The 55,625-nt window shown below is 40.2% G+C and overlaps 3 protein-coding genes and 2 long non-coding RNA genes across 5 annotated transcripts; all 5 read right to left on the reverse strand.

Annotated features, from left to right (window-relative positions):
• Positions 1 to 1,702: 1,702 nt before the first annotated feature.
• Positions 1,703 to 3,028, reverse strand: LOC114567690 (uncharacterized). Its single transcript, XR_003694225.1, has 3 exons — positions 2,956 to 3,028; positions 2,671 to 2,840; positions 1,703 to 1,839 (listed from the first exon to the last, which is right to left on the reverse strand). It is a non-coding gene; the product is annotated as an uncharacterized LOC114567690 (long non-coding RNA).
• A 3,678-nt stretch (positions 3,029 to 6,706) lies between these two features.
• Positions 6,707 to 10,546, reverse strand: LOC114568497 (uncharacterized). Its single transcript, XM_028598111.1, has 4 exons — positions 10,224 to 10,546; positions 8,358 to 8,579; positions 7,983 to 8,050; positions 6,707 to 7,038 (listed from the first exon to the last, which is right to left on the reverse strand). The coding sequence occupies exons 1-4, from the start codon at positions 10,535 to 10,537 to the stop codon at positions 6,707 to 6,709; spliced, it is 936 nt and encodes a 311-aa protein (XP_028453912.1). The 5' UTR covers positions 10,538 to 10,546.
• Positions 10,547 to 15,861: 5,315 nt separating this feature from the next.
• Positions 15,862 to 17,650, reverse strand: LOC114568498 (gastrula zinc finger protein XlCGF57.1-like). The gene has a single exon (XM_028598112.1). The coding sequence runs from the start codon at positions 17,648 to 17,650 to the stop codon at positions 16,322 to 16,324; it is 1,329 nt and encodes a 442-aa protein (XP_028453913.1). The 3' UTR covers positions 15,862 to 16,321.
• Positions 17,651 to 19,460: 1,810 nt separating this feature from the next.
• Positions 19,461 to 26,337, reverse strand: LOC114567679 (uncharacterized). Its single transcript, XR_003694215.1, has 3 exons — positions 26,182 to 26,337; positions 21,494 to 21,609; positions 19,461 to 19,555 (listed from the first exon to the last, which is right to left on the reverse strand). It is a non-coding gene; the product is annotated as an uncharacterized LOC114567679 (long non-coding RNA).
• Positions 26,338 to 46,363: 20,026 nt separating this feature from the next.
• Positions 46,364 to 48,153, reverse strand: LOC114568499 (gastrula zinc finger protein XlCGF7.1-like). The gene is made up of 2 exons (XM_028598113.1): positions 48,131 to 48,153; positions 46,364 to 47,795 (listed from the first exon to the last, which is right to left on the reverse strand). Exons 1-2 carry the CDS (start codon positions 48,151 to 48,153, stop codon positions 47,045 to 47,047), a joined length of 774 nt encoding a protein of 257 aa, XP_028453914.1. The 3' UTR covers positions 46,364 to 47,044.
• Positions 48,154 to 55,625: the final 7,472 nt, after the last annotated feature.

Genomic DNA, 55,625 nt, shown 5'->3' on the forward strand with positions numbered 1-55,625 from the left:
TTATTGCTCAACACCCCCCAAAAACAGAGGCTACCTGCAAGGCTCCAAAATAATAACAGCTAGAAATAAAACCACAACAATATAACCACTTTGTATTTAAACACTCTCCGGACAAGAAAAACCTCACAATGTTACAACTACTGCAATATTGATAAATAAAACTTGAGCTTCAATTTTATTGTATGGTTTAGCCCAAACACCCCTTACTTAGTCAACAGAGTTAGACGCGGTCCCTACTATTATTAGTGTATCAGTTTAAATTAAAAAAAGAAGTAGGCATATGCACTGGCGTGTCCTAGGTGTCCCTATTAGTGTTATGTGGAATTATCATTTCTATATTATTGTAGTACACTGTATATGCCCAGGGACAACAGATGGAAATTAGCAATTCAAATTATAAAGGTTGGTGTCTCCCCTTTAGTCTACATAACATGTCATAGCATGTTACCACTTTATGTACAACTGTTCATTTATCATACAGACTGAAACTCAACTTCTAATAAATCAGAAAACAAAAAAACACCAAAAAAAGTATGAACGGCAAAATAAAAGCCTCAATTTAAAAGACCGGTCTGAGAGACCTCCAGCTTACAGCGGGGTCTCAGAGAGATGAGCTAGCGGCACCAGCAGGCGCTATCTGGCTATCGCGTCACTTTATGGAGCTTCTCAACTCCGAAAACTTTGAGGCAAATTGTCAATTCATCAACGATTTTCACTACACTGGCTAGCAGTTCATTTCTAAACTAAAAAGTTCTCAGAAGTGAATTTAGTAATGAATAAGATGGCGAAAATTTTTAAAATTGTCCCGTTGTTGGGCTGTCTATGTACCGGAAACCGGACCCTCGTTGAATGCCGAAATGAATGTTTGGATGCAGGTGCTGCCAAGTTCATACAAGTTACCAACCAATGCATCCTTGGTAAAATGGGCGATCAAGAACCTTTCCTGGAATCTTAACTGTTCTTGGTGAAATGCAAACTTGTGTATTGGGACAGTACTTTTGGCAACACAAGATGACATTTCACAGGGACACAAGAAAACAAGTCAATAGAAGAACACAGATTGAGAAACTCAATAACCATTGCCTTCCAGGCAATGCTGCCTGAAAAGACACATTGGGGGCTTAAAACGCCAAATACCGCTGTGGGTCTGCCCTCAATTGGAAAATTGTTTTTTTTTTTTACTTTATTGACAAATTGTCAAGTTTCCAATTGACTGAAGATATAAGTTATCGTTACATTATGTTGTTAATAAATGTTTTATATTTGACAATTTAGTGTGGTACATTGTGAACAAAGGTCAGATATTATATTGCATAAAAGTGTAGTCTAAAATGGCATAGCAACCTGTGCTTTAAAAAATATTAATGTAAAAATCGAGAATCGAACCGTGACCTTAGAATCGAAAATGTAATCAAATCGATGATTTGGAGAATCGTGACACCGCTACTAACCAGTGGTATAAGGATGAGAGGCCAGGGAGTGTGATCATCACACATCCCCCCCAACCATTGATTCACCTTACCTTAACAAGGGAGACAGAGGTTCATTCCAGCTCATGACTATTTAAGCCACTGCAGAAGACAAATAATAGTAAACATTCCATCATTCCAAAATGCAGAACTTACTTTCAGCATCCTGAAGATAGTCTTGCCAGAAAGCCAGGATTCGCACTCTTCTCGAAATGCATTACTCCCTCTTTCGGAGTAAATGATCTCGAAGAGATTCTCCACATCAGTCGCTGTTAAACCCTTTTCAGCCTTCACAAAAAGGCATTTTGTTTGTAGAGGGTATCTCTGGAGAGCATCTAGGACACCTAGAGATGTTAAACCATCTCTGAACCTAGTAAAAGGAAACAAATGTTAAAGGGTAGTTCATGTGATTTAGCACCTATGGTGCAAAACCAGTTTTTTACATTTTAAATCTTTAATTTAAGTCCCTAATGAATTCGAGGAAAAATAAATTATAATGCTCAGTTGCACTAATACACTATAAAATTGAACTCTGCATCCACCATTTCATTTTTTTCATATACTGTGGTAGGGCTGCATGATTTGAAGAAAAAAATCAAATTGGGATTGCAATTTACTATACTGTGCTAATGATTGCAGTATAATGGTATCATGACTTTCATTATCAAGAAAAATGCATAAAATAGGCTACTTACATTTTGTATTATTTTTAAATAACTTAGTATTTGACAAATGAAATAAAAAATAATACAAATTGTTATTAAAATAATACATTTTGTATGCCCTTATAAACAATGGCATTTAAGATGTGTGTAATAAAATAACTAGTGATTAAGTTACAAAATATGCTTACAACCTCTTCTTAAAAGTGCATGCTGTGAAACCCTGTACACTTCTGATAGTCATGTGACCATACGCGATACAAAGCGTTACTGCCTAAACAGACTGACTGGTCACTGGTCATCTTTTTGTGGACATGGTTAGAAGGGGCATGCTTAATACATCCATGGTGTATCGTAATTTGGAGGGCGGATTCAATGTAGATTTAACACAAAACCATAATCAGGCATTGAGGCCTGCAAATGTATTGTTCTGCATTAAATCCACGCCGTGGGTATGTACGTAGGTACGTGGAGCTACAGACCCTAGCCTGATGTGCACCTGAAAAGTTTAACTACTTGTCGCTCACACATTAAAATACCTTTCAAAAGGTGCACGGGTCCGCTGGAGGACATACCAGTGTGCCAAGTCCAAAGCAGTCTCTTGTTTGTTTTCCAGTGTTATGCGAACATTGTGACCAGCAAGACTGATTAAGCTGGCTGCCTGTGCAATTGCCTCTTGCAATTGTGATTCAGTCTCAGCCTGTAAGATCTAAAAATATAAAATATTATTAGGATATGAAGATACTGTTTAAATTGCATGTTAATGAGTGCACGCTAAATGAATAGTTTGTAAATATGATAGAATCCATGAAATATATGCTCACCGACTGCACCTGTGACCTTGTTTCTTCATCAGTAATATGTTCAGTTTTGATCTTCACATTGTCTGGACCCTTTATAAGACACTCATTACAAGAGTTCAGAAAGGAAACATGGACTCTGCCCCCATGGGCGATTGACATTGCCATGATCTGACCAGCATTAAAGTATCCATTGTCTTTCATTGCTGTAATCATATGAAAATAAAAACATGTCAACTGTTCACAACAAAATTATATTTGTCCCTATCGCCCCACCCATCTGTGTGAGATTAGAGAACTCAGATTAATTTTCTTCTAAATTTAATTTCTCAATAAAGTAATATAGATACTGTATAAAACATGAACATTTCTTACATTTTCTAATAATTAATTTCAGGTATAATGTATTTATTGATCCAAAAAAAAAAATCAATAGTGGCCTTTTAAAGCAAAAAGTACCTTTGGAGTTGCATGTAAGGACTTTAGCATTAGGTGGACCCTCGAAGATGCCAATCTTGTCCTTGATTTCGTGTAGACAGAGTCGGAAAAACTCACGAGTAGGACCTCCATTGTCCACAGCACCCTCAGATATCCCATAGTCATCAGTGAACTTAACGCCTACCTTCTTCTCGGGTGAAAAATTGGATCTGCCCATGGCTCTGGATGCTCCATCCCACACATTTCTTCTTACAATATTGAAGCGTACAGTGCTGTCATTATTTACTCGAGAAGCAATCCGCTCCATTATTCTCTCCAACGTCACCTTTAAATCACTGAAACAATAAAACAATACAATGTAGTTATTGTCATTATACCTCTCCCACTGAACTAGCATGTAATATCCACATCATTGTAACTAATATTTAGTTTACTGAAACCTATTTACATACAGTACCGTTTTACTTTTTTTCTTACTCATTCAGAATAACTTAACAAATAAATACCAAAGAGTAACAGAACCATTTCCAACACTGGCAACCACCCTCCCACCAATAGGAAATTGACAAACCACAAAATCAACACATAGGGGCCTTATTTTAATGATATAAAGCGCGGCGTGAAGCGCCTGGCGCAGGTGCATTTAGGGCGTGTCCAAATCCACTTTTGCTAGTTTGACGGCAGAGAAAAAGGGTCCATGCGTCGGGCACATGGTTCAAAAGGGTTGTACTTTTGTGTCTTAACCCTTGTAATGTGTTAGAAAGCTGCACACATTTTTTGTTTTAGCAGGTCAAATTTGACCCATGATTTACCTCAGCTTAAAATACTCAAAACAATGATCATCATCCAATATTGTTTTTTTTTCACCTCATAGTTAACTTATTATGTATTCATTAAATTTAAACACTTTAAAATGTTATTTTTCGCCCCATGGACCTTGGATCTTAAAGTATACAACTCGTTTTAACTTAAAAAAGTTTAAATTCACTCGTTATATTTCCAATAATGAAGACAATGGGTACTTATTTTATCTGACTATAATAGACTAATATTAGAACACACCTCCAAAATGATTTGCATGTTGGGTTTTTTCAACTTGGTGTACAGATCCTCAAATGACGCTACAGCTTATAGGATGCTGAGTCATGCCAGAGTATATTGCATGCTACCATGTTACTTTGGATTTTTATCTGTCATACTCTGTATCAAGAGTAAGGTATATTGGGACAAATGGGTGGAACACTTGCCATACATTTAGCCTCATTCGAGAATCTTTACACCCCAGTAAGAAGCAACAGCCCCATGGAAGCACCCAGGTGTGTTTTGTCGATGCACATCCAGCAACACCCTTCCATGTTGGATTGCTGTTCTCAGTTGGTGGTCTGTGTTGGGTGTGATAAGGGATTGACGACCATTAAATGTCAGTTATTTTTTATTTAAAGAACTCTTTTTGAGCATCTGGGTCACTTGGACCCTCCTCTTCATTAGATGTGTAATCTTGTTAAAAGACTTACCTTTTTCCTAACCTAAATCTATACGGGTCATTTTTGACCCGTAACACCACAGATGTCACTATTGTTTATAATATTAAGTTGAAAACCCTAAATGCAAATAATTTTGGAGGTGTGTTCTAATATTAGTCTATTATAGTCAGACAACATAATTACCCATTGTCTTAATTATTGGAAATGAGTGAATTTAAACATTTTTTAAGTTAAAAACAAGTTGTATACTTTAAGATCAAAGGCCAAAAAATAAAATTTTAAAGAGTGTTTACATTTAAATGAATACATAAGTTAACTATGAGGTAAAAAAAAACAATATTGGATGATAATTGTTTTATAAGTATTTTAGGCTGAGTTAAATCAGGTGTTGTCGATCTCCATCTAACAAACACCTTTCCATGTCGTTGGATCTTCTCAACAGATGGCAGTATGAGCAGCTCAAATGCTGTCTTGATATCTTGGACATGTGACACAGCAACCCCGAAGTCATTCTGATGTCTCAGGTGGTGCTCTGCCTTGGGTGTTGATGAACATTTTTGATTTGTATATCGTTCATGTCACCCCCCTAAAGATGATACTAACTTGGGACCCGTAACACCACATATGTTGATTTTTTTTTTTTGAGACATTTACAATTTCCTAAAATTCTCAAAACATTTTTTGTGTTAGAAACACAAAAAATGAAGCCTTGTTCCAATAATATCATGAAGCCTTGTTCCAATAATAAAAAAATAAAAAAAAGTAAATGGTATTTTTTTACACATCTGAAATTGAAAACAGGTCAAATTTGACCATAACACAATATAAGGGTTAATTAATGATAGGTGTGTTTTGGGCGTAACATGCAATATCATGTTGTCTCCCAATCCCTTTAAAAGCCATTGCTATTATAATGGTGGATTTGCTTTTCATTCTTAATCTACATATACATATAATTTTACTAATGCGCTGTCGAAATAACGATATGCTGCATTATTGACTTTAGACCAGGTTTTTGTTGGTCAATGGTGCGATCACTTCTTGCTGCGTCAAGATAGCAATACGCCCAGAATGCACCTGAACACACCTCCCTGTAAGACCCGCATGCCCATGGGGACACAGATGGGCGCAGGTGAATTTGCTTTTTAAATGACGTAGGCGCTGGACAAGAAATTGACAACGCCGTCGGTCTTAAACTAGCAAAGACACTTGCATCGGTCTTTGCGCAAGATAGGGCCCATACGGTACAATAAAACATAATGCATATTATAGCATGGGTAATCTTCAATCTTGACAAGTGACCACAAAAATGATTGAATATCAAATAAAGATGAAAATGTCAATATTGTGCAATGATAAATACTGATATTTCTGACTCATTTAGGTTGCAACTTGCTAATTGGTCTCACTACTAGTCTAGACATAATAGATATTGCTATCCTGAATTAAAGTTTAAATAATTACATTTTATATATGTTCTACTGACCTCTCACTTGAACTGGAATCTAAAGACCTTGAAATGGCTTCCTGGAGATCATGGTCATCAGAGAGGTATTCTTCCTCAAATAGGTCCAGGTATGTACTACAATACAAAATAGCAATATTTCATAATTGATATTAAAGGTACAAATATATGATTTTAACACAGCCAGTTGCATTAGCAATATACTAAGAACATCCTTACTGGTCTAATAACTTTAATGTTCTCAAATGGACAGTGCGTTATTAAAGTTATAAAAATAGGGGACACCATGATTCAGTATAAAGTAAATGTATTTTACACACAAATTATACTGTTAATAAAGGCCACTAAAGCCCAGACCATAGAAAAGATGTACGAAGAGACAGAAATGTCAAAATATTAACCTGTAGGATGTGCTGGATGAAATGTTGCCAGATGGTTGGGGACCATGGGACACACCAGAGGTGTTGCCACTGGAGACTGCAGAGGTTCCACTGGACAGGATGAGGGTATCATCAATAGCGATGACAGGAGGACTAGTGGACATGGTGGCGGTGTCAGCTGAGACGGAAGGTGCATCGGTACAAATATCTTCGGTAGCAACACACCAGATAACTTGATCACCACTGGAGATGGAAGGGTTATTTCTGAAGAGGGACTGGGCCTCAACAGTGGAGATAGCTGAGACAACTTCTTTGGAAATGTCACCTACACTACCAATGACTGCAAGAACATGGAAAAATAGTTTATTAACATTTAACTTTTGAGTAACATAAAACTGATATGAGAGGATCAGAACCCATCTTGTACAATGCATGAAAGTGGTGGAACAAAATATTACTTACAATAACTAAATTGTGAAAACACAAAAACAACCAGTCAAAATCTGCCTGTCTCTTCCTACATCCAGCCAGATTCTCACCTCAAACCACTGGCATTCTCTTGTTGTTCACCAGATGCCTTTTGACTTTCCTTTGTTTCCTCCTTTTCCCATAAAAAGACTGCCACACCCTACTACACACCTGTTTTTAATTCCATCATGAGCCCTGACCTTCCCTGTCCACCTGTTTCCACTTTTTAATCCATCCTGCAGCTACTTAACCTGGACATTCTAAATTTCTTTTTTTAAGTTACAATGTTGTTTTTTGCATTGTGGCATACAGGCATACCTGCCTGTAAGCCTTCTTTATCATTAAGAAAACCCAAAAATGCTTTCTAATATACATTTAGTTTATATCCCTATTATCCTGCACAACGAAGTTGTGACCAATATGATATAAACTTGTTTGTAGATGCATGTACTGTAAATACTGTAAATTAATTTACCACATTTGTCACTGTCTGACATTTGAGCAAAATCAAGGCTCTCTGCATGGCTGTCTTCCTCAGAAGATGGCTGTCAATTGAAGCAGACAACAAACGTTATGTATCAAATACAGTGCACTATCAATAAAACAACATGGCAAATGTATTATATGAGGGCATAGAGCAATTAATAGTGTTTAAGACATCCAGTCTGATATACAGTATTGCCATTGCTAGTCATCATTTTTAAATCTTCATGCACTAGCCTACTTACAGATTGGTTTTCCTCACTCAAAATGACCTTGTCAGGCCTGACGAAATGGACTTTTTGATGGAAGAGTTTTTTTTTCAAAGGCCTCCACTCAACTTTTGATTGGAGGTTAGGGATGGCTCGACTAGTTTGTTGTGACAAGGCATCAAGATTTGCAACCTAAGGGAATAAAAAGCACACTGTATATGAAACTTGTTAAAAAGTAAAACACTACACGGAAAGGTTTTAGTTTCAGTACATAATTTAACAGAAATAACAACACAGAAATTTACATTGTCAAGTTTTGCAAGTCACATAACTTTAAAGTAACTACATATTTACAATCACAATGTGATGGGAATGTAAAAAAAAAAAATATTTAAATTTACAACACACCCAAAAATATCCTTTCATAATACAGTATGATATTATTGCAAAAATGTAAGAAAATGCATAACAAATGTGACAAAACAGATCAAAAGCTTACCTGCAGCCCTCCAGAATTGGCTGGAAGGCCACCGTTATTGCCTGCAACACTCTTCCGGAATCCCAGTCACAGCGAAATTCCAGGGCAGATTTAATATGTCCCTTTTCAAAAAGCCAAGCTTTGCTGGCACGCCTTGGTACATTTGTTGATTTATGGTCTGGCAGGAGAATTACTTCTTTGGTAAAAGACTGAGCCACAGGACAGCTCAATTGTGCCTGAAACCTTAAAGAACAAAAAAATCAACTATACTCAATTACATTGAACACTGTAAAAATATATACTGCATTATACATTTATTTACAATAGGATTAGCTAGGTTTAGGTTTAGCTCCTCAGTACATCTGACTTGCTCACTGATCACAACCCCATCAGGCTTCTCAGGTCATCAGGCAGAGGCCTTCTAGCAGTTTTAGAATTTATTTTTTATTTTTACTGAACATTTTCTATCTGTACCCAGAAATAGATCCAGGTCTGGTGAGGGGACATCAGTTACTGTGCGTGCGTGTGTGTGTGTACACATTTGTATGATTGCACTTGCATGTTTTTGTTGTCTTATTATGTTTTATCTATTTCTATTCATGCTTTGTTTTAATGGACATGCACATTTTAATGTAAAGGACTTTAGGGTTTAGCCAGTTGTAATGAAAGCTGCTATTCAAATAAAATTTGCATTGAATAGTAGCCTACAGAGTATATTCACTCATATTTTCTGTTTACAAACAGGCAACTGTCTTAATAGTGAATTTATTTTAAACTGTAGTTATGTTTTTGTGGTTGATTACATTAATTTTAGCACTTGTATCTTACATGGTATGATCTTAAATTGGGTACCCTCATATTGTACTGCAATACAACAATAGGCCTAACTAATAACAGATTTAATGCAATTAGTTTGAAAGTTATTTTAAATAAAAGCCTCACAAACATCTTGAATCCAATTACTTAACTTTACTACTAGTTAAATTCGGATGGTGTTACTGCATAGGACAATTAAAACGTTACTAATATCAGGCTAATAGAGCTCAACATTTAAAAAGGGCAAAGTTACAAGACCGTGTACAGAAACTATCATAGACGTCAATGTTAAAAGCTCGCTCTAGACATTCGCGGTTTCGGGGTACGGTAAACGTTTCCATGGTAACAGCGAGCAATCAGAGACGTTGCTGCTACGCTTAGGATTGTGGGTAGTGTAGTTTTTCTCCATATGATCGCGAATAAAACATGTTTTTCTAAAACAAGGTTGATTTCATACAGACTTCTAGCTTCTACAGGAACAGAAACTTTCGTTTCACAACCACGTAGCTCCACTACACTGTTGAGATCTATAGGCTTAAGTTAAAAAAAAAAAAAAAAACACGCTGAATGAAGTGCTTTAGCTAGCTAATTTCCTTTAAAAAAGTTTAGCTAGCAAAATGGGATTTCAAATGTAAAAGATAACGTTAGAAATCTCTGGGCCCTATCTTTACAAAGTTTGCTGTTCAAATGACTAATAATGAGCCTACTTTTGAATTGGCCCGGTCCAGTAGGACCAACGACCGTTATATCAATCTCATCTGCCACCAGCTAGCTAGACTGCTTTGACAGTAACAGTAATTGTACCTCTCGAAGCACTAACGCTAGCTAGCTAGTGGCTATTCTACCGCTGTCTGCTCCGTTAGTTTGTGTTATTGTGTGACGTTGGGGTTTATTAAAATATTAGTTTGGATTCGCACTAGTTAAACCACCAAAGCCATAGCTACAATAACCTGGCTGCGTTAACGTTAAAATTACGTTTTTGTCAATGGAGTCTGGTGGCTTTGAAAAGAGCAATAGCATGGATATTTCTGGTTAAACAAACTATTCAAATGTATTAAATTACATTGTTACCTTCTGTGTCCTCTGCCCGATCGCGTTGAGGGGCGAAAATTATAAGTCGGTGCTGTAGTGGGGGCCACCTGGTTGAAGGTTGACGTTGAAGGCGTGTTGACGTTAGCCTGATGATGGGGACCTGCCTGGCCAGCGAGGTTCCCTACATTCGGTCTTCCACGATGAAAAAGTGAATAAACTTCTTCATCGGGAGAACGGTACTGGATACGATTACCGTTACCAGTGTTTTGGCCCGTACATGCATTCGCCAGTGTGTTAATAATCTCTTCATTGCTCAAAATTGCTGACACTAGATTTCTTGCTGATTCGCTCATAGTGTCACACTTCGGTTAGGATTTATCACAACGAAAACACAAGATGGCGCCAGACAATGACGTCAGATTACATTTCAAGGTTCATTCAATATATCCAGACTTTCAATCAATATATATTCAAGGTTCATTCAATATATTCAGACTTTCAATATATATTCAAGGTTCATTCAATATATTCAGACTTTCAATATATATTCAACGTTCATTCAATATATTCAGACTTTCATTCAATATATTCAAGGTTCATTCAATATATTCAGACTTTCATTCAATATATATTCAACATTCATTCAATATATTCAGACTTTCATTCAATATATATTCTAGGTTAATTCAATATATTCAGACTTTCCTTCAATATATATTCAAGGTTCATTCAATATATATTCAAGGTTCATTCAATATATTCAGACTTTCATTCAATATATTCAAGGTTCATTCAATATATTCAGACTTTCATTCAATATATATTCAACATTCATTCAATATATTCAGACTTTCATTCAATATATATTCAACATTCATTCAATATATTCAGACTTTCATTCAATATATATTCTAGGTCTATTCAATATATTCAGACTTTCATTCAATATATATTTAAGGTTCATTCAATATATTCAGACTTTCATTCAATATATATTCAAGGTTCATTCAATATATTCAGACTTTCATTCAATATATATTCAAGGTTCATTCAATATATTCAAACTTTACATATATATATAATAATTTCCTAAACGGCATGCCATAATATATATATATATATATATATATATATATATATATATATATATATATATATATATATATATATATATATATATATATATATATATATATATATATATATATATATATATATATATATATATATATATATATATATATATATATATATATATATATATATATATATATATATATATATATATATATATATATATACATATATATATATATATATATATATATATATATATATATATACATATATATATATATATATATATATATATATATATATATATATATATATATATATATATATATATATATATATATATATATATATATATATATATATATATATATATATATATATATATATATATATATATATATATATATATATATATACATATATACATATACATATATATATATATATATATATATATATATATATATATATATACATATATATATATATATATATATATATATACATATATATATATATATATATATATATATATATATATATATATATATATATATATATATATATATATATATATATATATATATATATATATATATATATATATATATATATATATATATATATATATATATATATATATATATATATATATATATATATATATATATATATATATATATATATATATATATATATATATATATATATATATATATATATATATATATATATATATATATATATATATATATATATATATATATATATATATAATACTATATATATATATACATATATATATATACACATAATTACAGCTTTGCAAACATTGTATTTAGCAGTCTAGCTCTGCGGCGTTTCCAGTGTCAAGTATTTCCACACAGTGGACATGCTGCTCAATGCTATCTGGCTAGCTGGCTGCAAACTGCAGAATGGATTTCCTGAGCGGGGCGTGTCTCATAACTCGGTGTCTCATTGAGCCGCGCCGCCGTTCAGGAAATCCATTCCGCGGTTTGCAGCCAGCTAGCAGACTAGCCGGCAAGAATCACCCGTGGAGTCATTTCAGCAGACAACGTTAAAGTGCAGACATGGCTCAGGGATATCGGATATCTCAGCACGTTGGATTGGGAAAATCCAATACGTGAATTATGCTGACAGGGTTAGTAGCATACAGCTGTACAACAATAACAATATATACATTTATTTATTTATTCTTTCAGCGCACTGAGGCCCGTTCCAGAAAGCAGGTTTAGTGAAAACTGAGTTGGTTAACCCTGAGATTAGGGCTGGGCGATATGGACCAAAAGTCATATCCCGATATATTTTGGCTGAATATCGATATACGATATATATCCCGATATTTTTCCATGTCAAGTGAGAGCAAATGTTCAGTCAAAGTCAAAGCCAAATATGACATGTCACAAGTAGTTTCATAGCAACCAGCTATTTCAGTGAACAGTTACAAAAAATAATGAATAAATAATGAACAGGTTTCTTCACCTGGTTCATGATTAAATGCTCAGCTGTTCAAATAACAATAAAATGTAAACTGTATAACATATAAATACTGTATAACAACAGGAGTACCTTTATTGAAATCAAAGCTCCATATGGTGCACATTTAAATAAAAAAATATCTTAAATAAAAAGCCTATAAAATAAAAGAGGACAATCCAAAAGGATCAGCAGCTTGCTTGCTTGCTTGGAGCAAGGATCAAATTTGAACTATATCGATATATGCAATATGGTCTAATTCCATATCTCATTTAAAAATATATCGATATATTTTTTAGTCTGTGAACCTAACCTGGTCGGGAGCAGGTTTTCTTCGAGAAACCTAGAGTTTCTCTCAAGAGAAACGGGGGGAAAAAACTTGAGTTTCTCTCATTCTCCCCCCTCTGAGAGGGAGGGGAAACTCATTTCCTCATTCATTCATTCAGTCTGTATCAGGCGCATTTTAATGCAGTTTTATCTGCATGAATAAAACATGTATTGTTTTATATTAGGCAGATAATAAGTTTTTTTCTCAAACATGTCATGTCCTTTTGTCGACGATCCCATTGATGAAAAAGCTGTATTAATTCACAGAGAGTTTACGTCGATATTGAGTCCCGACTATAGATGTTTTTTCATTTCCACATAACCGATTTGAGAGGTATTTTTTAATCACAGTCCATTAGATATGTAGATACCTTATCCGTCCTCGTATCACTAACATCAACCATCATGGACAGGCTTTAACATCCCAGCAGATTCTTTGTGTCGCATTACGTTTTTTGCAAACGGCAGTTTTCTTTACAACAGTGTAGCGGATCATACTGTAGGCTAATAGTAAAGCCACTATATGCAGAGCCATCAGAAAAGTGTGACTCGCTCTGAAACGTTTTTGTAGTGTTCCCTGGACAGTAGAGCCATTAAAAAGAAATAAATGATTATAGCTACATTATAGTTCTATTAATGATCATGGTGCTGTAGCCTCAGAATGGGATTAGTATAGTTTACTTTTTCGCCCGCAGGATTGCACCTAAATGAAATTATAGGTGTAATACAATTCCAGTTTTCACCAGTAATATTATAAGTTAACTGTCATTAAATATAAAATTAATACACTGTGAATGCGTACGCATTGACTCGAGCAGCAATTTTCTCCCACACCAATTCTCTCTTTTGCAGCAGCAGCCGCTGTCTTGCTTTTTTTTAACGAAATACATGTTCAAATGTTATATATATATGTCAATGGTTCAAACTCGCTGTTTGTGTGCATGAGTATTTCCGCCGACCCGTTTGTTTGTGGTTGTTGCCATGGTGAATCGTAGAATCATGGCTCCATTCATACTGCCTTTTGTGCACGCGCGTAACCCGGAGTGAACATACTCTGAGTTGATTGAACCAACTCAAATCAGCTGTTCTGGAACCGAAAACTCAAGGTAAATCAACTCAGAGTTTAGGGTTAGACTCAGAGTTTGTTAAACCTCCTTCCTGGAACGGACCCCTGGTATCTGATCGGTCAATACTTAAGTTCAGGTATCGGAATCGCGGAGGAAAGAAACGTTGTTGGAACATCTCTGCCTATGTCATGTAGCTTTCTGTTTGAAGTAAAACATTTGACAAAAAATACCAGCACATGAATTGATACAATAACCAGAGAAATTAAGTTACTAAGTATAATGGCTAAGCCTTAAAACTTAAAAGCCACTGAGGGGCTGCTACATGGGTAGTTAACTAGCTGACGCTCTCTCTTCTACCTTACACCGCTCATGGCTTACTGTTGAAATCAGAGACTCCAATAGTCATTGTTGAGTTTTGACATTTGACATTTATTGATCACAATGTTCTTTGAATGACATGTGTCCATTAAGCTCCATCAACAAACATTTACACATGTGCGTTGCGGTGTGTAGCGATCTCCGATTAACAGCACCCCACGGTACCTGCTGAAAGGTTCCTACCCGATGCTACGTTTACACGTGGCCGGCTATTTCCATAAACTGACATTTCAACCTCTCCATTTTCAAAAAATAACATCGTGCACAGCTATCAGTTTTCAGAAAAGTGTTTGTACCCGTGTATATATGCCGTCAATGCAGTCAAGAGCACGCCAAACCTGCAGGTGGCGGTGTAACGAGAAGCTCAAGCCCACGTTAGCCAATCAGAATCCCAAAAATAGCAACAACAGCAACGAATCACTTCCTCTTTCTCTCTCTTGGCTGCCTAAACCTCCGTTTGTCTCAGTTTACGTGCAAACGTGCAAACGAGGTTTTCCAAAATCTCCACTCTGGCCAGAGTTTTTAGAAAGACTCGGTTTCAGAGGTGAATTCTCCGTTTGCGTGTAAACGAAGGGCCCAAACGAAGGGAACTGTCTCTGTTTTTCAAAATAACCACGTACGTGTAAACAGGGCCTAAATAGACATGACTCAAAAGCACGCTAGTGACAACAGTGGACAGTTTGTGTCCTACACCCAAAATAAATGAAAATGGCTCTTACACTAAAGGTAATTGAACACTGAAGTGACTCACTGAATTCAACCGCACTGCTGCCTGTCTTTCTTCACACATGGATTTATTTCCATAGTTTAAAGCTGACTGAGGTTCTCTGGTCTCCTTCCAATCAGCACTGTCATCAGTCTCAGGTTCAGAAGGGTCTCCAGTCTCAGAGCAACTCAACATTATTTCCCCACAGGGATTCCCCATGTTATTTAATGCCGCTGGAAGATATTTAGCGTGTCTGCTGACATGAGAAAAAAGCTTCAGACACATCAGTTCACAGTTAGATGTTGATTTATGTTAAATAACTCCAGGATTATTTGAAGAATACACACTTATTAAACACATAATACAATATAAATCATGTTGAAACAAATTTATGAAAAAAAAGGTCAGTGAAGCGTGACAATGCAAAGATATCCTGAGGATGTTGAACTTGCTTTGTAGTTTTAGTCACGCAACAGAAAACTCCGATTGGACAGATAGTCTAGCTAGCTGTGTGGATTTACCCTGCAGAGATCTGAGGAGCAGTTAACCATAGTCCTCAGAAACCCACCGGAGGTTAGAACGCCAACACAAAGGAAGAGGAAGGGGACAGACATCCGGCGGAAAGTACGTGCATCCGGCGGAATTTCCTGCAGCACCGGAGCAATCTCGGAAGTGGAACGTCAAGGATATAAGGTGCTTCTCATGTCCCTTAAATTGCCTCTCCTCGAGTCCTCCACTTGTCTCCCATCCTCGCGTCTTAGTCCCTCCCACCAAGAAGGCATGGAAGAGACGCGGGGAAATCTCGGGAGGAGAGAGGCAAAGGGAGATGAGACCTCCTTTCCTCTGAAGCGTCACATGAACACGTCAGCTGTTTGGGCGGAGTTAGCAACTCCTTCAGCTGCACGGCTTCCAGGAAGGCTGCTCTCTGGATCCTTGCGTATAGCTCCTCGACGATCCCTCCTCGACGATCCCTCCTTGGTCCTCTGTGCAGAAATAAGAGCTTTGAGACGGCCCTCACCGAGGAGGGACGGAACAACTTGCGGTTCAGCAGAGGACCGAGGAGTCGAGGATCTATCAGGTAAGTGTTATGAGATGCAGCTCTCAGGGTCTCTGCTGGCCGTAGGCTCTGCCTCTCTGTTCTCCTCAGTTTGACGAAGCTGTGACGACTGACGGCCGACACATTTGTGTCTTTTGATCTGTGAAGCCCAGGCAAATGTTTTATCGCAAACACTGCAGCTGTAATTTTTCTCCCCTGTGTGAACCGTAACGTGTTGTGTCAGCTGTGCCCTCTGTATGAATCTTTTTCCACACTCTGAGCAGCTGAAAGGTTTTTCTCCCGTGTGAGTCATCATGTGTCTCTTCAGATCCGACTTGTGCCAACATCTTTTATCACAAAATGAGCAGCCAAAAGGGATCTCGCCTGTGTGGATGCTCATGTGTTTCAACAAACGTCCTCTCCATACAAAAGATTTCCCACAAACTGAGCAGCTGAATGGTTTCTCCCCTGTGTGAGTCATCATGTGTTCTTGCAGATGTGCCTTACGGCCAAATCTTCTCCCACAATCAGAGCAGCTAAAAGCTTTCTCTCCTGTGTGAGTTATCATGTGTCTCTTCAGATGTGCGTTGGTGCCAAATCTTTTCCCACACTCAGAGCAGCTGAATGGTTTCTTACATCTTGAATCATGTTTCAGAGAGTTTAAAGCTGACTGAGGTTCTCTGGTCTCCTTCCAATCAGCACTGTCATCAGTCTCAGGATCAGAAGAGTCTCCAGTCTGGTCTCCAGTCTCTGGTTGCAGATGTCGATTAATACACTGATGGGTTTTGAGCTGTTGAGGCCAGGTGAATTTTTCGTCACAAAAACTGCAGGCGTATTTTTTCTCTCCTGTGTGGAGGGCCATGTGTCTCTTAAGATTTCCACTTTCACGGAAAGCTTTATCACAGAATGAGCAGCTGTAAGGTTTCTCTCCGGTGTGGACTCTCATGTGACTCTGAAAATGTCCTTTCCATGCAAAATGTCTCTTACAAACTGAGCAGCTGAATGGTTTCTCTCCTGTGTGGACTCGCATGTGTTTCTGTAAACTTCCATTCTCTGAAAAAGATTTTTTACAAACTGAGCAGCTGAAAGGTTTTTCTCCCGTGTGACATTTCATGTGTCTATTTAGGCGTGTCTTGCGGCCAAATCTTTTCCCACACTCAGAGCAGCTGAATGTTTTCTTACATCTTGAATCTTTTTCTTTGTCAGCACTGACAGGAACTTCCTCATCTTCCAGAGAGTTCAAACATGTCGGACGTTTTCTGCTCTCCTTCCAGAAATCGCTATCAACACTATCATCAGTCTCTGGTTGTAAAAGTGGATGTGAGTTCCTGGCTGGTTCTGGTCCTCCACAGTCCTCTCCATCAGCTTCTCTTTCCATGTGTTCAGTTTGTCTCTGATGAAGCCCTGTTCAAGTGAGATAAAAGAAAAAAAAATATTTGTGGGTCAGCGGTAGCTAACTGTAAAGTAATGCAACATAAAATGAAAGTTAGAACAACTAGTTAGACATTTTCCGTGCTATATCCTTCTGAAACTGACTCATGTTTTATACTCTTAAAATAGAATTAACCAGCTTCTCGAACTTTTATGCTCTTCAGTTTTGCAGATTGTTTCTGTTTTCCCCCTAAAAACCTGTTAACCCTGCTGTTGTCCTTGGGTCAAAATTTTACCCTTTTTCAAAGTTTCTACATCAGAAATTTAATTTCAGACTTGTGGATTCCAAAAATAAGTGTAAAACTAGTAATAGTGGTAATAAGTAATGTTAGTGGTAATTCCGATGGTAGTTAGATAAAGCGCAGAAAAAAGTGACAAAAACTTCAGAAATAGGTTAAATAAACACAAAGGTTAAATAACGGCGCCCACGCTGTTCCTACCTTCCTCTTCATCATCTTCACTCTTCACAGGGACAGGAGTGAATGGGAACTTGGTGATATCAGCCTCCTCCAGTCCTTGAAGCTGCTCTCCCTCCTGACTGCTCCACAGTTCCTCCTGTTCCTCTTTAATGTGTGGGGGGGGCTCTGGCTCCTGCTGGTCCACACTGGAGCTACACTCCTGCTGGTCCACACTGGAGCTACACTCCTGCTGCTCCTCTTTAACAACAATCCGTTTTATGTCTGGAATACAAACTAACAATTGTTATTGTATATTTGGACATTTTATTTCCACAATTTCTTTTTGCGTTTGTCTTAAATTACTCTTAACTAAATATATTTGGGTATTTAGTAGTAGTTTGAAAAAGACATGTTCCACCAAAACAAGTTCAGCAGAGCCACCGTCGCTGATTCCGGAGCTGAGTGCTGCCCAGATGTGATTGGTGTACAGAAATGAAAACAACCCAGAGCATTATTTTACTCCTAAAATACAATGCGTCTGTGGTGTAGCCAGACCTTACCAGTCCGGCAATGCAGGAATATCTCTTACATAACCTGTAGCTCTGGAGCAGGTTAGGTGTGCAGCATAAGTACCGAGGTAACCAATTAACCTCCGCTGTAACCCTTAACACCCAGGTCCACACCTGAAGTTACCTCATTAACCAAAACGTTTAAGGATTTAAGTAATTCAGTCACATTTCTAAAAACCTTTTAAAGATTGTACTAATTCCATGACTTTTAAAACTTTCCAAAACGTTCAAGAGTTTTAGTAATTCCATGACTTTTTCAAAACCTTAAATTTTACTGATTTTGTAACTTTTCCAAAAACTTTCAAGGATTTTAGTAATGCCATGACTTTTTCATAAGTTTTCCAAAACATAGAAGGATATTACTAATTGTACCCGGGTAACAACTTAACCAACGTCGGAACCCTTAAATTCCAGGGTCCCACCTGAAGTTACCTGACTTTCCAAAATCTTCAATCATTTTACTAATTTCATGACTTTTCCAAAAACTTTCAAGACTTTTGGTAATTCCATGACATTTCCAAACTTTTCCAAATCTTTTAAGGGTTGTACTAATATCATCTCTTTCTTTAAAACCTTCAATTATTTTACTAATTTCGTGACTTTTCCATAAATTTCAAGGATTTCAGTAACTCCATTACTTAACCAAAACTTTCAAAGATATATACTAATTCCATCACTTCTTCCAAACTTTTCCAAATCTTTTAAGGGTTTAACTAACTGCATGAGGTTTTCATAACTCATCCATACCTTGAAGCTGCTCTCCCTCCTGACTGCTCCACAGTTCCTCCTGTTCCTCTTTAATGTGTGGGGGGGGCTCTGGCTCCTGCTGGTCCACACTGGAGCTACACTCCTGCTGCTCCTCTTTAACAACAATCCGTTTTATGTCTGGAATACAAATTAACAATTATTATTGTATATTTGGACATTTTACTATTGCAATTCCATGTTTCTTTACTTTGCCTTAAAGGACTGTTAACTAAATATCTTTGGGTTTTAAATAGTAGTTTAGACAAAACATCACAAAAAACGACACTATTTAGCAGAGCCACCATCGCTGCGTTAGAAGGCTTAGTGCAGCCCAAGACAACTGATTGGTTCAACGAATGCAAACAACCCAGAGCATTTTTTTCTTCTCCTATTATATATATATATCTGTGTTGTAGCCAGACTTTTCTCGTCTGGCAATGCGAGACTATCTCAAACATGTTCCGGACCATAGTTGATCCGTGGTACGTACGGATCCACACTCATGATTCGTAATGCATGTGGACCGCAGATTAACTGGAAAGTTTAACAATAATAACAATAATAATAATAATATTGCAAAAGACATTTTAACTGTCGCTGTAACTTAAAGTAGGCTGATAAATCGTAGTTGTCGTAAAAAGATACAGGCAAAGTAATTTTCTGTTCATGTGAACAGAGCATGTTAAAGGTGCTCTCAGCGATGTTGGGTGACGTTACTTCTTGTTGAGGTTCAAAGTATTTTCAAACAAAACAAAGACTAGCTCGCTCCTCCCTCCTCCTCATCCTCTTCCCTCCCTTCTGTGCTTCAGCGCACTGGCTGAACGCTGGTTTGTGTATGTTTGCAGGTTGGACCACTTTGTTTTTGTTGGAGTGTGTGGACCCTGGGCTGTCTGCAGAGACCGTGTTGTTTTACAGTGTGTTCAGGGGACCGGCAGATCGCGGATAGTGAGGAGAGGTTTGCTGTATGTGACAACAAATGTTGTAGCCTATAAAACGCATGACATCGCTTAGAGTACCTTTAAAAGCAGCTCTGTTGTATCAGCGGTAGTTGGTAGTTGAGTTACCCTAGAATAGGGGGCCTTGAGCCAGGTAAAGATTCTGGCTACAGAGCTTGGTCATATCAGCGGTAGTTGGTAGTTGAGTTACCCGAGAATAGGGGGCTTTGAGTCGGGTACAGGGGAAGACAAGCTGCTGGTCGTTTCGGTTAAAGCAACACCAAAGATTCTTTTGTACCTTAAAATAATGTTTCCAAAATCGTTTCAGTGGTTCATCAACTCGTAACAGGGTGAACGGCACTTCTGCATTCACTTTGCAGCCCTCTATCGGCTATAACCGCACTATGCAAGTTTGCCAGATTGGGTAGCGGATCTGTAGTTTGAATGAGACATAAGAAACTACAATGGACAATTCTGCTTTGAACCTGTAGGGTGACCGAAGAGGAAAAGTGCTTTGGTTTTGCTTTAAGTTTAGGCCACAAAAAGTGAGCTTTATGTGGTGACTTCGGTTTGTTTCACCAACACATCAACTGATTCGGACTAGAGCAAACAGTGACTATGTTAACATGCACACCAATACTCCACTATTATTCAGAGTATGAGAATATTCGTAAATTTGATACGGGTCATGTAAACAGCATATTTCGTTTGAATATAGCATTTTCCGATTAAGACCTGTGATATTCTGGTATTATTCAGGTTTTAGACATGTATAAAACGCATTTAGAATCTGCGTCTCAATCAGGGTTTTTATTGCAGTTTGTGACGGTTTACGGCCTCTCGTCTGTTAACGTCTTACGGTCAGCTCTGTGCGTTGCTATGGTTACTGTACACAAACCAACCAGCCGAGGCTATGCTGTGTTCACACACTCCAACAAGTCTTGAAACATCCATGTTAACGGGAATATTAGAGGAATATGGTCTTTCATTAGCCGTGGAAACAGCTACAACAACCTAAATGTTATGTGCATTTGATAGTAACTGTGGTGTGAAAAGGAACTGAAATGGCTGTTGCCCTTCTCTGGACCAAATGAACCAAACTACAGATGTGAAAGCACCCAAATAGCTATCATCATCTTACCCTGAAGGTTGAAACAGTGCAAGGACATGTGGTCACTGTCGTTTGAGTCCATGGTAAAGTGCTTTACGTCTTTTATACGTAAAATCAAGCTCCGTCCTCCTCGAGTTCTCTCCGGCCTGTTTGGGGGAAAAAAATAAGTGAAAAGTTAAAGAAATAACACACTATGACTTAAATAATTCATCCCCGTCCATCTCTCTAAGCCTCATCACACCAATGCAGGTTTTTGTCCCTGCAGGCTTTTCGATTACTGCAGGTTTTGGATGCTATTAAAAACAACTTCAAATAATTGGCAATCGATCTTGATAACAAACTGTGTTTTGAACCTCTCAAGCAGCCTGGCGACAACAACAAAGCCTTCTTTATCTAAAGTGAAATGTGTTCTTTCAATGCATCTGTTGGAACTATTCATTGCTTTGCTCTCTACTTAATAGTTAATAATTTACTTCTTTCTTTTGTTCCTGTTCTGTTTGAATTACACAGCAACATTAGTTTGATTATATCATTAGTATCTTTATTTTGATCACTTTAAGTATCTGCAAGTGCTTTTGGTTTTGAAAGTATCATTCAGCCTGAGCCCCCAGGTGAAGTCTACATATATGGGTCTACCCACATACCTGATGGTTTTTAACCGGACACACAATGAGACGCCATTGTTCTTTGTTGTCATGTTTTCATCCTAACAAAACACGCAGCCTGAGCCACACCGGGAAGGGCTGATGTTCGTTTTTTACCAGAGTATTGTTCCTTTGTAAAATGTTTGTTTGCCGAAAACTGGGAAAACCTCACAAAATGGCATCTCTTGCCTGGGCGATGAACGTGTCTGACCTGCGTCAGATTCCCTCCTTGTGTGCCTCAGTGGCCATTTCATTTTGGACAATATATCAGGATACATTTCTAACAGTTTTCTAAGAAGAATGACATCACATGTCAGTCAGTCTGACATTTATTTACTCTGTAAAGAAGAACATAACATGGATTTTCTGCTTTCGCTCTGTTTTGCTGGAAACAGACATGAAGTAGTTGCCGTCGGCGGTACCGGTCGATTATATAATATAACCCATTGTGGCTATTAAATGTTAAAACAGTTTGCCATAGCCTGTGGCAGCGTGTGGCTACTGACGGCATAATCATAACCTCAGTGTCAGAAGTTATAAAATAAAATGAATAAAAAACAAAAAATAGTAGAGCTCAACAAAAAGCCTAAAACCGACTACCGACGTGACAACAAACAGACAAATAAGTAAGAGTTTACAACAAAATCTACAAACCATGCAGCCACTATAAATAATAGTCTACTGCAGGGTTTCCCAAGAGTAGCCATTTTTTGCTGCCTGTGATGTGGATGCAATTCTCGGCAAAACCCCGGTGACTTTCGGAGGATCTCTGACCTGCTGGACTCTGTTCAGTACGCTCTGAGGAAAACGTGTTACATTAGCTGTGTTAAAACCTTTCCCTATCACGGATATAGTGCACTATGTACCATTTTGTAGTGGTGTTCCAATTCTCCGAGGTTAATTCCATTCACTATATAGTCCAGTGTTGCGGCTGTAAGAAGTCCAACAAAGAGCTGCCGCAAGGGACAAAACACAGAGATGCATAAACACACTGCGACGCGCTCGAGACAGTGTTGCAATGATTTATGCCTCCACACGTAAAATACAACTAGCACTGCAAATGTAAAGTTACTTTGTGAGTTGAAATAAGTGTGTTAGTGTGGCAGGCAACAGAAAGTGTGTCACTCCCAGGCTCCCCCCTCTCTGTCAAAGCCCAAAAAACAACAGGTGAAGCAAACAAATATAATGTTTTGCCGTCCGCTCAAACCGCAATGAAAATGCCCACCACCTACAATAGAAGTGCACAATATAATAATCAATAAATCATATAAATGAGACCATAAACAACATACAGTATGTGGCTCCTACATCCACTATAAAACAGTGGAAAGCAGTCACTCTGTTGAACACTCAGAAAGCTTTTTTTTTATTATATTTCCTACTGTCTTTTCTGTTTTTATTCTTTATATGTTAAGTGAGTGTTGTACTTTGAGAGCAAAGATTAACCGGAGTCAAATTCCTTGTTTGTTTACATAAACTTGGCCAATAAAGCTGATTCTGATTGTTTACATGGTGCCTCTATCACACAAATAATCGGCGCATCCAACGATGTTTTCAGTATACCGTCTGAAATCTGGTTCATAGTTAAATATTTAATAAACACTATATATAGTGAATAGTGAGTGAGGAAACACATGTTCATATTAACTATAGAAAATATTATGAATAATCTATGGCTACGTTCAGACTGCAGGTCAAAGTGGCCCAAATCTGGTCAAGTGAGCAGGTCAGGCTTCTTCAGAAGTAGTGTGAACACTCAAATCTAGCCCAGATCGGATTCTTTCAGATCAGATTCAGGCCACTTCCACATGTGGTCCTGAATCCGACCCAGATCTGATTTTTTTTCAATGCGACCTCAGTGTGAACAGCCGAGGCGGATTCGATGTGACTTTTACCTCAAAAACCCTCGCTGTGCCCTCTCTCCCCGCGGGGAGGGGCGGGGCCCCCTGCTTCCAGTGCGGCTGTTAACCGGGGCATACTGTCCTCAGTGTTACCCAACCGCGCGTCGCTGCGCCAGGGCGGGGATCGGCTCACGTAAAAAGGTGATGTCGGCAACCCCCGCCTGTAAACACGGACCAAGGAGTTTAACGCGCTCGCAGGTCGGGGTCGCCCCGTGGTGCAATGAAAGTCAAATCCGGCGTGCGCCGGTGTTCTGTCCATCTATGCTACCTATCGAGATGTGCTACTTAGCGGTTCTGCGCATGCGCACGACCCACAAGCGTGGTCCGATTCCCCGCCCATAAATCTATGCATCCTTGCGGTCGGACACACGGCCGATACTGTGGTTAATAGAGTAATATCTAATAAATAATTTATTCATTGTACCTTTTGATAGGGTATATTTGTCTATCAGAATACGCTACCACTGAAATATTCAATAAATATAATTTAATAGAATATCAAAATATGCTCCTTATCTCCTGACAGTGTACATGGAGTGAGTAGTGGTGCAATATATAATGATTCTGTTGGGGGAGCATTATTTGATAGGGTATATTTGTCTATCAGAATATGCTACCACTGAAAAATTCAATAAATATATAATGGAGTATCAAAATATTCTCAAATAAACATAAGATGTCAATACTGTTAGAGTTATATACCTCTATGGGATTCAGCCTGCCTGCACATTTGGAAATATGCAGGCAAATATATCACATGAGGAAGCACATTTCGATAGGGCAGCGCGACTCGATAGACTCTACTATCGATTTACGCTACGGTAGCATTTTTCGACAAGGCAGCATAGATCGTCAGAACACCGGCTGAGGTGGGATCCCGGGCGCACCACCGGCCCGAGTCGTCGCACCGCCGGGGAGGTCGGAGCGTGTGCGGGGGCGAAGCCAGAGTGGTGGAGGCCCGTAGTGGTCCTGACGTGTCACACAGACCTCTGTAGTGAAGCTGCAGCCATAACGCCGCAAATTTGTCTCTCTTTCTCTTCAGTCTTCTCCTCCTCAGCACCAGCGCATTAATGTTATGGCTGCCATTACACAAACATTTTAATACAAAAAAAATAAAAATAAAAGCGAAAATGCTGACTTCCTCCATAACCTCCCTAACTTTAGTGCAACAGCTGCTGCGTCTGAGGTCATTGTTATTGTTCTTTTGCGCATGCGGGTCAGTTCAAAACCGCAAACAGTTCACACTGGAATCTGATATAGGTCACATTTTTACAAAAAATCGGATCTGAGCAAACCATCTGAATCAGGGATTAAGACTTGCGGTGTGAACATGGCCTTAGATGTATCAGTGGATAAAAAGGAGACTTTATTGATCCGGTGGTGAAATTCACAAGCTAGCTGCCAAAGTCAAACTTCCGCTGTTATTTTGGGGAAAGTAACTCAAAAGTAATGCAAAAGTAGTGTAACACATTATCATTCAGAGACAGTAATATTGTAATATAACTAATTACTCTCAAATGACAGTAACTAGTAATCTATAATGTATTACATTTTGGAAGTAACTTGTCCAACACTGTACACTATTTACTAAACACTATATATAGGAAATAGTGAGTGAGTGAGGAAACGGTTTCTAACACAGCCAGGGTGTCTTGTTGTTTAGTCAACAGCGCCACCCTGTGGTTAAATCTGGTATGTGCATCAGTAAAGGCAGAGCCAGGGAAGTGTGTGTGTGTTCTCCTGTCTGTTTTTTTTACACACACTGACTAGCACATATTTTATCCTTCAAATTACAACAACTTGTGCAGCATTTGTGTTTCTCTGGAGCGACCCAGCAAACAGGCCCACACTGGGACTCTTCCACGGTAGAACTCCTAACGAGCCCGGCTCCGCTGTGTAGATTTGGGTTTATAGTAAACACATCGTCATTAACCACAGCCATTAGTCGAAGCTGAACGCGGGTATTCGCCTCGGACTCGGTGTGAAAAGGTTGAACCTTTAAAATCACCAACACTGGCGAATATTTAGCTTTTTAGTTTCGTTGTTGTTGTTGTTGTTGTTCTCGAGCCCGGTGTGAGCAGGCCTTTAGCAGGAGCTAGCTGCAGTTAACGGTCAGCTAACGGTAGCCTAGCACGGACACATTAGCAGCAATAAACAAACAAAACAAACCAACCTGCTCTGCGTAGCTTTTGGTCAGGTTTTAAGACCACATCCAGCCGTCTGGGATGTTTCTTTCTGCTTCGAAATCTTCTTTTTCTTCATCTTCTTCGTGTTGTTTTGGAGGATTGCAGCATCACCTTCTGTACAGGAGAATCCTCGCAGCAGTTCCGCTCGCCCTTCAAAATAAAAGCCCCTGAATATTATACGTCGCTAGAATAGAATACAATCTTTGTCATTGAGTACGTTTACATGCACACCAATATTCCACTATTATAATATTACTATTATTATTCTGAATATGGTAATATTATGAATTTGTAAGGACACAAAATTCCCTACATTTTGATGTAAAATAAATGTATGAAGAGTGTAAAACTGTGGATGGTAGTCAGTCAGTTGGATCCCCCACCCTGAGTCTGTAAATTCTATCCGAAACACACTAATGTAAAAATGGCAGAATGGCTTTTTTTTTTTTTTTTTTTTTGGAGGATTGAAACATCACGTTTTAGCTCCACACCACCACCTTCACACCCGGATAATGTAAGTTTAGTCTGTAAAAATAAAAGGACAGTATTTTTTGATGACACATGGGGGGCGGCACGAGCACTTTAAAAAAAAAAAAAAAAAAAAAAAAGAAAATCCTCAAAGCGTTTTTCTACTGTATTATCTATCATTTCATCGTGTGAGGGATTGGCAACTTGGCGTCCCTGCTTGCTGAGAAGGTACCGTGCACACTGCACAGAGAAGCTATGAGAAGGGGAAAGGGGAGTGGGGGGGCAGTTCACCTCTGGGTCAAACGGGTTGCTGGGCATAGGCACCAATACCGTATGAGCTCCGCTAATACTGAGCACCCACGAAGCTGGGTGTCAGTTAAACTTTTCATCTCCAATCCTACCCTGAGTTGAAAAATAGCCTACTTTACGGCTTTATTATCGAGGTGATAGGCGTGTGTGTTCGTCTGAAATGCAAACATTTTTTGACTACTTTTTTTTAAAGGGTGTGCGCCCGTGAGGACCCACGAAGGAAAACATAAATCGGCGCCTATGTTGCTTGGTCTCCCAAATGGAATGGTCCGGACAAGGGACGGGGGGGGGCAGGGGATGATAAGGATCAATCGGAGATCTAGCCTACCCCAACTTTTGGACTGCTCTCAGGATTGCACTTTCTCTGCCATTGTGGCTCCAGCAGAGAGGAGCTTTTCAAAACTAAAGTTGATCAAGTCATAACGGAGGTCAACCATGTCCCAGGAATGGATCACTGGCCTTTCCGTCAGTAGCAATCATTCAGTAGGGGAGCAGATTTCATACCATGACATCATTGATGATTTTGCATCACGGAAGGACAGAAAGGTCAGGTTTTAGTTTGTGTTTTCTGTTCTTAGTGCGATGTGTGATGAAGGATTTGTGCCATTTAGAATATTTATTCTATATTTTATTTGCATATTATTCTTAATATTGTATATTATTGTTGCTCTCTGCTCTTGTTAAAAGTATATATATATATATATATAAGTCCAGAAGCGTTTCATGCTTGTGTGTGTGTGTGGGTTTTTTTAAGAAGCCTGAAACGCTTCTGGACTTTTATTTTGAAGTTCAGCAACTAACCTGTACAGGAAGCTGTAGTCTTCACTGCGCTGACTTCACACTTTTGAACAAGATGGAGTCTAGCAGAAAATACGTATTTTGGCAGTTGTTGCGTTGAGATTCAGCTTCGGTTACACAGAGCAGGTTTGGTCCCTTTACTTCTTCACATTCATTGTTGATTCGTTCATATAACATCGTAAGAGGCCGGTACCTCGGTTAGCTGGTTAACAGTTCACCTCGAACGTATCTCACCGGACAGCCATCACCAAACCCACCAGACTCCATGTAAATAATCAGGACTTTTAGCATGTATAGAGCCAGCATATCTCCACCAGACTCCATGTAAATAATCAGGACTTTTAGCGTGTATAGAGCCAGCATATCTCCACCAGACTCCATGTAAATAATCAGGACTTTTAGCATGTATAGAGCCAGCATATCTCCACCAGACTCCATGTAAATAATCAGGACTTTTAGCGTGTATAGAGCCAGCATATTTCCACCAGACTCCATGTAAATAATCAGGACTTTTAGCGTGTATAGAGCCAGCATATCTCCACCAGACTCCATGTAAATAATCAGGACTTTTAGCGTGTATAGAGCCAGCATATTTCCACCAGACTCCATGTAAATAATCAGGACTTTTAGCGTGTATAGAGCCAGCATATTTCCACCAGACTCCATGTAAATAATTAGGACTTTTAGCGTGTATAGAGCCAGCATATCTCCACCAGACTCCATGTAAATAATCAGGATTTTTAGTGTGTATAGATCCAGTATATTTCCACCAGACTCCATGTAAATAATCAGGACTTTTAGCGTGTATAGAGCCAGCATATCTCCACCAGACTCGATGTAAATAATCAGGACTTTTAGCGTATATAGAGCCAGTATATCTCCATATGTAAATGGGTGATTTAAGGGTTTATTTTAACCAAAACAGAGCGGTTGTTGTTGTTGTCTCTATTCTCTCTCCGTTTATACCAGGGCATAGAGCTCAACTGTGACCGCCCACTTTTTTTTTTAACAGCTCCGGTGTTTATCCCCGTTCAATTGTTACGTTGACGTTTAAAAAAAAATGCTGACATAAAGAGTTTTAAGCCAGGAACCGAGCCAACCAGCTAGGAAAGGAATCATGACCATAACACGTTTAATTCGGCGCAAAAAAACCTTTTGAAAAAGGTAAAGGTACAAGACCGTGTACAGAAACTACCATAGACTTCAACGGTATAAGCCCCATCCAGCCGTTCGCGGTTTAGGTAAACGTTTCCATGGTAACAGCGAGTTGGACCAATCAGAGACAGCGCTGTGTGCTGGAGATTAGTTTAAAAAAAAAAAAAAAACTTTCCTTTCACAACCTCACAACTCTGAGTCAGTCTGCCTCGGAGGGTTTAGACATTATGGCTGATAATCTTAGACTTTATGGAGAAAATCAACGAGATTTTTACTTCTGGAACCCCAATATTGAACTTTATAATCCTTTCCTGCTGCACTCTCTCTCTGTACTTATTCTACAAACCTAAACCTTATACGTGTACACACACACAAAACACACACACACACACACACATACAGAGACACACACACAGTGTCTAATCGCTGCAGCATTAATAATTCTCGTAGTGTGATTACACACTAAGCACTAATCTTTCATTATTTCCCTGACATGCATACAACCCGATGGATTGACTATCAAGGTGAAGAGAAAGTGAGTAATCTAATCTATCATTTCTTCTTTCTGTGTTGAGCCAGCATATCTGGGATACTGAATACTGGATACTGGGATAATTAATCTGAAAATGCTATATTCAGGAAAAAGGCCTCATTGGGGATATCCAACCAGAATATGCTGCTAACATGACCTGAATCAGATTCAGAATATTGGTGGGCATGTAAACATACTGACTGATGAAAGGAGTCCCAGTTTACACTAACGCAACTACCAAACACTAGAAGACTCTGAAGGCTGACACCTTCTCACATCTCACGTTAACAACCACAATTGCAGATTTCAGGTGATTTTTTATTTATTGTTTTACACTTTTGTATGCTTTTGGCTACATTGAACGCGTAACGTATCAAAATTGGCTACTAACTTTACAATGTTACCCGCCAAAGTTAATCTCTACCTGCATTTGGCGGGATGGTGGGTGTCAACTTAAAGCCCTGTGTGCTGCTTGAATGTAAGCTATTGTTTTTCTAGAGATTATTATTATTTTTCTGTTTCTATTTTTCTGGTCCAGATCCCTGCGAGGACCTCAGACAAAAAAAATTCAGCCACTTCCACCACTAGGTGCCGCTATAGCAGTGTTATACACGTTATAAACGTGTTTGGCCTTATAACTCCCACACTGTACATCCCACATTAAAAATACATATTTTATACTTTTCATACTTTCCCTGAATTCAGCTGAATATAGCTGATATAGGCCACGCCCATTTCTGCCTAGACTTTTATGCACGAAAATCGTGATTTATTGTAAACATAATTTTTCGAACTCCTCCTAGACCGTGCAACCGCTCTGCACAAAGCTTGGTACGATGCATCTCCAGACTGACCTGACAAAAAGTTATCAAAAGAATTTTTATCGGATGAAAATTGCGCAAATTACACACAAACAAATTTGTGTAGCTAGCTACAAAAACAAACTTTGCCATATCTAGCGGTGTACCTTGGCGCATTGCTATAATGGGGGATTTTCACCTTAATATTTTTATTTGTAATCTTTTGCATGTGTGTGTGCTGCTGTGCGTCACTGTGTGTGTGTAACAAGCATAGTGTGTGTGTGCTGTGCACAAGCCTAGGAGCATTTTACTAATGCTCTGTTAAAATAACAATGAAATGCTGCGCTATTGACTAGACCAGGTTTTTGTTGGTCAATGGCGCAATCACTTAAGTTAGTTAATTGGATTACTTAAACTTGAATTTCACATGTCAGTACCTTTTTAAAGCATACATAATATTTTTTTTAACTAGAGCAACAGTTGATACCAGTTTATTCTTGGAACAAGATTAAGATACAAGTGAAAACATCAAGCATTATATGGTCTACGAATATTGTTAAATTAAGTGTAAACTTTCTCTGTCCTACTTTATATGGATAACAATTTTTAATATGAATTGCTTTTTTTGAATGTTGTAGATGCCACGAAAGAACAAAAAAAGCAGGGCTCAGGTGCAAAGATGGCTGCGGCATGCAGGTAATTCCAAAAAATTTAATCATCTTTTTTCTTTTCTTTCCCCCAATTCTACCTCAACCTGTTCTTGTGAATCCAGGGAACAAAATGTTGGGAAAAAACTGATGAAGGAACTGATCATCACACCATTCTTTGCACGTGAACCAATAAAATCTTTAGTACAAGGTTGTCATCAGGCTTATCAAGCTGTATGTAAGGGTTCATTTTTTCCAAATTTCGGCCGGATGTCCGTCCCTTTCCTCTTCCTTTGTGGTGGGGTTCTAACCTCCGGTGGATTTGTGAGGACTATGGTTAACTGCTCCTCAGATCTCTGCAGGGTAAATCCAGACAGCTAGCTAGACTATCTGTCCAATCTGAGTTTTCTGTTGCACGACTGAAACTACTTTTGAACGTACACATTCGCTGCACGGAGAGGACGGTGGCGCTGTTTGTTTGCCTCTTCTCCGCCTGCTATTGCCTCTTGTGTTCTTGTTTGTTTATGTTCTCTGTATCCTTGAAGGAAAGCAAGTTCATATCATCCCACTGGATCAACTCTACCTACTCTCCAAGTGTATACCAGCTGACACCACCAACGTCGATGATATTCCATCATTACCGCAAGCTTGTTTACTTCCACCACGGACAATCCATTCCATCCATCTGGTCACCTGCACGCTCTGTCGCACCTCTCCCACGCCATCAGATCGCTGCTGCCACTGGATCACATAGAGCTGAACACACCGTCAGGCTGCACAGAAAACCCGAACTGGACTACAGTGCTCTCCGCCCTTCACATACACCTATTGTCCAATCATTTGCAATTCTACTCACTGTCCCCCCTCAACTGCAATACCCCCCCTCCCCATCGACCACACACACTGTTAACCGGGACAGCCTCAGATCTCTCCACCCCCCCTGCTCCACAAATCAACCGGTGCTCGACCTCCATCCATGCCTCTTTCCCCTCTCTGATCGCAAACTGATATGGTTCACCATCCCTTCTCCAACCCCACGCCCCCGCCTGAAATCACCTTCCGCAACCTTAAATCAATCGATCCCCACCATCTCTCTGACCTGCTCTCCACCTGGACTCAACCCTCACCTCACCTGATGATCTCACAAACCACCTCAACTCCACCTTGTCTACCTCCCTCAACACCCTGGCCCCCCTCAAAACAAAAACCATCACTTTTAACACCTTCACCCTGGTATACACCTGCACTCCGGAAAATGAAACAAACTGGCCGCCAACTTGAACGTCTGACAAAGAAATCATCTCTCGCAGTCCATCATGAAGCCTATAAGCTCCACCTCACTGCCTACAAAGATGCCCTCATTGCTGCCAAGTCTGCCTACCTCTCCAACATATTCACCAACCCCTGCCAAAACGCCAGAACCCTCTTCTCCACAGTGAACAACCTCATCAAGCCTCGGACCAACACCCTCCCTACCTCTGCAACTCATTCCTCCACTTCTTCACTAACAAAATCAACATCATTTATCAATCTCTATCCCCTGTATCTGACCTCCCAGTATCTACTCCAGCACCTAGCATGACCCCTCTTCTCCCCATCTCTCCTGACCTCCCGACCCCTCCTCCACACCGCCTCCTCTCCCAGTTTGATCCGGTTATCCCTCTTGAAATTTCCAAACTCATCAGCTCTTCCAAACCCACTACCTGCTCCCTTGACCCCCTCCCTACTCCCCTCCTGAAGTCCTGCCTCCCCATCCTATTCCCCTACCTCACTAACCTCTTCAACTCCTCACTGTCCCTTGGAACTGTCCCCTCTGCCTTCAAAACTGCTGCTGTCACCCCAATCCTAAACAAACCTGGTCTGGATCACTCCTCCCTCAACAACTACTGCCCAATATCCAACCTCCCGTTTCTGTCTAAAACCCCTACATGGCATCATGACTTTGTGTAAACATACACGCCACTTTCCTAAAGCCAAATGGCGTGTTATCTGTACGCATTTTGAGGTTACCACGTGTATATCTACGCTGTATACAGCGGATGTAAACATACACACCACGTGGCGTCTTATCGCGAGAACGTGCGGTACTATGGCAAGAACAATGTCACACGCGTGTAAAAAAATAAAAAACGGTTGAGTTTAGGAAAAGAACATTGGGAAAGGCTTTAGTAACACAAAAAAACACGACAGTGACCAACATCACACGCTTAGGAAAACAAGAAATGGTTGTGTTTAGGAAAGAAACATTGGGGAAGGCTTAAATTCAAAAACTTAAATTTTTGCACACGTGGGACACGATCCCGGCCCTCCTGGGTGAAAGTCCTGTGTTTTACCCATCCGTTACCCCAACCAACCTTCCTCCATGGACTTGCATCCTTTCATACTACTCGCTACGGCGAAAATTCACACGTAATGTAGGTCAATGGCGGCCGAACAGCGTTGATAAACACGCTAAAAAGCGATTATGCGTCTTGATAACACGCAAAAAAGGCATACGTATTGGCATGTCATACATAAGCCACTTCATGAGATCCGTCTGAAAACCCTGGAATGTCTCGTCTCCTCACAACTCCAAACCCATCTTCATTCCAATAACCAATTTGAACCCCTCCAATCTGGTTTTCGCCCCCTCCACAGCACAGAAACTTCTCTCCTCAAAGTCCTCAATGACCTCACCTCCGCTGACACCGGTTCCCTCAACATCCTTATCCTCCTTGACCTGAGTGCAGCCTTCGATACCGTGAGCCATAACATCATCATCACCAGACTCCAAGACCTCGGTATCGAAGGTACTGCTCTCAGCTGGCTCCGTTCCTACCTTTCCAACAGATCCCACTTCATCTCTCTCCATAATCACACCTTTGCCACAGCCACAGTCACTCAAGGCGTTCCCCAGGGCTCCGTACTTGGCCCGATACTCCGCCACTTTAACCTGGACTTCCACTGTTACGCCAATGACACCCAGATCTACCTCAGCTTCAAATCCCCCCCACAATCCTCCCCTCTCCCACATCAACTCCGGTCTGTCAGCTATTAAAACTTGGATGCAACACAACTTCCTCAAACTCAACAGCGATAAAACAGAATTCCTCCTCATAGGCTCCTCATAGGCTCAAATCCACACTCAGCAAAATCAGAACCCCACTCTCACCAGACGGCACCATTGTCTCCCCATCTCCCCAGGCCCCCACCTTGGGGTGATCTTTGATTCCACCCTCTCCCTTGAGCCCCACATCCGCCATGTCCTTAAAACCTCCTTCTTTCACCTCCGCAACATCGCTCTCATACCCCCCCCGCTGCTGAAAGACTCATTCACGCCTTCATCTCCTCCCAACTGGACTACTGTAACTCACTTCTCCTCGGCATCAGCTCTATCAACGTCAACCGATTCCAACTGGTCCAGAACGCAGCCGCTCAACTCATCACCCGCTCCAAATCCTGGCTCCACTCCAGTCCTAAAACAAACTCCACTGGCTTCCCATCTCCCCCTACCAACTCTCAAGGCCCCTCAGATCCACATCAGCCGGTCTCATCTCCAGCCACAAGTCCAACCTCCACAGTTTTGGGGACAGAGCCTTCTCCAGGGCAGCTCCCAGGCTCTGGAACTCCCTCCCCCAAGAGATCCGCACCTCAGAATTAGGGCTGGGCGATATATCGATATTATATCGATATCGTGATATGAGACTAGATATCGTCTTAGATTTTGGATATCGTAATATCGTGATATGACATAAGTGTCTTTTCCTGGTTTTAAAGGCTGCATTACAGTGAAGTGATGTACTTTTCTGAACTTACCAGACTGTTCTAGCTGTTTTATTATTGATTATTTATCTAAAATCTAAGTGTGAAGATATTTTGCGAGAGAACTGTCAACTCTAGAATATATCGCCGCAATATTGATATCGAGGTATTTGGTCAAGAATATCATGATATCTGATTTTCTCTATATCGCCCAGCCCTATATTAGAAAATATGGGACGTAGAAATAAGCACTGAAAATGTGTAGAAGAAAAATTTAACAATTTAAAACGTTGGAAAAAACTAAAACAAACCTTATGGCGCTTTGATTTCATAAAAGGTACTCTTGTTGTTATACTGTATTTATGTTCACATTTTATTGTTATTTGAACAGCTGAGCATTGAACCAGGTGAAGAAACATGTTTATTATTTATTCATTTGATTTTGCAACTGTTCACTGAAATAGCCGGTTTCTATGAAATGAATGATGTGACATGTCATATTTGGCTTTGACTTTGACTGAACATTTGCTCTCACTTTGCGGAAAAAATATCGGGATATATATCGTATATCGATATTCAGCCAAAATATATCGGGATATGACTTTTGGTCCATATCGCCCAGCCCTACTCTGAATCCCTCGCCATCTTCCAGTCCCGCCTCAAGACCCATCTCTTCACCTCTGCCTATCTGTATCGTAGCCCCACGCCCCCCTCCCTTTTCATCTGTGCCTGAATCTTGTTTGATTTGTTTTGCTTTGTTTTCTACCTTGCCCTGTTAAGCAACTTTGAGTCCTTGAAAAGCGCTATACAAATTCAATTTATTATTATTGTTACTTCATGTTTCCCTCCTTCCTTTAATCCGATAAAAACTTGACTGGTACCCAACCGTAGGGTGGATGGGTCAAACACAGGACTGTCCCCGAGGACACCACGGTCCATATCCTGTGTCACTGAAACATACATTTTATAACCCCACCCACCATCTTTTCCTAAACGTAACTGTCCCATTCTTGTCCCGCGTGTCAGTTAAATGTACGTCCCGACCCATGATAAAAAAAAAACTCTTTACTTGATATGTTGTGTAATTGACTTCTGTCACCTAATAGACAAAGTCTTGGAGATATTGGTAGGTTTCTTCCGGCCCAGTTAACTAAATATTCCAAAATTATTCTCCAGAAGGGCTGGATAGTTCGGCATTCACAAATACAGTGTAATAGAGTGCCTGCTTCTTTCTGGCATTTCCAACACAAATTGTTATTCATTACTCCCATTCTGTATGAACTTAAAGGTGTCCAATAATACCTGTGTATTATTTTATATTGGGTGAATTTAATAATAACTACGGTAACCGAATTACCAAGACGATAATGGATTTTCCATCGTGATGAGATATTTTTTTTTGGGGGGGGGGTTCTATCAGTTGTCTTTGTTTCGTTTGAAGTCACAGTTTTTCTCTCTGTTCCTGCAGCGTTGCAGCAGCTGTTGGTGGCTAAAGAAGAGGTTCCCCCTGAGCAGCAGAAGTGTAGCTCCAGTGTGGACCAGCAGGAGCCAGAGCCCCCCCCACACATTAAAGAGAAGCAGGAGGACCTGTGGAGCAGTCAGGAGGGAGATGATGAAGAGGAAGCTCAGTCCTCACAGCTTCATCAAAGACAAACTCAACACATGGAAACAGAAGCTGATGGAGAGGACTGTGGAGGACCAGAACCAGCCAGGAACTCACATCCACTTTTACAACCTGAGACTGATGACAGTGCTGATTGGAAGGAGACCAGAGAACCTCAGTCAGCTTTAAACTCTCTGAAACATGATTCAAGATGTAAGAAAACATTCAGATGCTCTGAGTGTGGGAGAAGATTTGACACCAGGGGACATCTGTTTGATCACATGAGAATCCACCCAGGAGAGAAAAAATACAGCTGCAGTGTTTGTAACAAGAGATTTATCTGGCGTCAACAGGTCAGAAGACATAAATGTGTCAACCTTCAGTCGTCACAGCTTCATCAGAGTCAAACTGAGGAGAACAGAGAGGCAGAGCCTCCAGCCAGCAGAGAAACTCAACACATGGAAACAGAAGCTGATGGAGAGGACTGTGGAGGACCAGAACCAGCCAGGAACTCACATCCACTTTTACAACCAGAGACTGAAGACCAGACTGGAGACTCTTCTGAACCTGAGACTGATGACAGTGCTGATTGGAAGGAGACCAGAGAACCTCAGTCAGCTTTAAACTCTCTGAAACATGATTCAAGACGTAAGAAAACATTCAGCTGCTCTCAGTGTGGGAGGAGATTTAGGACCAATTCTCATTTGAAGAAACACATGAGAATCCACACAGGAGAAAAGCCTTTCAGCTGTTCTGAGTGTGGTAGAGCTTTCACTGAAAATGGAACCCTGAAGAAACACATAACACACACAGGTGAAAAACCTTTCAGCTGCTCGGTCTGTAAGAAATCTTTTACACACAGTGCAAATCTGTGCTCACACATGACAGTCCACACAAGGGAAAAAAAATTTAGCTGCGGTGTTTGTGACAAGACATTTCAGTGGCATAATCAGGTCAAAATACATAAATGTGTTGGTGGTAATTCGTCACAGCTTCATCAGAGTCAAACAGAGGACAACAGAGAGGCAGAGCCTCCAGCCAGCAGAGAAACTCAACACATGGTAACAGAAGCTGATGGAGAGGACTATGGAGGACCAGAACCAGCCAGGAACTCACATCCACTTTTACAACCAGAGACTGAAGACCAGACTGGAGACTCTTCTGATCCTGAGACTGATGACAGTGCTGATTGGAAGGAGACCAGAGAACCTCAGTCAGCTTTAAACTCTCTGAAACATGATTCAAGATGTATGAAAACATTCAGCTGCTCTGAGTGTGGGAAAAGATTTGGCCAAAAGGGAAATCTGAAGAGACACATGATAACTCACACAGGAGAGAAACCTTTCAGCTGCTCCATCTGTAAGAAATATTTTACACAGAGAGGAAGTGTAAAGTCACACATGGCCGTAGTCCACACAGGAGAGAAAAGATTCAGCTGCAGTGTTTGTAACAAAAGATTTGCCCAGCAGTCTAATCTCAAAAAACATAAATGTGTTGTTCAGATGGAAACAGAAGCTGATGGAGAGGACTGTGGAGGACCAGAACCAGCCAGGAACTCAGATCCACTTTTACAACCAGAGACTGTAGACCAGACTGGAGACTCCACTGTATCTAAGACTGAGATTAAAGTCAGTTGTGATGATGGGGACTCCAGAGAACCTCAGTCAGCTTTGAAGTCTTTAAAAAATAACAAATGGTTTAGCTGCTCTGAGTGTGGGAAAAGATTTGGTAATACATCAAGTCTGAGCATACACATACGACTACACACAGGAGAGAAACCGTTCAGCTGCCCCGATTGTGCTACAGGGTTTACTCAGAATATCCAATTAATAAGTCACATGAAACATCACACAGGAGAGAAACTGTCTACTTCCGGTGTTAGTGACGTAAAAAAGCAGCAGGAGTGTAGCTCCAGTGTGGACCAGCAGGAGCCAGAGCCCCCCCCACACATTAAAGAGGAACAGGAGGAACTGTGTATCAGTCAGGAGGGAGAGCAGCTTCAAGGGCTGGAGGAGGCTGATATCACCAAGTTCCCATTCACTCCTGTCCCTGTGAAGAGTGAAGATGATGAAGAGGAAGCTCAGTCCTCACAGCTTCATCAGAGACAAACTCAACACATGGAAACAGAAGCTGATGGAGAGGACTGTGGAGGACCAGAACCAGCCAGGAACTCACATCCACTTTTACAACCAGAGACTGAAGACCAGACTGGAGACTCTTCTGAACCTGAGACTGATGACAGTGCTGATTGGAAGGAGACCAGAGAACCTCAGTCAGCTTTAAACTCTCTTAAACATGATTCAAGATATAAGAAACGATTCAGCTGCTCTGAGTGTGGGATAAGATTTTGCACCAGGGGACATCTGTTTGATCACATGAGAATCCACCCAGGGGAGAAAAAATACAGCTGCAGTGTTTGTAACAAGAGATTTATCTGGCGTCAACAGGTCAGAAGACATAAATGCGTCAACCTTCAGTCGTCACAGCTTCATCAGAGTCAAACTGAGGAGAACAGAGAGGCTGAGTCTCCAGCCAGCAGAGAAACTCAACACATGGAAACAGAAGCTGATGGAGAGGACTATGGAGGACCAGAACCAGCCAGGAACTCACATCCACTTTTACAACCAGAGACTGAAGACCAGACTGGAGACTCTTCTGATCCTGAGACTGATGACAGTGCTGATTGGAAGGAGACCAGAGAACCTCAGTCAGCTTTAAACTCTCTGAAACATGATTCAAGACGTAAGAAAACATTCAGCTGCTCTGATTGTGGGAGGAGATTTGACTTCATGTCACATCTGAAAACACACATGATAACTCACACAGAAGAGAAACCATTTGCTTGTTCTGTTTGCGGTAGAAGATTTGCACAATGGCTAAATCTGATAAAACACATCCACACGATTTGCCAGGCATGATCAGCTCAAAACATAAACGTATAAGTCATCAGTCAAACTGAAGAGAACAGAGAGGTAGAGCCTCCAGCCAGCAGAGAAACTCAACACATGGAAACAGAAGCTGATGGAGAGGACTGTGGAGGACCAGAACCAGCCACAAACTGCAGTACACGTTTCCATTTTATTTTATTTCTGAACCACCAGAAACTATAATATCAATCGTTGTCTGCAGCCGAATTGACGCATTTGCCTGATGGCCGTATGGCGCATTGAGACAATAAACAAAACTCATTTGTACACCAATATTCCCACACATGCACTCATAATCACCTATATTTACAATAAGGTGTGTAGGCCCACAGAATTCCTCCTTTAATATGTGTAAATCAGAAATGAAATCAAAACTAATCACACTTTCTGTCAGAACAGAGACACGCTGAATTGCGTGTGAAAGCTGAAAAGCTAAACTAAATTGCTGTTTGAAAATGTGAAAGAAATGAAGTTGTAAGAATAGTTGGAACATTATGTACATTTTAACTCGTACTAATGTCGAATTGTTTCCTGTTGCTCTCACCAAAGGACTATAGTTAAAAACTAAATAATAATAATAATAATACTGAAACATTTACAGCAATGTTGATATGCTCGGTCCTAGTAAGTAAATTAAATAAATGTAAATAAATAAAGTTTTGTTTGTGATGACAAGGCACTTGTACTTTACTTGAGTCTTTTTCTTTCCATGCCACTTTCTACTTCTACTCAGCTAAATTTCAGAGAGAAATATTGTACTTTTTACTCCACTACATTCATCTGTTACAGCAGGGGTCGGCAACCTTAGGCACGCGTGCCACCATGGGCACGCGGGACCTTAACCAATGGCACGCTGGCAATATGTGTGCAAGAGAGTTATTGATGTGTTGAAATCATGGTTGAAATACTGAAGCACTCTCTCATCCGCATGCCAAATTACAGCGTTCACAGTTGCGTGACCTGTTATTTAAGGTAGTTTGACTCATATCTCTGACTGGGAACAATACAGAGAGGATTACCAACGGCCGCTGGGGCAGATGAACTAACGCTGGTCTCGTTACTGTAAGGAGGCTACAATTAAACCTTCGTGAGTTAAAAGTCAATACTTATCAGTGCACTCACCTGTGTAGACCGGCATAAACATGTAGAAAGTGATATTTCAATCTGCTCTGTCTGCTCAGTACAGCTCTACTCTGCACATTTTTACAAAACAAGCTAAAACAAAAGCTGTCGGTTGATCTTAGTTTGCAGGGAATCTTGAAATTTGGACAAATTCTTATAAACTTAAGCTGTCTGAAGAAACCATCCTCTCCGCTGGAGCGGTAAATATGGATGCATTATTAGACCAAAACAAATACATGTGGCTACTAAATATGCACGTGAATGACGCAATCGTTATGTTCGTGTTCTTCATTCTTGATAATGATGCTGGTTATGTTATTATTATTCTGCCACAGCATCGTTTCATTGAAAATGAGGCATACAGGACCTGCTTATCAGTCCATTCATCATTAAAGCTCACTATGTAAATGTGGTTACTACAATAAATCCCTCCGCCGTAGCTCAACATGCACCTGCAAAAATGTCTAACTTTGTGTCGAGGCGACGCAGACCACGAGGAATGTGATTGGTCAACTGATCCTGTGTGTTGATTGTCGGTGTTTCAAGCAGCCTACTGTGGGGAGTAGCAACATGCTAGTTTACTGACATCAGTTTTGCAAATAAACTCAGACATATTTTGGTTACAATAATGGGGTTATCCGTTGTGTCTATATTTCAGTAATGTTTTGAAATTAGCACTTCGCCTGAGAGCAGTACTTTGTGGGCAGTTGTGCTAAAGTTTACTTGCTAACTTAACATAAACTGACTTGCAGAAACCTCGCAAATAACCTCAGACGTATTGCCCCCTAGTGTTATGGCGGTGAAATCCACCGTGATGCAAAGCAACCCCGACGCAGAACTCCAAAAGGGTCACGATGCTGTAGGAGCGACAGCGTAGCTACGGCGTGGAGCTGACGCAGAAGCATATAAAACATTCTTTAGACGTAATCAAACAATCTTGTTCCCACAAGGCTGACTTCCGTTAGAAGGTGGCGCTATGATTATAACTCACTATTGACTTATAGATGTCCTCTGATCTGGTCTTTGACTAAAAATAATAAATCTGGGGCAGATTTGACGATGTACACTCAAGTTACACACAACAACCTGTTTTACAGTGTGATATGGTAATTTGACACCTAGCTAAGCCCACACCGTTGGACACAAGTGCAAAAGCTTTGCAAATTAGCTCTGGCGAGGTGTTTACATTGTGCTGACCAATTATGAAGACGATCAGATAAAATGTGTATGAGAAGTATCTTAAAGAAGCCTGCAAATGGTCAAAATCATCCATACTGACGCCCTGTTGGGTTGAGGGTATGGCTCCAAGAGACTTTTGTAAGTTTGGACACGATACATATGCATACCAAATCTCATATGTCTAGGTGAAACATACCGCAGGGCCTACTTCTTTGAAATTTTGTAGGGAGCGCCATTGAGCCAATTTACCATATTCAAGCCTGAGACCCATGTGGATCACTTCAGGGCTGAACCAACATCATGTATGAAAGAATTGGGAAAACATTTTCAAATTGAAGCCTCATCAAGGTCTTAAGGCTTTCCGCAACACATTTGAAGTGCATCTAGTACATGCATTAAGTAGAGGACATCAAAGTGTAACGACTAACTTCCTATTGCCAGTAGGGCGCGCTATGATCATATCTCAATGTTGACATGGAGATGTCTTCAGGCCAGGACCCTTATACAGCCTGAGCAGTTTGGAACAGATTGGACAATGTACAGTACTTGTTACAAACTAGTTCTTGTTTGGCGAGGGAACATCAAAATACGCCGCCATGCCCCACCCACATCGTTTAAAGAAATTGAAAAGCTTCGCAATTTAGCTTCACCGGGGTCTTTACATGTTGTAACTCAAATAACAATGTCACATGAGACTCAGACAGCGTCTAACAGAATATAAACTGGGAACTATATTCTCCGAAAGACACAGCAGCTGCTACATCTGCTACTTGGGCGGAGTGATTTGCTGGGCTTCTCAGTGCTGCAAGCAAATCAGTCGATGCCTGTGTGTCATGTGACCTTATTATTTGAACACGCTGTGACTATACAAATCACAACATGTAAATAGGAACATGTTGGCATTTTTTTGTCACTTATTGGGAGCAGTAGGCTAGTTGGAACCAGAATGTTTTTTTCGTTTCCCCTCTTTTTCTCCAGTTTTGAGCGTACTAACATCATGTGCCTCTTTGGATATATTGTATTTTAAAAAGCCCCCGAGATGTATATGGTGAAACCCTCTATGAAAATGTCATGGGTGGGGCTTTTTTGGGCCATTCAGACCTAATCAGACTAATTGAAGCCAGATGGTGTGTCAGCTGAATGTGAGCCCTACATATATCCCTTCATCAAATGTGCTCACCATTTGCCTGAAGAAGACCCAGTAGGGTCGAAACGTTGCATTTATATTAAATATGGGAGTTTAAAGCAGTGTTGCGGAAATTAAATTTTTTTCTTTTTTAGATGGAACCAGTTACCTCCAGGATCTGTTCCAACCATGCTAGCGGTGGGGACATCAGACCCAGTACCAACACGCACGGAGATGAGAAGGGACTTAATAGTGCTGGGCGGTATACCGGTTCACACCGAATACCGGTGTAGATTTTCGTTATGATATGTATTTTTAATATACCCCCATACCGGTGTATTTGATTACATAACGTTCGGAATGATACGCTGCGCCGCGGGACCCTTTTTCAATGTTGCGCTTCTAAACTCGCATGGTGAGACTGCGAGGCGTGGTGAGGGTAAACAGTAGTGCTCTGGGGTTACGTAGCGGTGAAGATGGATAGGATAGACATTGAAAGTTCCGAAATCGAAGCTGCAGAACTAGTAGAACATGATGACACAGAAGAACTTGTGCCATCCTAAGTCAATCTACAGCAGTAATTCCTTTCTCAATCAGTAGAATATGCTGTGATATCATATACATGTCATATACAATGAAACCGTTTTGAACTTTGAAAAATACCGTGATATACATTTTTGGTCATACCGCCCAGCACTAAGACTTCACCTCTCTTTCCACGAGTTATTTAATGTAAAGATGAATAAATGAGAATAAAGTCCTCTTAAATGTAAGGAAGTGGCATCAATGAACAAACTGAGTTCAGAAAGGCTTGTATCCATCAGAATTGAGGCTGCAGATGGCGAGCTGAAGAAGTGCATGATGGTCCCTTAACACAGTTTCACATCAAGGAATCAAATCCCTATTTTCCATCAGGACACATCTGGGCTGCGTTCTTGCTGCGCCGCGGTTTGGTTCCGTCCTCCAACCGGGAGCGTCTTAGAAGCAAAGCGTCTTGCTGCCCGACTCACAGATTTTATTAATGTGTGTATTATTTCCTCGTCGAATGGATTAGTAGTTTGGTCTCTAAAATGTGGATCAGTGTTTCCCAAAAAGCCCAAGAGGACATGCTCAAATGTCTTGTTTTGTCCACAACTCAGAAATATTCAGTTAACTTTCACAGAGGAGAGAAGAGACTAGAAAATATTCAACTCTCCTGTTGTCCTTTTGTTAAATTTTACCAATTTTCAAAAAAGGTCTCTATCAGAAATTTGGGTTTCTTTTAACCAAATTGTCAAAGAGAATAACGTGGATGGTTCTCTAGAACGCTCTTGACGAGTAAAATAAATGATCAGTTCACTACGTTCAATGAATTTGGGCTTTTTCAATTTGATAGCATTTGAAGAAAATTATTGATAAAAGAATGTTGAAAAAAGGCAACAAAAATGTTGGAAAAAATTTAATAAAATCAGCAAATATTGGAAAAAGTTTGGTAGCTCACCTGGTAGAGCAGGCGCCCATATATAGAGGTTTACTCAACGCAGCGGCCGCAGGTTCGACTCCGCCCTGCAGCCCTTTGCTGCATGTCTTCTCCCTCTCTCTCCCCTTTCATGTCTTCAGCTGTCCTGTAGAAGTAAAGGCCATGAAATATGGTTGACGGGAAGACAACACAAAAGTTAACAAGCTGACATCACAAGTTTTACTGTTTTTACGTAAAACAAATGACTCAAACCGATTAGTTGATCATCAAAATAGTTGGAGTTTAATATTTGACAACTAATCCATTCATCTTTGCAGCTCTAAAAATTGTGTTACTTATGGACAGAGTTATGGGCAAATAAATGATTCCCCTGTTTTACTGGGACCCCTGGAAACCCCACTTTAGGAACCACTGGATTACCTTTCATACATTCTGCAGCATAGCAATACATACATAATCAAACATTAATAACATTTTTAAAGGCCAGTTATTCCATGAATCCATGCATCCTGATAAAGTTCCCTTGGCCTTTGGAATTAAAATAGCCCCCCCACATTATCACATAACCTTCACCATACCTAGAGATTGGCATGGGGTACTTTCCATAAGATCATCTCTCAATGCAAATCAAACCAGCTATTAGTCTAACAGATAGATAGATAGATAGATATTCACAAAAAGTTAACAGGCGCAATAAACATATATCGCAAAAGACACCCAAGAGATTTATGAAAATATCAGCAGAAAACTGTACTTTAAAATTTAACCGTCACTTTTTTAGTGCTGCCTTTTATATTCAATTCAATGTTAAATTAAAAAAATATATATAATTTTCTTTCATTTATTTTAAATCCAACAAGGAGTTTGTTGTATTTCAGCAGAATCCTGAAAGCAGCAGAAACTGAGAACACTATATCGGTTTATCGCACGCAATGTCATATTTTCCACATATTGTGCAGCTCTACTCAGCACATTTGATAAAGTAGTTCATGATCAGTTCATTGAGAAACACGTTAGCTGCTGTGTTGGAACGACTCTGGTTCTGGGTGTGATCGCCCCCGTTCGACATCTCTGTTGACGTTTCAGTAGTCTACATCCACGACAGTAGTACCCGATCCGTTCCAACTGCACAATCCGTTCTGCGCATGCGCTGTGGTACGATGATTTACGACACTACCCGATCTGTTCCCACGCTAGCCTCCACCGGAATGCTAACGTTAGTTTAGCTAATAGCTAATTCACGTTAGTTTAGCTAATAGCTAATTCACGTTAGTTTAGCTAATAGCTAATTCGGGCGGACCGCTAGGTGATTATAGCGGTCTGCCGTTAGCCTCCACTGGGAAGCTAACGTTACTTTAGCTGACAGTTCATTTGGCTAACCGCTAGCTGATTGTAGCGGTCTGCCGTCCGTCAGCCTCCACAGTTAAGCTAACGTTAGTTTAAGCTAACAGCTAATTCGGCTAACCGCTAGCTGAGACAGCATGCAAACTTTTAAAAGACCCTCAAAATAAAACTTCAAAACAAAGGTTAACATATATAACAGCTGTTACGTCAGTTCTGCTTTACTTGTGCTCATTTAAAACACAATCACTCAACACTTGTCTTTATTGTTACTGTAAAGTCTTAATTTTGCTGTAGCCTGCTTTTCCCGTTATGTTTGACTTAACGTTATTTTAGACTGAATCTAGCTGTCCGTTCTGCCTGCACGATCCGTTCCGCGCATGTGCGTTATTTGTCGGCTAAGGGTTAGCCGAATTAGCTGTTAGCTTGGGTTGAGGCTAGCGTGGAACAGATCGGGCAGGTCGTAAAACGGTATTATCATCTGCGCATGCGTGAACATCTTGCGCATGCGCAGAACGGATTGTGCAGGTGGAACGGATCGGTACTGACACCGCTGGATATTCCAACGGATGTCCCTCTTTTCAGCCGGATGTCCGTCCCCTTCCTCTCTCTCCGTGTTGGCGTTCTAACCTCCGGTGGATTTGTGAGGACATTAACTGCTCCTCAGATCTCTGCAGGGTAAATCCATGGACTAGTCAGACAACGTCTGGCAATGCTAGCCTATATTGGTTAGGACGTCTCGTTCACTGGAGACTAAGCTACTAACGTTACCATGGAAACTACCATTAGCAGGCGCAGTCTCCACGCTGACCCCCGTTTATGCCCAGTGTCACGATTGAAGACTGGAGAAGAGGCTTTTAAAGTGCACAATTTGTGTATTTATTACCAAAACATACTCAAACCAGAATACAAAAAAATTATTTATATATATATATATATATATATATTAAACTGAGGCAAAATAACAGCAAACAAACAAAACTGCAACCTCAAAGCAAGCTGCCAGGTCTCTTCTTTCTTCTCCTGAAGCCTTTTTATCTCTGCCTCCCCTAATTGGACCATACCAACTGCACAGGGGTGAGCTAACCTGAGCAAGCAACATTAACACTTTGTTTCTCAAAACATCATTACAATTGGATATATCAGTTACTGCTGACATTCATATTTATACATATATATTAAACAATAGGCACCCCAAATATTATAAAAATGTGGTTTACTGCAGAACTATCGTACGTATTGTTCTACACCTTAGGATTGCCCAGCTCCTCCCTACAGAAAGGAACTAATGAGGCAAAACTGCATCCACTCTCCCCGATTAAGCTGGTGAGCAGCTGATCTACCCCCCCACATCACTGGCAGAACCATAGCAAAACCCTATGAACCCATAAAACCTGCTGAACACGCCTATGTCAAATAATAAAGTAACAAACTGAAACAATAACATGAATATTACACTGAAATTAAGGATTAAGCAGACACCAAACAGTATTCATTTTGGGAACAGGGCCTAGTGAAAAGGGAGAAAGGAAGCCTTAGTTCTTCTCCTGGAGCTAAAAGCACTTGGTGACCGGAGATCACTTTTGGCTCAAAACTCAAAAATGTAGCGGTGTAAATGTAGCCTTCAAGACAACAGGGTTACATCACCAGAACTGTCCAATGAATGGGTTACACACGAGTCCATGTGAGTCAAAACTGTCTGGATGCGACTGATTTTGATGAAGCTGTGAGGACTGAGCTTCCTCTTCATCATCTTCACTCTTCCCAGGGACAGGAGTGAATGGGAACTTGGTGATATCAGCCTCCTCCAGCCCTTGAAGCTGCTCTCCCTCCTGACTGCTCCACAGTTCCTCCTGCAGCCGGGATGATTTACCCCCACACTTGTGCGTTTTGAACTGATGAAGCCAGGTGAATCTTTTTCCACAACTGGCACAGCTGAATGGCCGCTCCCCTGTGTGCGTTCTCATGTGTAACTTCATATGCTCAAACCTCGAAAAACGCCGGCCACAGACTGAACACCTGTATGGCTTTTCGCCCGTGTGACATTTCAAATGGTTCTGCAGATGTGCCTTCTGGCCAAACCTTTTAGCACAGAAGGGGCAGCTGAACGGCTTCTCTCCTGTGTGAGTCCGCATGTGTGTCTTCAGGTTTGAGTTTTGGTTGAATTGTTTCCCACACTCGGAGCAGCGAAATGATTTCTCACGAGAATGATACCTGCTCTTTTTCTGAGAGTTCAAACCCGACTGAGGTTCTCTGCTCTCATTCCTTTGTTGGCAACATTGTGAGGCCACGGCAAAGCTAGATAGCTGTCCAGGTTCAGGAAAGTCTTCAGTCTCTGGTTGTAAAAGTGGATGTGAGTTCCTGGCTGGTTCTGGTCCTCCACAGTCCTCTCCATCAGCTTCTGTTTCCATGTGTTGAGTTTGTCTCTGATGAAGCTGTGAGGACTGAGCTTCCTCTTCATCATCTTCACTCTTCACAGGGACAGGAGTGAATGGGAACTTGGTGATATCAGCCTCCTCCAGCCCTTGAAGCTGCTCTCCCTCCTGACTGCTCCACAGTTCCTCCTGTTCCTCTTTAATGTGTGGGGGGGGCTCTGGCTCCTGCTGGTCCACACTGGAGCTACACTCCTGCTGGTCCACACTGGAGCTACACTCCTGCTGCTCAGGGGGAACCTCTCCTTTAACCACCAACAGCTGCTCAACATCTGCAAGAAACAGAATGAAACACACATTGAGGTAAACTGGGACTTCATGCTTCTACATACTAACTTCCAGACCGAGTGCTCAGGCTGTAAAGACTGATAATTAAACCTGATTAATTGTTTTGGTATATAACTGGTTTGAATCCTACTTAAAAAAAAGGAGAATTCCGGTCAATTTCAACTTGTAGCTGTGTTGTTTGTAAATTTGGAGTGCTGTCAGTAGCGAGAAAAACGCAAACAATCGGTGGGGCCTACATCGCGTTATCGTCCTGCTAGCGTTAGCACCCAGGAGGCTGAAACAGGGCAAGTTTAGCCGCTTAACATGTTTGAAATGTTATTACAAGTGCCTACCCATGTGAAGTGATTCCTTCCGAGTAAACACAGGGAATCTGACTGCAGTAGAAGTGAAAGAAATGCATGAAAGTTGTGCTAATTCATACCTCTGTAAGGGTCCGGTGTTGAGATAGCAGTAAGAGAGTCCTTAGGGACCGTCTACAAACTACAACACTAAAAAGAGGCATTTTCCAAACTATCGGTATCGGCATTTATAATTGCCAATAAATAAATATTTAAAAGATAAAAATCGACGAAACGCCCTTCAACCATGTTCTGAGGGTTGGCGTTGCATAGTCTGTCCACCATAGGGCACTCTATAACGTCTTATATTCTTATTCTTTTAGTGAGGACTCATAATTAACTAATGTTAGGGAAATCTGTTTGTTTTGATAAGCGTTTCTAGGTTATTATTTTTTTTAAATATATAACGGATTTTTAAATCAACAAAATTTTTTATCTATATCGGCCATGAAAAATACTTTCAGTCGGGCTCTAGTTTTATTTTAAGTTTATTTTATTTTGAGTGTACAATATTCTAAATAAATAACAATGTTCTAAGTAAATATGATGAATAGGTTTGGAATGATTACAACTGAAATAATAATTGCAAAAAATAATTTTTTGTTGTTACAGAGGGCAAGTACCGAAAAAAGGAACCATTGTGTACATGAACAGAATTTCAGGTACTGGTATCAGTACTGATAATAATGTACACAGTACCAAACCCTACTGAGTCAGGATGAAGTAATTCAGATAGATAGGCATTCACAGCTTTCCGTAACAGACCGAGAGGTCGATCACAGATTTACTGAGGCTCAAATGGAGAATATGCATTTTACATAATTTATACAGAGTGAGCAGCAGCTTCTTGTGGAAATATGATAACATGAAACTTCATATCATTTGTAAGAAACACAGCTGTCGGGATTAAACAGCGACAGAAAACGTTGCAGACAATCACGGACAGACTGAACATACTGAACAACAAATAGACACTATGTGACCAGGACTCTGAACTGTAACCCTCATCATACCATTCAAGGGGTTAAGCTACTAATCATTTGCACACATTAACAGTTGTATAGTTTGCCTTAAAAGTTGTCCGTAAATGTATATTTTTAGATCATTCAGTCCGTTCGCTGTTGTCTAAAACACAATTTGTCTGTTTTATAATAGAGGCCGAGTTTGCTTCTTCACATATTATGTGCTTTCCTTCCTCTAAAATCTAGAAACTATGAAGATAATTAAGTGATAAACTATATACACAGTAGTTACTGGTCCAGTGAACTAAGACTATAATTAAGGAGGATTGTACAATTAGAATAGGTTTTTTATAATTGTACAATCCTCCCAAATTATAGTCCCAGTTTAGTGGACAGAACACACATTGGGTGTAGGGCCCTATGATTTCCGTGATGCGGAGAATAGGGACGGAAATCACGGATTTCAGATGCCAGAGATCAGTGGAAAGAAAATCTCCGTTGTTGTCGACGAATCCTCTGACAACCGAGATCGCAGTGTCCTCAACATTGTTATAGGTGAGCATCCTTGCCATCATGTACTTCAATGGAGATGTGTGCAAAAGATGGGAAATGCCCTAGAAAGCAACACGTGCCTGCTTGAATCTACAAGAAAGAAAGTACTTTTAAGTAGTGAAAAATTCTATTTTGAGTTACAAAGTGCCCTTTTTATTGGGATCTACAACTGCAGCCCAGTTATTGCCATTTAATTGAATTCATGTAACTGTTATTTTTGGCCAGAGATTTGTTTAAGGTTTGGCTGAAAATCCGAAAGGGCTAAAAATAAAAATCAGAAAAAACTGAATTTGAAAAAAAATAAAAAACTGATTTCATAGGGCCCTATGTGTGCTAAGAATGGCAGATAAAAAAAATAAAAAATAAATAAAAAACACGGAAGAGGAACAAACATGATCCTTTACTGTTAAAGAATTTAAAAGAAATAAATTATCTAAAAAGATGTATTGGTCTCTGAGCAGTCTGCCATTGTTAGAACCATTACAGAAACACGTGCATAGGACTTTATATATTAGGCTACCCTTCATCACTGACTTCATTTCAAAACACATCTGTAACTTCATCAGCCTTTTCTAATTATCTCAACTGCCATAATATATTCACCAAACGTCTAACAAAAATATGAACAGGGTAAATAAGCTAAATCCAAACGATACCCAACCATAATTTTAATGCAGTTTAATGACCATAATAATAACAATAAGGTAAACCACTCACTATTTAAGTCATCCAGGAGAACTGGGAAATCGCGGCTTAATCCGCTGTCTAGCTTTTGTGAAATAGTCCTCTGGATGCTATTTTGCTAAACCATCTAAAAAAAACTGGCCGGTGCGTGGAAAAAAAGTTTGTTTCCTGGAGTGTCTCGCCTTTAAACTGGACTCACATTTCTCACTAGAATAAAAATCACTCAACTGCTCCATCTAGTGGACTGAAAGATTCCTAGCACCAGTTGTCTTGGGTTAAAGTTGCTTTAAACCATTATGTTGTCATGGCTACATCAGCTGTCACTTCAAATCACGTTACTCAGGGATTGGGCTTTATCTCAGCAGCAAATAAAAACTCTAAATCATCCATTTAGAGTTCTGCTAAAGCATATTGAAGGTGCACAGAAAGACCACAAACAAACAACGCCTGCAGGTCTGAATTAGGCCAATTCCCATTATTATTATTATTATTATTATTTTAAAGAGATCGAGCATAAACTACAGGCCACTAGTGTAGCTTTTCGTGGAGCCCCAGCTCAACCATGCATCATACTTAAGTCAAATGATAAAGCCCCAGAAACTAAACTTCCCCTGGCCTGGGTCTGGCCATCGACACAGGCCGATACTAAACATCATGGCTCCCCCAAAAAGAGGTGCTTCCGCCCGTTGTGAAGAAAGACACATTTGAGGCAGAGCTGCGCTTCCTAAACAGCCAGTCCCAACTAAACATTTCCCCAAATTCAAATCCAAACGTCCTGAGTTTATAAGAAGTAAAAGGGACCAAACCTGCTCTGTGTAGCCGAAGCTGAGGGTTGTAAACAGCGTCCAGTAGCTCCCGTTGTCGCTCGTTCTCCTCTTTTGAACGACAAAGTTCCTCCTCGTACTCTGCTATCGTTCTTTCAAACAGCCCAAATATCTCTTCAGCAGCCGCAGTTAGTCGCTGCTCCACCAACGCTCTCAGCATCTGGACTTTACACATTTTACCTCTTTCTCTACACAGCAAAGACACTCTGCTAACACTCCTTTCTGCTAGACGCCATCTTGTTCAAAGTGTGAAGTCAGCCGCAGTGAAGACTACAGCTTCCGGTGCAGATCGGTTGCTGAGCTTCAAAATAAAAGGTCCGGAAGTATTTTCGGCTAATTTGCAAATACACAGAAGAATATAAATGATTAAAATACACTTTTGAAGAAAGACACATATTTTAATACATTATCAGAGATCTTAGAAAACAACTAACCAAATGTATGATACAGAAGATTTATTGTCTCACGGTTAAATTAACATTTTGTGTTTTTATTAGACAGTTTAATATCATATAAAATATGACCAATTTGTCAAAACTTCAATTTATCACCAGATTAACAAACTACCGCAACCAAGTCAGATAAATGAATAAACATCAAATCTTCAAAATCTCATATGAAAAAGTTAACTTCCCCCCCCCTATTTGCATAATAGTTATAAGAATATTTATTGTATCAGATAACCTTCTGCAACGATTTCAGGCTCTTTGGTGGAGCTCTGCTTTGAATGAAGTTCCATCGTGACAAATGACTACCTGTGGAGCGACATGAAGACATGAATCGGAGGCACAGAAAACGTCGACAGCGGTGAACGGTCATTATGTTTACAAATACCTGACCTGTGCTTGTGCAACCCCCCACCCCCAAATAAATAAATAAAGCGGATTTGCATGATTAACAAGAGCCTTGTTTTCAGGTCAGAAAAGCCATATTTCAAGAAGAATCACACCCCCTGGGCGCCGTGAACACATATGCTTACCTAAATCATGAACCCAAACACGTCAGCAGGTTCAATGTTTTGATCCTGTTTGAATTGAGCCATGAATTACACTTTGGTCAGTTTAAAGATAGTCTCGCTTTGCCCGACCATCCACACGTTGCGGCGCGGAGGAGGGTCTGGCTAGTCCACACAGCATTCCTGGATGGGAGAACAACGTGCTCTGGTTTATTGGCATTTCTTTAAACCAATCACAATCGTCATGAGCGGAGCGGAGTTGATGAGTTGGCCGTTGGGAATCTAAAGCAAAAAAGTTGATGACACGATGGCTTGAGTTGCAAAATGTGCTTTTATTTACAAAAAAGCGAAAACATAAGAAACAAACAAAAAAAAAAACTACATCTTTTTACTCATGGTTTTCACTAGCATGTCTCTCAAAGTTTCACATCCCCTGTCTGGATTGTAGCCACGCTCACACTAAACCTCCATGCTTAGGTGGCCAGAGGATTATATATGTTAAGCCCCTCCTACTAAACAACGCTTAATTGCTTCAATTATGTCTCAATTACTGTATGTTACCATTCATACTTTCACTGCTAGTTTCTACCACAAACAAATAACAGACTCTTGAACAAACCATTTTCCACTCATCCAACTTTAGAAAACACAAAAACATTTTCAACTAGAAAATCTACTCTTACCTATGACCCAGATACATGGTAGCTGATGTGGTGGGGGGCATCAGCACACCTGAGTGGAACTGCTGTAGGCCCTATATGAAGCAGCCCTTTGCCTCAGCTCTGGTTCAGACCCAGGGACTGGAGAGGAGAGAGTTTTCTAAATAATGGTTAAGTAACATAGTTTGTTGTAAAAATAGAAATTGACTTAAATGAATAAACTGAACTAACTAAAATAATGTAATGTGGTGGGGTTTTTTTTCCAAGTGTTTTACTAAATGATATGTATAAAAGTGTGACTGTAAATAAATTGTCTGGGCGTTGGAACGTCGTGGATATACAGTAAGGTGCCTTTCATGTCCCTTAAATTGCCTCCTCGAGTCCTCCACTTGTCTCCCTACCTCGCGTCTTAGTCCCTCCCACCAAAGAGGCACGGGAGATGCAAGGAAATCTCGGGAGGAGAGAGGCAAAGGGAGATGAGATGTCCTTTCCTCTAAAGCGTCTCATGAATACATCAGCTGTTTGGGCGGAGTTAGCAACTCCTTCAGCTGCATGGCTTGCAGGAAGGCTGCTCTCTGGATCCTCGCGTATAGCTCCTCGACGATCCCTCCTCGACGATCCCTACTCTGTCATCGGGGGAGAAATAAGAGCTCTAAGACAGCCTTCACAGAGGAGGGACCGAACAACTTCCTGTTCAGCTGAGGACCGAGGAGTCGAGGATCTATCAAGTAAGTGAGACAAGTTTAAAGATAATTTAGCAAGTGAAAAAAAGTCTCAGTTGCTTATACACAAATATTTTCCCACACTCAAGAGCAGCTAAATTACTCTCCTGTATGAGCTCTCATGTGCGTTTTCAGATGTTGCTTGCGCAAAAAGCTTTCATCACAAACCGAGCAACTGAATCGCTTCTCTCTTGTGTGAGTTATCATGTGTGACTGTAAACTTCCTCTCTGTGTAAAAGATTTCTTACAGACTGAGCAGCTGAAAGGTTTGTCTCCTGTGTGAGTTCTCATGTGCGATTGAAGCTGACCCTTGAGCAAAAATCGTTTATTACACATGGAGCAGCTAAATGGTTTCTGCCCTGTGTGGATTCTCATGTGTACATGCAGACTGGAATTTTGGGTGAATCTGTTCCCACACTCAAAGCAGCTGAATGATTTCTTGTCAGATTTACATCTCTCTTCATTGATAGGAACTTCCTCACGTTTCCGACGTTGTCTTGTCTCCTTCCAAAAATCACTATCAGCACTATCATCAGTCTCTGGTTGTAAAAGTGGATGTGAGTTCCTGGCTGGTTCTGGTACTCCACAGTCCTCTCCATCAGCTTCTGTTTTCATGTGTTGAGTTTGTCTCTGATGAAGCTGTGAGGACTGAGCTTCCTCTTCATCATCTTCACTCTTCACAGGGACAGGAGTGAATGGGAACTTGGTGATATCAGCCTCCTCCAGCCCTTGAAGCTGCTCTCCCTCCTGACTGCTCCACAGTTCCTCCTGTTCCTCTTTAATGTGTGGGGGGGGCTCTGGTTCCTGCTGGTCCACACTGGAGCTACACTCCTGCTGCTCAGGGGGAACCTCTTCTTTAACCACCAACAGCTGCTCAACATCTGCAGGAAACAGAATGAATAACAGACACGTTACTAACAACTACCCAAACTAAACTCAAACAAATGATAATGAGAGTTAGTTTGTATCATAAATATAAAGTGATTCTGCAAAATAACTTTTCCACAACGTTTAAGGATTTTAGTAATTCCAGGAGTTTTCAAAAACTTGTTAAAAACTTAATACTCACTACATCTTGAATCATGTTTCAGAGAGTTTAAAGCTGACTGAGGTTCTCTGGTCTCCTTCCAATCAGCACTGTCATCAGTCTCAGGATCAGAAGAGTCTCCAGTCTGGTCTTCAGTCTCTGGTTGTAAAAGTGGATGTGAGTTCCTGGCTGGTTCTGGTCCTCCACAGTCCTCTCCATCAGCTTCTGTTTCCATCTGACCAACACAATTATGTGTTTTGACATCAGAACGCCAAGAAAATCTTTTGTTACAAACACTGCAGCTGAATCTTTTCTCTCCTGTGTGGAATGCCATGTGTTTCCGTAAACTTCCTCTCCGTGTAAAAGATGTATTACAAACTGAGCAGCTGAAAGGTTTTTCTCCTGTGTGAGTCATCATATGTTTCTTCAAGTTTCCACGTTCAGTGAAAGCTCTACCACACTCAGAGCAGCTAAAAGGCTTTTCTCCTGTGTGAGTTCTCATGTGTGACCGTAAATTTTCACTCTGTGTAAAAGATGTATTACAAACTAAGCAGCTAAAAGGTTTTTCTCCTGTGTGGACTCGCATGTGTTTCTGTAAATCTCCATTCTGTGTAAAAGATGTATTACAAAATGGGCAGCTAAAAGGTTTCTCTCCTGTATGAGTCATCATGTGTATCTTCAAATGTGTCTTGCGGCCAAATCTCCTCCCACACTCGGAGCAGCTGAATGTTTTCTTACATCTTGAATCATGTTTCAGAGAGTTTAAAGCTGACTGAGGTTC

Source organism: Perca flavescens, chromosome 14, assembly GCF_004354835.1.
Source record: "Perca flavescens isolate YP-PL-M2 chromosome 14, PFLA_1.0, whole genome shotgun sequence".
Classification (NCBI taxonomy): domain Eukaryota; kingdom Metazoa; phylum Chordata; class Actinopteri; order Perciformes; family Percidae; genus Perca; species Perca flavescens.

Coding starts and splice junctions, on each gene's coding strand:
- LOC114568497 (XM_028598111.1), bottom strand. CDS start 10,537: ATGAGCGAATCAGCAAGAAATCTAGTGTCAGCAATTTTGAGCAATGAA. Junction 8,051..8,357: donor CCAATTCTGGAGGGCTGCAG/GTAAGCTTTTGA, acceptor TTATTCCCTTAG/GTTGCAAATCTTGATGCCTT. Junction 7,039..7,982: donor AACCTCCAATCAAAAGTTGA/GTGGAGGCCTTT, acceptor ATGTTCTTGCAG/TCATTGGTAGTGTAGGTGAC.
- LOC114568498 (XM_028598112.1), bottom strand. CDS start 17,650: ATGGAAAGAGAAGCTGATGGAGAGGACTGTGGAGGACCAGAACCAGCC.
- LOC114568499 (XM_028598113.1), bottom strand. CDS start 48,153: ATGAAGTCCCAGTTTACCTCAAT. Junction 47,796..48,130: donor AAGTCCCAGTTTACCTCAAT/GTGTGTTTCATT, acceptor AACAGAAGCTGA/TGGAGAGGACTGTGGAGGAC.